The sequence below is a fragment of the Cotesia glomerata genome, unplaced genomic scaffold, assembly GCF_020080835.1.
Source record: "Cotesia glomerata isolate CgM1 unplaced genomic scaffold, MPM_Cglom_v2.3 scaffold_21, whole genome shotgun sequence".
In the NCBI taxonomy this organism is placed as follows: domain Eukaryota; kingdom Metazoa; phylum Arthropoda; class Insecta; order Hymenoptera; family Braconidae; genus Cotesia; species Cotesia glomerata.
Genome location: NW_025402552.1, coordinates 166,616 through 238,704, shown reverse-complemented (window position 1 = coordinate 238,704; position 72,089 = coordinate 166,616). Strand labels below are relative to the sequence as shown.

The 72,089-nt window shown below is 35.5% G+C and overlaps 2 protein-coding genes and 1 long non-coding RNA gene across 3 annotated transcripts; 2 read left to right on the top strand and 1 right to left on the bottom strand.

Moving 5' to 3' along the window:
• Positions 1 to 17,783: 17,783 nt before the first annotated feature.
• LOC123274065 lies at positions 17,784 to 23,081 on the top strand. Its single transcript, XR_006511438.1, has 3 exons — positions 17,784 to 17,873; positions 20,797 to 20,880; positions 23,018 to 23,081. It is a non-coding gene; the product is annotated as an uncharacterized LOC123274065 (long non-coding RNA).
• Positions 23,082 to 43,734: 20,653 nt separating this feature from the next.
• Positions 43,735 to 44,955, bottom strand: LOC123274078. The gene has a single exon (XM_044741575.1). The coding sequence runs from the start codon at positions 44,953 to 44,955 to the stop codon at positions 43,735 to 43,737; it is 1,221 nt and encodes a 406-aa protein (XP_044597510.1).
• A 7,957-nt stretch (positions 44,956 to 52,912) lies between these two features.
• On the top strand, positions 52,913 to 53,842 carry LOC123274077. The gene is made up of 2 exons (XM_044741574.1): positions 52,913 to 53,056; positions 53,099 to 53,842. Exons 1-2 carry the CDS (start codon positions 52,913 to 52,915, stop codon positions 53,840 to 53,842), a joined length of 888 nt encoding a protein of 295 aa, XP_044597509.1.
• The last annotated feature ends 18,247 nt before the right edge of the window (positions 53,843 to 72,089 follow it).

The window sequence follows — 72,089 nt, the reverse complement described above, 5'->3', positions numbered from 1 at the left end:
GTTCTCTTGCTGTTTGCATAAGCAGATCATGTGCAGCTTCGCAATGGTTTAGGTTTAGCTGCAATATCTTCATGTCTGTTTGTTTGTTATCTTCTGGAGTGCCTCTTTAAATACTGGGCACCTGGATGCGCCGGCATAATGAGCCGAGTTCTCCGCACTTTGATCCGCGCATAATACACATTTCGCTGGGTTTTTGCATTCAGCAATCTTGTGTCCCTCTTGTCCGCACCTAATACATAGCTTAGACCGATCCACATTGCTCTTGCACTGGGATCTAAGATGTCCAAAGTGCCAGCACTTGAAACATTGGATTGGTCTCCTCGTAGCTCGGATTCGGCAGTTGGCCCAGCCGATCCGGACTTTACCGCTTCCTGTCAATATCTTCCGCGCTGCAGCTGCTGGTAGTGTCACAACAGCTGTCTGAGTACCTCTGTAGGCCTTATGAATCTTAATTGTCCCTAGTGGTATCTCGCAGGTTTCTCCGATTTTCGTGTGCAAGGCAGCCTGAATATCCCCCTTGGTTGTGGTACCGTCAAGATCTCGGATTTCGACGTCTTCCTGTGGTCCTTTGCAGATTACCTTTGCGTCTTCTTGGAGGATGTCCGCGATGGTCTTCTGTAAGGCTTGGCCTCGGTCAGCGCTCTTCCTCGAAAGCGTAATCAGCAAGCTCCCGGTCCTAGTTCTTTGGATCTTATCCACTGTAGTACGGACCTGTTCGTCAGGGACGTCCTGCTTTATTCGCTTCAGAATTTCAGCATACTTTGCCGTCTCTGCGGGGCGGATGATCAGTGCGTCCGGCCTGATCCGTTTGCGCGGTTCTTTCCGATTAGGCTCTGGCCTGGACTTCTTCGGCGGTTGCTTCTGGAGCTTTTCTACTGCTTGCTCTCTCTTGGACTTCCTTGACTGGACTTTTTGCCATTCATTCACCTCCTTTCTTCCGCCGTTCTGTGTAACTGCGTTTTTCGGGGGACTTGGTTTAAGGTCCTTCTTCTTCTTTGTACGGCTGGTCATTGAGTCTGGGGAATTTCGTTCTTTCTTTTTCCCGGGCCTGATATCAGTTCCAGTTTCCTCTCCGTCTTCAACAACTGACTCGACGTCACCCTCGCCACCTGTGTCCATCTCCTCGACAAACGTGTCGGCTTTTGCTGGTGAAACCGCTGTCACACTCGTCTTCATCACGATATTACCGTGTTGTTGTTGGATCTCCTGCCATTCTTGGTCCAGTTTTTTGAACCTTCTCAGGGCACTGCAGATGTTCGTCGACTTCGAGTTGATCTCCTTGTGGACATTTTGCTTGGTTTGGAGAAAGTCCTGCAGTCCACTGACTAGCTTCTCCAGATGTGCCAGTGCATCTGTCCTCTTCATCATTGCACTAAGTAGCAGTGCGTCTTGCTGGGCATGAGGCCCGTTCTTACTCTTGTTTGTTTCCTGTGCATTACTCATACTTTTTAATTTACCAGCGCATCGTACGGAGTGGAGCGGGTTGCCATAACTAGGAACGGGTGTACCCTCGGAGATAGTACTCCTACCCCAGTTCCCTGAGGCCTAGCCGACACTTAGCCAGTCCCGGAATACACGGACGGACTAGACTCGCTCGGAGCGGTGAAGATTCCGATCTCTAACACTCACTGCGTACTTCCTGATCAAGGCCCAAAGTGGCTGGCTCCTGATCCACTGCTGCAACTTACACCTCGGTAGAGCAAGCTCACATCAGCCGTGGCCTGCATCGTCGGAAACTACGATACAGGTTCCGGTCACTCCCAGTGGGTTACAGCAGAGAACGATCGTCTTGTTAGGTCAGTTAGTGAGACCAACCCATTAAAGGGGAGTTTTGTCCACGGGAGCGTATTTTGTTTGGTTATTTTGCTTGGCTCCTACCCGCTGTACCTCATCAACTAAGAGATTAAGTGTCATCCAAGGACAGCGAGCGTTCTCCCATCCGCTCGGGGAGACGCGCCCGGTAGCAGTATCTCTTCTGCCCCGAGTGTGTGTGTGTGTGTGTGTGTGTGTGTATGTGTGTGTGTGTGTGTGTGTGTGTGTGTGTGTGTGTGTGTGTGTGTGTGTGTGAAAGTATGTGAACCGCTTATAACTTTTGAACGGCTTGACCGATTTCATCGCGATTGGTGCTATTCAAAAGAGCTTGACCAAACTTAGATTTTGAAAACTATTTGGACTGATTCAGATCAATAGATTTTGAGAAATCTTCAAAAAACTAAAAAAAAAATTTTTTTCAAATGTGGTTTTTTTGGAAGAACTTTTAAACGGATTGATGGTTCAATTCCAAAAACTAATCAGCTCTTAACCTCAAAAAACCACGTCGATCGCCACCAGTCTGGTCAAAATCGGTTAATTTGTTCGAGAGATATCGTGAATGAAAGAAAAACAAAAAAAGTGTTTTTTCAGAATAACTCCGAAATTTCTAGCGCGATCAATTCAAAATTTGAGATTCTTTGTGAAGCTTGAAAAACTGCGTCGAATGCTGCCAACCGCGTGAAAATCGGTTTATTCATTCAAAAGTTATTGCGGTTTAAAAATTCAAAAAATAGTGTCATCAAATCTCTATCAGACTTTTGAGCTCGAAGAGCTCAAAAGCATAGGAAAGCAATCTCTTTGAACTTAGAGAGCTCAAAATAACCCATAAATTGTAATTTTACGCTCGAAGAGCTCAAAAACGTCAATGGTGCAATTTTAAGCGCCTAAGTATGGAATCAGCGGGAAGTTGCAGGGATGGCCTTCAGGGTCAACCGTTTTTTTAATTTTTATTACTTAAAATAATATACTGTTTTTTTTACTGATTGTTCGGTTTACGGATTAGTACCGTCTTCATGAAAAAAATAGCATCTATCGAATATTATAAACATGTAAACTTTTAAGTTAACAAAAATATAATTGTTTTGATTTATAATTGAAAAAATTTACAGAAATCAATTACTGTATCATTGAATAATTATAACATGCGCATATTACTCATAATAAATTTCCGAGTTTTGTATTACAACAATTCGAAAAGTATGTTCAAGTACTGGTCCTATTTTTATAAGTGTTCAAATATTGGGCACTTTATTTTACTTTGAGCTGATAAAAAAAAGTTCCAAAAATGAAATGATCATATTAAATTACCAATAAAATTTTCATATTAAAAATGATGTAATTAGTACTTCAGGTAGAAGTAAAGCATTTTGATGTTTTCAATCCAATTTCACCCCATGTCTCGTTCAGATGGAATCTACTGAGCAGTTACAGCTGTAATTAATTAATCTCCGGATGTCTCGGACATTATTATCAAGTTCTAAAATGTACCAACTATTTCATTCTCTTCTCTTCTTTTCTCCAGCTCTTACGCTTTGGTTCTTTATTTTGGCTCTTTTTCGTCCCTCTATTCTCTTATTTAACACTTTTCAATCCGAGTGGAAAAAAATTTTCTTCATTAATTAACAGCAGAGCAAACGATGGAGTGAAATTTATTATCCTCATATTTTTTGCTTTATTTATTTTTACTTTCATGCTACAGTAAATTGTCTACTAATTCAACATCTTCATTGACTTAACTTTTTATTATTATTGTCATAATTATTATTATCATATTTTTTTTTTCATTCGAGTTTTTTTAGTACATAATTAAATATTGAAAGTAAAAACTTGCTTTCAAGAAAATAAAAATCAAATTTGATCATGGTCATTAATGACCAGATCTAAACATAGTCATTTATGACTAGATCTGATCATGGTAATGTATGACCATTCTGATCATGATCATTTATGACCAAATTTGATCATGATCAGAAAAATATAACCAGATCTAATTTTGATCAAATATTATCTGACCTGATCATAGTTATATATTACCCGATCTCATCATGATCATGTTTTATTATGACCCACTATGATCATATCTCAATATTATCTACTGAGATCATAATATGATCATGGTCAGATATGACCAGATAATAATATGATTATGGTCAGATATGACTAGATCATAATCATGATCATATCTGATTAAGGTCAGATCATAATTATAATCACATCTGATTGTAGTTAGATTTAATCAGATCATTGTATGATCATATCTAATCATTGTCAGATATAATCAGATCATGACCAAATCATAATATGAACATGACCAGATTATATTATCATAATGACTAGATCATAATATGATCATGGTCATATATGACCAGATCATCATATGATCACATCTGATCATGGTCAGATATGATCAGATAATGACCAGATCATAATATGAATATGACCAGATCATAATATGGTGATGGTCAGATATGGCCAGATCATAGTTATGATCATATCTGATCATGGTCAGATATGATCAGACCATGGCCAGATCACAATATGAACAACACCAGATCATATTATGATAATGAGTCATTATTAATGACCATATCATAGTGTGATCATGGTCATATATGGCCGGATCATAATTATGACGATATCTGATCATGGTCAGATTATAATTATGATTATATCTGATCATGGTCAGATATCATCATAATTATGATCTGGCCATATCTGACTATGATCTAATATCAGTATGATCAAATATAGTCATATATCATCATGGCAAGATCATAATTATGATCATATCTGATCATGATCAGATCATAGTATGATCATATCTGATCATAGGGTCACAGGGTCATAGGGTCAGATATGAACATATATTATTATATTTGAATATAATGAAGTTGAGTCATGTTCAGATCTAACCAGATCTGATTTTGATAAGGGCAATTTTAATTAAAATTTCTTATTAAGTTTTAAATTAATAATCTGACCTGAATTTTTTCATTATAAAAAATAAATACCGAAAAGTTTTAGTAAAATGATAAATATTCAGTGTCCTTTTAGACTTCTGATTGGAATAAAAAGTTTGATGAATCAAAGCCCGGCGAATAGTGATATAAGAAGATAAGACCGATGACGTTGAGACAATAGGGTACGAGAATGGTTTATAAAAGTGGAATAAAAAAGTATATATTTTAAATATTAGCCGAGAAAAAAGCCGGTGTACTCAAGACCGAGACACTTGTATGCTCATACACAAAAAGAAGTGGAAGGATAATCATAATAATCCGAAAGGAGTTCGAGTAGAAGTCGGAGGTAAAAAGAAAAATGATAGTCGAGTGTTGGAAAAATGAATACTGGAAAGGTACAAAAGAAAAGTTTGTTAAAAAAAAAGTTTAACAAGGCCAATAAGAATCCTTTTTTTGTTTCAAGTACTTTTGCTGAATATTTGTTTACATTATTACATAAATAATAAAAAATCATAAATAAACTTGAAAGCAATACAATACTGTCGATGTGCGAAAGAATCGTTAAAAACCGGAAGGCATTTTTCGTGAAGACAAATGGGTTAATTCAGTATCGAAAAAGGGTGCGTTCGTTTTAAATTGAATCATAAATCCCGCTGATTTAAACTTTTTTCGAAAAAAAAAAAAAAACCCCTTGCGCATGTATTGGTGATTATAAATTGAATATAAAGATAAAAGATATAGAGGATCGTTGAGATTAATATTAATGCCCATCGCGAAAGTTTTAACAACGTGCCAAGAGGGTTATCTCTCTATATCTTTTTGCCTGGTATATATTCCGTAAAATATTTGTACAGCGTAGCTACAAATTCCAATTTGAGAAACCGCTTCCCAGCCGTGCTCTATACCAAAGAGTATATGTAATAACACTATAACTATGGGAGTGTTATGTTTCGACTCATGTGACCCACCATGAGATTTAAATTAATTAATTAATAACCCTCGTCTCGCCTCGGTTACAAATATTCTATTTTATATACATCCCTCTTTATTTATTTATAACCATACTCCTAATGTATTTATGTCCTGGTCTTACTCGGGACGGTGGAAGTTTGGAATAGAAGACGATATTGAGCAAACGTTTTGTCTTGTACGTGACCTGGGAATTGTTGAAAAAGCTTCTTTTTTTTTTTTTTTTTTTTTTTTTCCAGCATTTGTTGATTTATGGAAGAAATGTAAGATGAATTGGTAACTTAAATATTTTCGGTGATTTATAGCTTCGTTGTGACGGAGATCGACGGTCTAAGTCTAAGTACAGGGGTCAGAACATTTGTAAATATGGTAATGACCAATCATAACTCGAACTAAAATAAAAAATGACCATAAAAAAAAATGTCACTGGGACATTCCATAGTAAATAGTGGGACATTCGACTCTGGAATTCCATCAATTATAAGCTGTAATTATGCACTGTTAAAAATTTTTGTAAAATTACAATCATATTACAAAACAAATAATAAGTAAAATTACAAATCAGTGTATAGCAATGCGAACTAAAATACAATTCATGTAATTTCCCAACATCTGCCAGCAAATCTACTAAGATGTATTGTAATTTTACAATCTTCATGTATAAACCTAACACGCATTGTAATATTACAGAACCGTTGGTCAATTTTTAAGAAAAAGCTTTTTAATTTTGCAAACATTATTTGTCATCTGATTCGGCATAATTGTATGTAAAATCACAAAAAAATATTGTAATTTATATTACAATAATCTCATAAAAAATTTAAAAAGCTTTTTTTTTATTTTTACAATTTTCATTGTTAAATTACACAGTGCATTGCAATGTTACCAGACAATTTTAATTATATTAAACGAATTGTAATTCTACTTCACTGTTTTCCAATTTTAAAAACAATATTTTTCAGTTTTACAAAAATGAGACTGATGTATCAAAAAACAACAATGTCCTTCATATTTATTTTTACTAATTTTTAGTCTATGGTTGTTTATTTGTAATAAAAAATTCGAGGCATCATTTATCTTTTATAAATTTTAATATCATGCTCAAACGATCATTTCGAAATCAATATATTTGAATGAGTATATGTTAGACTTTAATTTTTATAATATTCATTGAATTATAAATAATGTAAAAGTTAATTATTTTCCATCAATAAACAGCATAAAATAACACAAATAATGTAAATTATAAATAATAAGCCGTAAAGCTCAATCACCGCGTAGGATTAGCTTATAAGAATAATAAGATGTTACATCACCTATCGGTCGTACGGCGTAGGGCGTTAGGTATCGGTCTGGTAAGCGCGCGGCTCGTGTTCGATTCTTAGTTAGGGTAAATATTATTTTCACATTATATATCATCAGAGTTGTAAAAATTAGGTCTACGTGAGATGTAAAATCTAGTCAGCGCTTCATAAAAATAAAATGACAACCAATATTAAATCATATCTTTCTTTTTTATTATTTCAATTCAAGTAAAATTCAAGGAAAGTATTGTAATTTTACGAACTTAGCTAATCTAGAAATATTTTTAAAATTATAGAACTGTTTTGTAAAATCAGTAACCTCACAGAGCTATATATGTTTTGTAATATTACTATACCCGATTGTAATTTTAAATAAATGTTTTGCCTATAAGCTTTCAAGACATTTCTTGTAAAATTACAGAAGAAATTTTAAACAGTGTATAATGTAGAAGAATAACTAATTAACAACATCCCTTTGTCAAAAACCTCCATTACTTTTTAAGTTTCTCAAAATTATCATTCGACTGAGTGTGACTGATGGGACTAAAAAAATCCTCCTCTCTTACCAAAGGTATACTTAAAGTCGAATTTCAGTTCGGCCACTAAACTTTTAAAAAATACTTCCCTCTCAATACAAAATTTATCCTACAAACATTCAATATTTTGAAGAATTAGACTGATTACCTACGTAGAAACAATTAAAAAAATTAGGAAAACGGTTGACTCTGAAGGCCATCCCTGCAACTTCCCGCTAATTCCATACTTAGGCGCTTAAAATTGCACCAATGACGTTTTTGAGCTCTTCGAGCTCAAAAATACAAATTACGGGTTATTTTGAGCTCTCCATGCTCAAAGAGATTGTTATCCTATGCTTTTGAGCTCTTCGAGCTCGAAAGTCTGATAGGGATTTGATGACACTATTTTTTGAATTTTTAAACCGCAATAACTTTTGAATGAATAAACCGATTTTCACGCAGTTGGCAGCATTCGATGCAGTTTTTCAAGCCTCACAAAAAATCTTAAATTTTGAATTGATCGCGCTAGAAATTTCGGAGTTATTCCGAAAAAACACTTTTTTAGTTTTTCTCTCGTTCACGATATCTCTTGAACGAATCAACCGATTTTGACCGAAATGGTGGCGATCGACGTGGTTTTCTGAGGTTAAGAGCTGATTAGTTTTTGGAATTGAACTATCAAGCCGTTTAAAAGTTATTCCAAAAAAACCACATTTGAAAAAAGTTTTTTTTTCAGTTTTTGAAGATTTCTCAAAATCTATTGATCTGAATCGGTCCAAATAGTTTTCAAAATCTAAGTTTGGTCAAGCCTTTTCGAATGGCACCAACCGCGATGGAATCGGTCAAGCCGTTCAAAAGTTATAAGCGGTTCACATACTTTCACACACACACACACACACACACACACACACACACACACACACACACACACACACACACACACTCGGGGCAGAAGAGATACTGCTACCGGGCGCGTCTCCCCGAGCGGATGGGAGAACGCTCGCTGTCCTTGGATGACACTTAATCTCTTAGTTGATGAGGTACAGCGGGTAGGAGCCAAGCAAAATAACCAAACAAAATAAGCTCCCGTGGACAAAACTCCCCTTTAATGGGTTGGTCACACTAACTGACCTAGCAAGACGATTGGTTCCTGCTGTAACTCACTGGGAGTGTCCGGAACCTGTATCGTAGTTTCCGACGATGCAGGCCACGGCTGATGTGAGCTTGCTCTGCCGAGGTGAAAGTTGCAGCAGTGGATCAGGAGCCTGCCACTTCGGGCCTTGATCAGGAAGTACGCAGTGAGTGTTAGAGATCGGAATCTTCACCGCTCCGAGCGAGTCTAGTCCGTCCGTGTATTCCGGGACTGGCTAAGTGTCGGCTAGGCCTCAGGGAACTGGGGTAGGAGTACTATCTCCGAGGGTACACCCGTTCCTAGTTATGACAACCCGCTCCGCTCCGTACGATGCGCTGGTAAATCACAAAAGAATGAGTAATTTAATGGAAACTAACATTAGTGAAAACGGGCCGCATGCCCAACAAGCAGCGATTGAAGCAAGCGCTGAAATGAAGAGAACGCAAGCGCTGGAACGCCTGGAAGAGTTGACAAATGAGTTAAATAATCTCGTCCAGTCAAAGTCAATATCCACAAGGAGATCAAGACCAAGGCGACTAGTGTAACTAACGCCCTTCGAAGGTACAAAAAACTGGATGAAGAATGGCGATTAGCATCGCGACGCAGTCCTCGTGCTACACTGGGGCAAACCAAACAAGTTGTTGTTGTAACTGACGAGACAATGGATACCGGAGCCGAAGGTGACGGTGAGTCGGTCATTGAAGACGAACGAGAAACTGCCACGAAGACTGGAAAGAGGAAAGATCGGACCTCTCCAGACCCAACGTGCAGCCAAGCCACCAAGAGGAAGGACTTGAGAAAAAGCCCTCCGCAAAGAGCAATAATGCAAAGTGACGAACGGACAAAAGCGTCTGCTTGGCAGAAAGTCCAGTCCAAGAGAGAGCAACGAAGGCAAAGGTCAGAGCAGCTCCCAAATCAACTGCCCAAGGAGCCCCGTCCTGAACCTAAACGGAAGAAACCGCGCAAGTGGATCAGGCCAGACGCACTGATCATCCGCCCAGTTGAGCCGGCGAAGTACGCTGAGATTTTGCGTAAAATAAAGAAGGATGTCCCTGAAGAGCAGGTCCGTACTACAGTGGATAAGATCCACAAAACTAGGGCCGGAAACATGCTGATTACGCTCTCTAGGAAGAGCTCCGATAAAGGCCAAGCCCTACAGAAAACCATCGAGGGCATCCTACAAGAAGAGGCCAAAGTGATCTGCAAAGGTCCACAGGAAGACGTCGAAATCCGGGACCTTGATGATACTACAACCAGGGAGGACATTCAAGCCGCCTTGCATATGGCAACCGGAGAATCTTGCGAGGTATCGCTAGAGGCAATTAAGATCCGTAAGGCCTACAGAGGTACTCAGACTGCCGTAGTGACTCTACCAGCAGCTGCAGCGCGGAAGATATTGGAAGGAAGCGGTAAAATCCGGATCAGCTGGGTCAACTGCCGAATTAGAGCCACGAGAAGACCAACCCAATGTTTCAAGTGCTGGCACTTCGGGCATCATGGATCTCAGTGCAAAAGTAGCGTAGACCGATCCAAGCTTTGCATCAGGTGCGGACAAGAAGGGCACAAAATCGCGGACTGTAAAATCCCAGCCAAATGTGCACTATGCGCTGAAAATCCAAGTGCAAAGGACTCCGCCCACTGTGCCGGCAATCACAAATGCCCGGTATTCCAAGAGGCGCTTCAGAGGATGACAAACCAAAGAACATGAAGATACTACAGCTCAACCTCAACCATTGTGAGGCTGCGCAAGACCTGCTCATGCAGACTGTGCGCGATCATGAGCTAGACTTAGTACTAATAGCAGAGCCATACAGGCACCTGAGTACCCAACCATGGGAAACCGACTGCACCACAAAAGCTGTCATATGGTCCTGCGGCAAGCTCCCCTTCCAGAGTATCGTTAACAATGGCAGCGCCGGCTTTGTAGCAGCATCGGTAGATGGCATCCGCTTTGACAGCTGCTACGCACCACCTAGCCTCACTATTGTTGAATTCATGGATTTTCTGGATCGACTGACGGAGGACGCGAAGCAGTACTACCCAGTGGCAATAGCTGGGGACTTCAACGCCTGGGCAGTGGATTGGGGCAGCAAACACACCAACGCTCGGGGTAAAGAACTACTAGAAGCTTTTTCTACGTTAGACGTAGTGTTGTTGAACAGTGGCGATGCACCGACGTACACTAAAGGCGACGCAAGTTCTATTGTGGATCTTACTTTTGTCAGCAGCAGCCTCATCAGAGGAAACTACGACTGGAAAGTGATGGAGACCTACACGGCCAGCGATCACAACGCGATTCTCTGGGAAGTATCAAAGGACCCGAATCCTAGAAGACCGGCTAAGAAACTTGACATCGTTGGGTGGAAGCTGAAATCCTTTGACCCAAGTGCACTAGCAGCTGCCCTAAATAGTGAACCGCTTACTACTGGATCTGCAGAAGAAATGACCAAGGAGTTGATAAAGAGAGTGTCCCAGGCTTGCGACACCTGCATGCCCCGTAAACGGGGCATGAACCAAAGACCTTCGGTGCACTGGTGGAACGACCACATCAGCTTCCTACGGAAAGAGTGTTTCAAGAAAAGAAGAATATCTCAGCGTGGTTATCGGCGGCATGACTCAGCGGAACTAGTCGCAGAATACAAGAAAGCTCGTCGAGACTTAAACAAAGCCATCAAGGATAGCAAGAAGAACTGCTGGAAAGAGCTAATCAACGAGGTGGACAAAGACTTGTGGGGCAGACCTTACAAGGTAGTCATGGCAAACTTGAAATACCAGCCAATGCCGTCTCCTACGTGTCCTCAACTCCTACAGAAGATCGTGACTGCACTGTTTCCACGACAGCGCGTTTTCAACTACCTGTTGACACAAGACGAACTGAATGATATCCCACCTGTGACGAAAGAAGAACTGATGGAAGCTTGTAACCGCGTCGGGAATAATAAAGCGCCGGGATTGGACGGAATCCCTAATATTGCCTTGAAAACATCTATTAAAGCAGCGCCAGCGTTATTCCTCGATGTCTACAACATCTGCTTGAAGGAAGGGATTTTTCCTCGGAAGTGGAAACAACAACGGCTGGTACTACTTCCTAAAGGAAAAAAGCCACCGGAAGAACCGTCATCTTATCGTCCACTCTGCATGTTGGATACAGCCGGTAAGATACTCGAACGTATAATCCACCAAAGGATAGAAGCAGATGTCGATCCACTATTAGCAGACAATCAGTACGGATTTCGAAAAGGACGATCAACCCTGGATGCAATCAACCTGGTTGCCGGTACCAGATGGAAGGGTGGAACGAAGAAATATTGTCTGGTGGCAACCCTAGACATCAAAAATGCCTTCAACTTCGCCAACTGGGATCGCATCATGCAAGCTCTTCAAGAGATGAACGTACCAGAATATCTACGAAGGATAGTCGCTAGCTACTTCACGAATAGAGTCCTTAGATATGACACGAAAAATGGTCCAAAGGAGTATGATGTTACTGGAGGCGTCCCGCAGGGTTCTGTTCTCGGTCCACTTCTCTGGAATATCATGTACAACGGATTGCTGAGACTGAAACTACCAAGAAATGTCAAACTGGTAGCGTACGCGGACGACGTAGCCGTAGTAATCGTCGCCAAGCATATTGATGAGATAAATCATATGTTCACGATCACCTTTGAGCGAATTAACCAGTGGATGGACACAGTAAACCTACAACTGGCTAAACAGAAGACCGAGGCTGTACTTATCACTAGCAGAAAAGTGGTGGAAACGATCAATTTAAACGTCGGAGACCAAGAAATCACATCCCAACCATTCATTCGATATCTGGGAGTGATGCTCGATTCCCGACTTAACTTCAAACAACAAGTTGAATACGTGACCGCCAAAGCATCAGCAGTAGTGGCTAACCTAGTACGATTGATGCCCAACATCGGTGGCCCGAAGCAGACAAGGAGGTTATTGCTATCATCAGTAGTTACATCGGTCCTCACGTATGGTATATCCATTTGGTCCGACGCACTTGAGACCCAAGAATCATGGAGGAAAGCATGTCCGGTTTACCGACTGAGCGCGCTAAGAGTAGCCAGCGCCTTCCGAACAATATCAGAGGAAGCAGTGTGCGTCATTTCTGGAACTCTGCCGCTTAGAGTCTTAGCTAAAGAAAGACGGGCCCTTTACCATCGAAAGAGGTCAACTACACTGAGCGCAGAAGAACTAAGAACAGAAGAACGGCAGCACAGCATCTCGCGATGGCAACTTGAGTGGGACGCCGCAGCAAAAGGAAGATGGACACACCGCCTCATACCAAAGATCGACGTTTGGCTGAGCCGAAACCATGGTGAAGTCAACTATTACCTAACGCAGATGTTGTCAGGACATGGGTGCTTTCGAGAGTATCTGCACCGCTTTAAGCACGACGATTCTCCGGAGTGCCCGTCTTGTCCAGGGGTTATTGAGGACGCAAGGCACGTTTTCTTTGTGTGTCCACGTTTCGATCCTCAGCGTGAGGAGTTAGAGAGGATCCTGAACTGGAGAATCCAACCAGAGACAATAGTAGATGCAATGTTGTCGAATCAAACTGCTTGGAACGCTACAAGCACTTTTGCCACAGAAGTGCTTACAGAGCTGCGTTCCATTGAAAGAAAAAGAGCAAATGACAGAAACTAGAAGGAAGGAAAAATAACACCTTAGCCACCAGAAGGAATAGCGGTAGCTGGATCCTCCCCTCACGAAGTAATGCCTGACGGCGGTTTCCATGAGGGATTAGAGGAAAGAAGAAAAGGGGTTTAGGGTTTAGTGGGTAGGGGCGTTAGGGTCGAGTTTTAGTATGACACTGCGTCGAGTCGCCACATATCCAGGCCAAATAACTATGCCTGGAATCCGTAAAGGGATTCCCCCCCCTGAGAGAGAAAAAAATAAAAAAAACACACACACACACACACACACACTTGTCAGGACATGGATGTTTTCGGACGTATCTTCACCGCTTCAAGCATGATGATTCACCGGAGTGCCCGTCCTGCCCAGGAATCAATGAAGACGCGGAGCACGTCTTCTTTGTATGTCCTCGTTTCGATCCAAAGCGTGAAAAACTGGAGAGGATCCTGAACCAGAGAATGCAACCAGATTCACTAGTAGAAGCAATGTTGTCATCAGAAGCTGCCTGGAACGCTACCAACACGTTTGCAACAGAAGTCCTTAAAGACTTGCGTTCCACCGAAAGAAAAAGAGCAAATAGCAGAAGATAGAAAGAAGGTAGTTAACACCTTAGCCACCAGAAGGAACAGCAGTAACTCGATCCTCCCTTCACGAAGTAATGCCTGACGGCGGTTTCCATGAGGGATTAGAGGAAAGAAGGAAAAAGGGTTTAGGGTTTAGTGGGTAGGGGCGTTAGTGTCGAGTTTTAGTATGACGCTGCGTCGAGTCGCCACATATCCAGGCCAAATAGCTACGCCTAGAATCCGTAAAAAGGATTCCCCCCCCTAAGGGAAAAAAAAAAAAAACACACACACACACACACACACACACATACAGACACCGTGACAACCTCGCGAGGATAGTCAGGGAAGCTTCCTGTGACCTTCAAACGTCGAGATCTGAAAACTCGGTTTTTGCAAAACGAGGTGAAAACAATAACTTCCCGATTTTTGAAAATCTTCGATTTTCGTAGCGGGAAATTAAAAGTTTTTTTTATTGTGACTGGTGGGACAGGCATTTGTGACTGGTGTGACAAAATTTCTACATCAAGTTGGTTATTAAAAAGACTATTATATTATTTCAACCTTAGAAACATTATTGTTTATATATTTAACTATAAATTATTTAGGATAATTAAAAAAAAACTAATTAAAAAACACAAATAAATGATTTAGCTTGCTGACAACACGATCTTGATAAACTTAAGTGTAAATTAATAACGAATATAAAAAAATTTGTTCTTAAAACTATAATAATAAATATGTTAGTTAATAAGAAACATAAAATTAATTTGTTGTTAAAACTATTAAAACAACATTTGACCCGAATACAAGTTAGTTCGGCTAAAAAGTTACTAAGAGAGAAAAATCGATTTTCTTATTGATTTAAAAAAAATTTTCTTTACAACGTAAAATATTAACTTTTAATAATAAATTAGGACTAAATTAGAATTAGAGAAATTTTTAAATTTACGTCATTTTTCCATTTGACATGAAATGTCCCCACTAAAAAACTGCCGTCGATTAATTTTAGCATCGGAGGGTGAATCCATACCATTTGTCTCCAACAATAAAATTCAACAGACCCAGCAAAACCTTTATTTGTTCACTTTCTTTGGTCTCAATACTGAAAAAAAGACTACGCCTTTTATATATTTCACTTTAACAAAAAATAAAGAAGAAATGTTTCTTCATATATTATTTAGCCTTGTAACCACCGTTACACCTCCCCATCCCGGCAACTCTATCCCGGCTTCTACGATTCCGGTCTGTATCCACAACTTGAGTTCTCTTGAGACAACGAATATTAATCCGCAGATACTGAAGAGTCCTTATCCTTAGACCGGGATGGGAAAATGGTTCTAGGGAGTAAACAAAGAAATTCTTTGTACGAACGCGAGTGCTTTGATTTCTTTCGAGGGGACAAAGCACGTTTGGAATTGAAGGTTTTTGTTTTTTTTTTTTTTTTTTTTTTTTAAGTAATCGCTATCATAATTGCAATGTATGTGGGGGAGATTAAATAATGGTGAAATTGTAGGAAATTTTGGGGGTTTATATTTGTAATTCTTGTGTAAACATGATTGTCGAATTTACATTTTTTTTTTAATTCAAGTTTTGAATAATTAGAAATTTCAATTTTAATTTTGGAAAATAATATGTTAAATTTACATGAAAAAAATTTTAAAATTTGTAAAATGTTTAATTTACATCCAAAAATGTAAATTTTACATTTAAAAAATGTAAATTTTACATTAAAAAATGTAAATTTTACACTATAAAAATGTAAATTTTGCGAGTGGAATAACTAATGAATTTACATTACAAATAATCTAAATTTTAGCAAGTAGAATAGATGTTAAATTTACATGGAAATATTTTAAATTAAAAAATTTATTACATGTTTAATTTACATCGAAAAATGTAAATTTTAAACTTAAAAAATGTAAATTTTACATTAAAAAATGTAAATTTAGCGAGTGGAATAACTAATGAATTTGCATAAAAAAAATGTTAAATTTACATTACAAATAATCTAAATTTTAGCAAGTAGAATAGATCGTAAATTTACATGGAAATATTGTATTTATGACATATTTAATTTACATCGAAATATGTAAACTTTGTAATGAAAAACATGTAAATTCAACGGGTGGAATAACTGGTGAATTTACATAGAAAAAATTTTTAATTTACACGGTAAAAAATTTTGCGTCATTGCGTCAAAAAATTTTGTGTTAAAAATTTTTATGTTGAATATTTTACACTTTTTTGTGGTAATTTAACATTTTTCTGTGTTAATTTAACACAATTAATGTTAAATTTACACATAAAAGTGTTAAATATTTAACACAAAATTTTTTGACGCAATGACGCAAAATTTTTTACTGTGTGCATTGTAAAAATGTTAAATTTATATTTCAAAAAATTTTAATTTTGGTAAGTGGAATAGATGTTAAATTTACATGGAAAAATTGTGATTTAAAAAATTTATGACATGTTTTACATGGAAAAATGTAAATTTTACATTAAAAAAATGTAAATTTAGCGAGTGGAATAAAAAATGAATTTACATGGTAACAATGTTAAATTTACATTACAAATAATCTAAATTTCAGCAAGGAGAATAGATGTTAAATTTACATGGAAACATTGTAAATTAAAAAGTTTATGACATATTTAATTTACATCGAAATATGTAAATTTTGTATTGAAAAACATGTCAATTTAACGGGGGGAATAACTGGTGAATTTACATAGAAAAAATGTTAAATTTACATTGGACAGAATATTAAATTTACATCTCAAAAATTTTTTTAATTTACATCGGAAAAAAGTGTTGAATTTACATTGCAAAAAATCTAAATTGTGGCAAGTGGAATAAATTTTAAATATACATGGAAAATTGTAAATTTTACAATGAATAATGTAAATTTTACAATGAAAAATGTAAATTTTACATTGAAAAAAAATCTGGAAAGTGGTTGACCCTAAAGGCCATCCCTGCACAGGAAGAAAAATGTCTTGATTGGAGAACAAAATTCTTGGCTCAAAAAAATTTTCCGGTGTCTGAAGGAAGACCAAAGTTCGGTTGGCCGAAGTGGAAATTTTTCTTGAAATTCTATTCTTGGTAAAAGTAACTTTTTCTTAATTAAAATTATCATAAATACTTGATACAATAAATTTTCATATTCGATCAAGATTTTTAGATACTTTAGGGAAGCAGCGCCACTTACTTCAGCTGAGAAAAAAATTTTCTCACCTTGAGAAAATTTTTCTCTTCAATATTTAATACCCATTTTATATTATTTTAGCGTGCAATTATACATATTGAATGAAAAAAAATGATGAAATATTATTTGATCTTCCCATTTGACATGTTAATCAATAAAAATATTAATTCAAATTTACTTCTATCTTTATATTTAATTTTTTGGAGCAAGAGGCTAAATTTTCTCGAAACAAGATTTTCTTGACTTAAATAAATTTTCTTGGATCAAGATACGTATTTTTTAAAGAGAATTAATTTTGTTGGAATAAGTGAAATTTCTTGTCAAAAAAAAATTTTTTTTCCGCTCAAGAAAGTAATTAAGAAGAAAAAAATTTTCTTGGCTCAAGTGAACCTTTTTTTTCTGTGCAAATTTCAAACAATTATTCAAATTTTGTTATTTTATTCGCAATATTTTTCCGAAGAATTTGTGCAAAAACATACTTGCGCTCCAGACAATTTTCGCAATTGTAAAAACGTTAACTGTAGACTTTACTCTGATATCAATTAAAAATAAAAATAATACTATCTTAATTAAACATTCAACAATGTGAAATTAAATAACAAGAACATTGACTGAATACAAAAAAAATTGACCAACCTTACTGCAATAAATTTTATGTTTTTCCAATTATATGGACGAGTATAAAAGAGCTGACCAGAATATCAAGACATTACTCTTCTACTCTACGTACCGACGTCAAGTATTACATTATTTTTTACAAAGGTAACTTAGTATTTTCATTAGTTTTAAATAAAATTATATAAGTATAAATTTATAATCCACAGATTCGGTAGAATCTGGCGCCTAGTTCCGTTCAAATCTGCTGTAAACGGAGCGCCAGACTACCGACTGTGTTTACTGTAAGCAGAACGGTTATTTTGAGGTTGCAAAATTTTATTTAATTCAACGGTACTTTTTTTTCCTAAATTGTATATTATAACAGTAATTCATACTTTATTTGACTGTTATTAATTAATTATATTCACTTATAACAATTAATCTACTTGAAATTATTAAATTTAATCAGCACAAACTATAGCAACGCAAAAATTTCGATCCTGACTTTTTTTTCGATGGCCAAAGTGATCTGCCACAAACTAAATAATTCGAGAATGCATAGTAATCCTTCATTAGATGGGAAACTACAGTTAAAAAAAGATATTTCACAGCTTGCATCTACACCCGCCAGGGTGCGCTGGAATTATTTTTACATAAACTGTAGTTTCAAGGGGATAATTTGCTATAAAAAATGCAACCAACGCCAGATTTAAGTTGGTACCAATTGTAAATTTTTATTATAATTACAAAAAATACTAAAATCCGAACAAAAACAGTTTCACTGTAAAAAAATCGCGCCAAGTCCACGTTCATAAGACTATTAAGAAAAAAAAATTTGTTTTTTTCTTTACAAAAATATATAAAATAAAAAAATAAAAAAATTAGGAAAACGGTTGACCCTGAAGGCCATCCCTGCAACTTCCCGCTTATTCCATACTTAGGCGCTTAAAATTGCACCAATGACGTTTTTGAGCTCTTCGAGCTCAAAAATACAATTTATGGGTTGTTTTGAGCTCTCCAAGCTCAAAGAGATTGCTTTCCTATGCTTTTGAGCTCTTCAAGGTCAAAAGTCTGATAAGGATTTGATGACACTATTTTTTGAATTTTTAAACCGCAATAACTTTTGAATTAATAAACTGATTTTCACGCGGTTGGCAGCATTCGACGCAGTTTTTCAAGTCTCACAAAGAATCTCAAATTTTGAATTGATCGCGCGAGGAATTTCAGAGTTATTCCGAAAAAACACTTTTTTCGGTTTTCTTTCGTTCCCGATATCTCTCGAACGAATCAACCGATTTTGACCGGACTGGTGGCGATCGACGTGGTTTTTTGAGGTTAAGAGCTGATTAGTTTGGAATTGAATCATCAAGCCGTTTAAAAGTTATTCCAAAAAAAACACATTTGAAAAAATTTTTTTTTCAGTTTTTTGAAGATTTCTCAAAATCTATTGATCTGAATTGGTTCGAATAGTTTTTAAAATCTAAGTTTGGTCAAGCCTTTTCGAATGGCACCAACCGCGATGAAATCGGTCAAGCCGTTCAAAAGTTATAAGCGGTTCACATACTTTCACACACACACACACACACACACACACATACGAGTAGCTAGTGCCTTCCGCACTATATCAGAAGAAGCAGTGTGCGTCATTGCTGGAACCCTACCTCTTAGAGTTCTAGCAGAGGAAAGACGGGCCCTTTACCAACGAAAAAGGTCAACTGCACTGAGCCCTGAAGAACTTAGAATTGAAGAACGGCAGAAGAGCATAGGCCGATGGCAACTACAATGGGATGCTGCAGAGAAGGGTAGGTGGACGCACCGTCTCATACCTCGGATCGACATTTGGCTTAACCGGAATCACGGTGAGGTCAATTACTATCTTACGCAGATGTTGTCGGGACATGGGTGTTTTCGAGAGTATCTACACCGCTTTAAGCACGATGACTCTTCGGAGTGCCCGTCCTGCCCAGGAGCTGCTGAAGACGCGGAGCACGTCTTCTTTGTATGTCCTCGTTTCGATCCACAGCGTGAAGAACTGGAGAGGATCCTGAACCAGAGAATGCAACCAGATTCACTAGTAGAAGCAATGTTGTCATCAGAAGCTGCCTGGAACGCTACCAACACGTTTGCAACAGAAGTCCTTAAAGACTTGCGTTCCACCGAAAGAAAAAGAGCAAATAGCAAAAGATAGAAGGAAGGTAGTTAACACCTTAGCCACCAGAAGGAAGAGCAGTAACTAGATCCTCCCTTCACGAAGTAATGCCTGACGGCGGTTTCCATGAGGGATTAGAGGAAAGAAGGAAAAGGGGTTTAGGGTTTAGTGGGTAGGGGCGTTAGTGTCGAGTTTTAGTATGACGCTGCGTCGAGTCGCCACATATCCAGGCCAAACAGCTATGCCTAGAATCCGTAAAAAGGATTCCCCCCCCCCAAAAAAAAAAAAAAAAAAAAAAACACACACACACACACACACACACACACACACATACAGACACCGTGACAACCTCGCGGGGATAGTCAGGGAAGCTTCCTGTGACCTTCAAACGTCGAGATCTGATGAAAACTCGATTTTTGCAAAACGGGGTGAAAACAATAACTTCCCGATTTTTGAAAATCTTCGATTTTCGTAGCGGGAAGTTAAAAATCCAAGTAACCGATATGATTGTTTATGATTTTCGGAAGTTAAAAAAAATTTTGTTATAAATTTAAAAATTAAGAAAAAAATTTTGGAACGTACTTGGTGTGCGTCATTGTGTATTTCAATTTTTTTAAAGTCCTAGTAAATAGATTTTACGAATTTCATTAAAAGTAAAATATTTTGCAACCGAGCACACTAAATACGTTCCAAATTTTTTTTTTAATTTTTAAATTTGTAACAAAATTTTTTTTAATTTCCGAAAATCATAAACAATCATATCGGTTACTTGGATTTTTTTATTTTTTTATTTTATATATTTTTGTAAAGAAAAAAACAAATTTTTTTTTTCTTAATAGTCTTATGAACGTGGACTTGGCGCGATTTTTTTACAGTGAAACTGTTTTTGTTCGGATTTACTTTCGTGATCATTTAATTTTTTTTTTTAACTTTTTTTAGCCGAATAAAAAATTTTCACCATGAAATTTCTGTGCTTGGTTGTTGTGGCTGTCACCTACTATTTAGCTGCCGCCTTCTTTACTGGTAAGGCAATAAAATTTGACTCACATTTTTAAAGTGATATTCTGACTAGCTTTCGTCCTTAAAAAAAAAGAATTGCACGACTCATGATGCGAAGCGTCAGAGAGTGCTTTACGATCGAAAAATTTTTTTCGCCTCATTTTAGCAACTATTTTTAGTATTATAGCCTTGTTAGTTCACGAAATCAAGATATTTTGCATACTATTGTCGAGATAATTTAATGGAGATTAATTTTATACTTTCTAAAAATTGATTAACTGTAATAGAAACGGAAAAAAACATCAAAATAGATCAAAAAATTTTCCTGTCCGTCATGTATGAAACCCCGGAAGCAATGTAACTTGTGAAAAAATCAATTATTTGAGTTAAATTTTTTTTTTTTAAATTCTAATCGACGATTGTAGGTCACTGAATTCGAATGGTTAATTAATCCAGTGTCGTTTAATTACAATTAATAAAAAACGAAAACTACAAGACTGAATATCTATATATATCCATGTAAAATTAACATGGATGGTGATATCCGAAAAAAAAAACAGTTTCACTGTAAAAAAATCGCGCCAAGTCCACGTTCATAAGACTATTAAGAAAAAAAAATTTTATTTCTTTACAAAAAGATATAAAATAAAAAATTAATAAATCCAAGTAACCGATATGGTTGTATATGATTTTCGGAAATTAAAAAAAATTTTTTGTAAATTTAAAAATTAAAAGAAACAATTTTGGAACGTATTTATTTATTTATTTATTTATTTAATAATGCCAAGGCTGATGCCAAATGGCAAGGTATACAAAATATTTTTGCAATAGTGGATACAATTTTATAAAAATTTGAATATAATGAATATAATAATAAAAATGCTTATGATAAACTATCATATGATTTAAATTTAATTTTTTATATGCTTTATATGATTTAACTAGGGTAGATGGGTTTATATAATATCTGTAGTTATACAGTCAAAGATAATAACAATATGAATTATAATAACATCGAGAGTGACAATAGATAACTTAGTTTAAGTCTCTTGCTCCATTAAATAATAAAACAGTTTGGTTTTAAAGACCTCAATACTGGAAGCACCAATAATATCAGGGGGCAATGTTTGCCAGTGGCAAACACTATTTAGTGTGCGTGGTTACGAAAAATTTCAATTTTTATGAAATTCCTAAAATCTATCTACTAGGACTTTTAAAAAAAAATTGAAGTACACAATGACGCACACCAAGTACGTTCCAAAATTGTTTCTTTTAATTTTTAAATTCACAAAAAAATTTTTTTTAATTTCCGAAAATCATATACAACCATATCGGTTACTTGGATTTTTTAATTTTTTATTTTATATCTTTTTGTAAAGAAATAAAATTTTTTTTTCTCAATAGTCTTATGAACGTGGACTTGGCGCGATTTTTTTACAGTGAAACTGTTTTTGTACGGATTTCAGGATTTTTTGTAATTATAATAAAAATTGACAATTTTAATTTAATACATTTCCGGTGGCATACTATCCCCTTTAAGCTATAGTTCATGCAAAAGTTATTCTTGCGCCGCCTGGCGTGTGTAATTGCAAGCTGTCAAATATCTTTTTTTCACTGTAGTTTCCCATCTATTTAGTCTCTGGCCGTCCGCTTTTTACATAAGAAAAAAGTTAAAATCTAAAAATCAGGGTCGCTATAGTTTGTGCTGATTATTTTTAATAATTTTAAATAGAAATTATAAAGATAATTGATAATAATCAAATAATACGCGTAATAAAAAGCATGAACTACTATTATAAAATATCATATAAAAAAAAAATCAAAATAAATTTGAAAAAAAATTTGTAACCTCAAAAAACCGTTCTGCTTACGGTATATACATACTCGGTAGTCTGACTTGAGAACGGAACTTGGCACCAGACTCTATTGAGTCTGTTGATATCTATATCTATAGATATTATATACATTTTATTCCACCAGGGGCGCTTGTGCAGTACCTTCCTACTACAGCTGTTTTTTCGGCAATTAATTTTGAACGACTTAAGTGTTTTTTATTTTTTATATTTCATAATTAAATGAGCATTATGAGTCGTGCACTTTTGGATTTTCCAAACTTTTTTTTAATTATTTTTAACGTTTAATTTTGGTATTTTTGTTTCAGAAATGGATTTCGACTCTCCGATGCAGACTGTAATTTAAGCTACTCTTTCTCATTTTATTTTTTTACACGCCTCATAGCGCGAAGCACGTGAGGTTGTGCTTTATACTCGACTCGTCAAGGTCAAGCAATTTTGTGATCTTTAAATGCCTCTATCACAACCATGTTACACTTATACAATAATATAAGTAGATGGACACCGAGAAAACACTTAAATTAAACCATCTTTTACTTTCTAAAATCATTTCATGTTGCTATTTTGAAAAAAAAAACGTTTTGAAAAAAATTTTACGTGGACGTCCAGATGTCACTCCATTTTGGATGTACCAACGATTACTCCCGAACAAATTGATATTTCAAGGCCGGACCTTTTTTATTAGCTTAAGAATGCGATTAACTGGATCCGTATTTCATATCAGTAGCCTAGTTTACGTATTTTTTTTTTTAAATTGAATTTTTATTAAAATTCACTACGATACAGCCGTACAAAGACAAACGAACTTTTCTTATTTGTCACGTGAAAACTATGGCGCCACTTGATCAAGCTAGATTTTTTAAGACTGCATGCGCATATGACAAGAAAAAAGGGCGCCGATATTTAAAAAAAAAAAAAAAAAATACTCTGTAAGAAATTACTTAATTATAATTTTTAACTTCCCGCTAAGAAAATCTCAGATTTTCAAAAATCGGGAAGTAAATGGTTTTACCCCGTTTTACAAAAATCGAGTTTTCATCAGATCTCGACGTTTGAGAGTCACAGGAAGCTTCCCTGACTATTCCCGTGAGGGTGTCACTATGTCTGTGTGTGTGTGTGTGTGTGTTTTTTTTTTTTGTAAAGAGGTACGAAAAAAGATCTTCAAAAGAAACCGGTATCGTTAACTCTGCCAACCATCTTCCGGCAGATATCGATAGTCGGTAGTGTGGAGATTTTTACCCACTAAAAAAAACATTCCTCTTCCCCTCTCCCCTAGATGGTACGGGGAGGACTGGATTGGAACCGCGTTAGCATTACTTCAATCCAGTCGTGCTGCGTCTCACGACGCCTACTCCTGGCTACTGGTCCCTTTCTGCGATTTTGTCTTTCAGGAGGTGCTGTGCATAAACTGCAACAGCTGACCAGTTTTCCTCTTGTTTGATCATATAGGTCACCAGGCTTGAGGGGGAGAGCCTGGTGCCTATGATCTCTTCGGTGCTTCTTCTGTAGTCCTTCCATCGAGCACACTCGAAGAATGTGTGTTCGGCATCGTCGATTTTATCCGGGCAGTATTTGCACGTTGGTGTGCTGTGCAAACCCATCTTGAAAAGATAGGCATTGAACTGCCCATGTCCCGTCAATAGCTGGGTCAGGAAGAAGTCCGTATCCCCGTGCTTCCGAGAGAGCCAGACGTTGATGTTTGGGATCAGGCGCGCCGTCCATCTGCCCGTCTCTCCCGATGTCCATCGGTCCTGCCACTCTTGCTGCGTTTCCGCCTTTATCCTTGTTCTTGCGTCCTTCATGTTATCATCACTGTCTTTAGAGTCATAGAGTTTTGCTCTTTCGAACGCTAATAGGTCGATGGGCGCGGCTCCTGCAATGACCAATACAGCCGCTTCGGAAACTGTGCGGTAGGCGCAGGCAACCCTGAGAGCGCCTCGCCGCTGTACTGCTGCGATCTTTCACCGGTAGGTCTTCTGCATTAATATGTCTGCCCATATCTCCGCTCCATAAAGCAGTACCGAGTGGACTGCTTCTAGAAGAACTCTTCTCTTTTTTGTTCTTGGTCCCATGGTGTTGGTCATAATTCATGCTAGGCTAGACACAGTCTTGCTGGCTTTCTTGCATGCACTGTCGAGGTGTTCACGGAAAGATAGTTTCTCGTCTATCATTACCCCTAGATACTGCAGGGCCCTTGTTGACGTCAGCGTTGTTCCTCCCATGTCCATAGCGAATGGTTTTGGAAACCATTTTTGACGGGTCAAAACGACCATCTCGGTTTTCTGTTTGGCGAGTTTCAGGTGATGCTTATCGAGCCAAGTCTCGACGGTGTCGATGGTTTCCCGAACTAGCAGTTCGGCCTCTTCGACGCTGTCCGCCACTATAGTAGCTGCAACGTCGTCTGCAAAGCCTGTTAGCTCTACTTGCTCTGGCAACGGGATTTCAAGAAGCTCGTCGTAGTCTGCGTTCCATAGATCAGGCCCCATTATTGAGCCTTGCGGCACGCCAGCCGTTATGGCGTATTCTTGTGGGCCTTCAGTAGTTTCCACTATTAGCTTTCTATCGTCAAGGTAGTTGTCGACTAGTGCCAGATTTTCTGGCTCCGCGTCAAACTTGTGCTCCAGAGCGTCTAAAATGTCTCCCCAATTTGCGCTGTTAAATGCGTTTTTGACATCTAGCGTGAGGAGAAGACATACTTTACGAGCTTTGAGGCTACCAGTCCATGCTTCTCTCGCTGTCTTTATGACTTTCTTGATCGCTCCGACTGTCGAACGTCCTTTCCGGAAGCCGTGTTGGTTTGCGGCAAAACCTCCAGCACGGTCTATGTCGTTGCGAAGTCTCCCTTGTATGAGCTTCTCGAGCAGTTTTCCAGCAATGTCCAGCATACAGAGTGGTCTAAACGACGAAGGTGTTATGGGGGTTCCCTTACCTTTGTCTAAGAGAACCAATCTCTGCCGTTTCCAGACCACGGGAAACGTGCCAGTTGCTAAGCATGCGTTGTAGGTGTTCAGGAGTATGTCTGGGTATTCCAGGGCTACAGTTTTGATCACCGATGCCGGGATGCCATCAGGTCCAGGTGCCTTTCCTGTTTTGAGTGACTTGGCCGCGTCTTGTAATTCCTTAGTTGTGAAGGGTGTTACTTCGCTGTTCTTAGTGTAGTGTTTCTTCTCCCGCGGTGGGTGTTTGGAGAAAAGCTCCGTTACAATGCTCTCCATCAAGGCAGGAGATTTCGGCGCCTCTGGTGAAGCCTTTCCAAGTCGTTTGGCGACAATTTGGTAGGCTTTACCCCAGAGGTCATTGTCGAGATCGTTGCAGATCTCTTTCCACAGTTTCGCTTTACTTGCTTTAATGGCTCGGTTTAGCGTCTTTTTGGCCTGCTTGTACTCTTTTGAATACAAGTCCTGGCTTGGGGAGCGTTTCGTAGCTCTCGTTGCTCGGCGACGTAGCTGATGGCATATTTTGCGAAGTTCTGCTATGTCCGCTGACCACCAGTACGCCGGCCTGTGGAAGCTCTGGTTTTTCAGCCGCAGCATAGAGGCGTCACATGCGGCAGTAATTTCTTTCATCGTGTTTAGCACTGCCTTTTCCGTCTTGCTGCAGGTATCCGGTGTCGGGTTGTTCTGGAGGATAGACCAGCTTCGTGCGAGTGAAGCTTGCAATGCCTCTGGATCAAGCCTTTTGGCATTCCACTTCCGCTTAGAAACGTCGCGTTGTGAAACCGGAGCAAGTGCCAATCCAACGCTGAATGTCACAAACTGGTGATCACTGCCACTGTATTCTTCGGATACTGTCCAGTCTTCAATCATGTTGGCAGTCCTTGGAGTCGCCAATGAGATGTCGAGGATGGATTCTTGGTACCCTGGTCTTCTAAAGGTCGTGGTGCTCCCGGTGTTCAGCACTATGAGGTCGAGTCTAGCCACGACGTCAGCGACCTCGTTTCCTCTGGTGTCGGAGAAAGCAGCGCCCCACTCAGCCGATTTAGCATTGAAGTCACCAGCTACGATAACTTCGCCGTCGAACTTAGTGACCGCATCTTCTATATTTGCGAGTTTCTGTCGGAACACACTAATCCCTTCGTTAGGTGAGAGATAGACGCTCATGAAGTAGGTTGTGGGGGTTTGAATCCAGACAAAACCTGCTCCACCTCCGCTGTTGTTGACGGTAACGTTCTTTGTGTTCACAATCCAAATTGCTGCCGTGCCCGTTTCGTCTGCGAACCATGTTTTACCTTCGATGTTTAGATATTGCTCGCAGATAAAGCAGACGTCAATTTTATCTTCGAAAACACGCTGGCGCAGCAGGTTTTGCGCCAAGGCGCACCTATTCAGGTTGCCTTGTAGTATGCGTGTCATTTCTGACCTTTCATGGCTTCTGCAAGTGCTTTGCGGAATGCCTTACACGCTCCAGTGCCAGAAATATGGCATAGACTATCCTGGGCATCTTTGTCCGAAGCACAAAGGAAGCATTTTAACTTCTCCGTGCAGTTTACGGCCTTGTGGTTCTCTCCGCCACATTTGTAGCAGCACCTGCTTCTGTCTGGTCCCGCACACTGACGTGTTTAGTGTCCATAACCAAGACATTTAAAACAACGTGTTACTTTTACTACTGGGCGTATACGACAGTTCACCAAACCGATCCGTATACGGGCCTTGTCAAGGGCCTTAATCGCACTGGGCTCGTCTAGTTCGCAGAAGGCTGCCCGATTACCTCGTGGTGTGGGTTTTGTCAAATTTACCCGTTTGACCTCCAGGTTGTCAGTGAATTCACGTTTGAGTGCTTCACGGACTTCGCTCTCGGTAGAGATTTCATCTAAGTCGAGGATCTCGATCGTTGTTGTTGGTGTTAGCGTCTTGACTGTGCCGATGTTTGCAGTGGCTGCCCTTACTGCATCGGTGAATGCCTTGCTGTCTTCGGTCTTTCGAGCCATTTCAAGGAGAACGCCTCCGTGTTTCGTCTTTTAATAGACCTTATGTCTACGCCCGTCTCGACAGGGCTTACCTTGGCCTTGATTTCCTTCAGGAGATCGGCGTATGTTCGCCCTTCAGCTGGTTGGACTAGGACAGCTTTAGTTCTTGTCTTCTTCCTCCTTGGTTTCTTGGAGCCACCGCTATTTGGCTGGTCTTGGGCTGTAGCAGTTTGAGTCACTGGCTCCTGTTCTTTCTTTTTCTTGTTTTGCCGAGTCACTTTGGTCCAGGTATCATCCCGGGCTGTCTTTTTCTGTGCTGGCTTGTCAATATCTGAGGAAGGGCTGGGCGTGGACAGCGACCTCTTCTTGTTGCCATCTCCTTGCTGTGGTAATTTCTTAGGAGTGGTCAGAGGTGGCTGTGATTTTTTGTTCAGACTCGGAGATGTTTGAGTCGTTGACGCCGACTTCGTTGGTGATTTGTTGGCCAGCCTATATGCCGTACTAATAGACGAAACCAATTTTCTGATCTCATGGTGGAGATTCTTTTTGTCTTTTATGAAGTCGGCTAACTCATCAATCTTGTTGCCGAGCCTCTCCATTGGTGACTGTTGGCCGCTGACGGTCGGTAGAGAGTTCATTCTTCCTCGGTGGGTTTGATTAGTGGCAGGAGCAAAAGGTCCTCCACTTTTTGAAGGAATGTTGCTCAGCTGTCCGTTCTCTGCCATCTGGGCTGATTTCGTACTCCCTGTAACCTTGCTAGCATTGCTAGACAGCAGAGCCATGGGGTCTACTCCACTGTTCAAACGATCGCTTGGTAACGACGAGTTTAGGCCCGTTTGCACGCCTTCCCTCGCCGGCACTGAGGTATCCATCCTCTGTACTGTAAACGATGTTTGAAAATCTTCTGACATTTCCATATCATCTTTTGCTAGGTTTTGGTCCACCCCGAGTATTCTGTTTCCTCGGTACCCGACGCATCTGACGTGCAGATATGCCGGGCATTCCCCTATCCGCCACCTGAGGAGGCGCCCGATGCGGGACCCAGCAAGCCCGACACGGGGTGTGTGTGTGTGTGTGTGTGTGTGTGTGTGTGTGTGTGTGTGTGTGTGTGTGTAAGTATGTAAACCTCTCATAACTATTGAATGGCTCTACCGATTCGATCGCGGTTGGCGCCATTCGAAAGAGCTTGTCTAAACTTAGATTTTGAATACAATTTGGATCGATTCGGACCGATAGATTTCGAAAAATCTAAAAAAAACTAAAAAAAAATTTTTTTTCAAAAGTGGTTTTTTTGTAATAACTTTCGAACGGCTTTATAGATCAACTCCAAAAACTAATCAGCTCTTAACCTTAAGAAACCACGTCAATCACCGCTAATCCGGTAAAAATCGGTTAATTCGTTCGAGAGATATCGTGCAGGAAAGAAAACCCAAAAAAGTGTTTTTTCGGAATTACTCCGAAACTTATAGTTTGATCAATATAAACTTAAAAATTTTTCATAAGACTTAAAAAACTACGTCGAATGCTGCCAACCGCGTGAAAATCAGTTCATTAATTCAAAAGTTATTGCGGTTTGAAAACTCAAAAAATAGTGTTTTATCAACCCTCTATCAAACTTTTGAGCTTGAAAAGCTCAAAAGCATAGAAAAGTTATCTTTTTGAGCTCGAAGAGCTTAAAACAACATATAAATTGTATTTTTGAGCTCGAAGAGCTCAAAAACGCCGTAAATGCAATTTTAAGCGCTCAGGTATGGAATTAGCGGGAAGTTGCAGGGATGGCCTTCAGGGTCAACCGTTTTCCTAATTTTTTTTTTTGGCTTTGAACTTCTGGTAAGGGACTGTTCTTAAAATGCCTGGAACAAATTTTGGTTTAATGGATTTAATGAAAAAAATTAATTTTCGGTACTTTTTATTGAAGAAGATTGTTAGTTAACTTATTAAGCTTATAAACATTATGGATCAAATTATATATTATGGACGAATAACTTAAAATTTAATCTTAAAGTTTTAATTTTGGGAATGGGACAGACCAGGTGACTGTTATTTTGGTGATTTACAAGTTTATAGCAAAAAAACCAAAATTTATTTCATTTTAGTTTTCAATGCTCCAAATAGAAATTTTTTTTTACTTTCGTAATAAATGTGTTTTAGTAACAAAATAAAAATTCTAAGTAGATATATATATATATATATATATATATATATATATATATATATATATATATACTTACTTGGCAGAAATGAAAGTGACAGTTTCGAATTATTACTGAGGGAAGAATTTGTTGCAAAGCATTGCGGGTTGCCAGTTCAAAATCCGTGTGGATTATTGGTGTTATTGTTTTCAGGAGGGGAAAACAAAAATCAGCAATTTCCTGAAAGACAGCTACGTAGGCTTCGGTGGTTTTTCTTTCCATCATGACATAAATGAGAGGGATTGTCTAGAATTCATTTGATATAAGACAAAAATGTTATTAAACTTCACACAAAATTAAAAGATCACCTTACTGTTAAACTACCCGTGAAAAAATATTCTGATCAGGCTTGATATGAGCTGATAAGGCCATATAAAATTTTTTGATATGTTCATATCTGGCCTGATATGATCTGATATGTCCATATTTAATTTTTGATATGTCCTGATATGGCCTGATATGAAAATTGGCCATATCAGGCCTGATCAAGCCTTATCAATTTGATATGTCTATATCAGACTTGATATAGCTTGATATGTTCATATCTAATTTTATATTATTTTTTAATAGGTCCTGATATGCCCTGATATAACCTTATAAAGTTATATATACTTTGATAAACTTGAAAAAAAAAATCCCTGGTCAGGGTTGATATAACGATATGGATTAATATGGTCTGATATACTCATACCCTTACCAGCACATAAGCAGTCTTATGTACTCATATAAAGGCATACCCGAATAAAAAAAACTATTTATCATTATATATGATTCATATCTAATTATATAGAAGCATATGTAATTCATTTATAATTATATAGATGTATATATAATTCATATAAAATTATATATGAATCATATAGAATTCTATATAATTTTTTTTACTCCAGTGAGTATTTTGTGATTAACATAAAACATTCTCTTTTTCTATCTAAGAGTCTGTTACTCCAATGATTAACAATCTTTTAATATATAGTATTTTTCGGATGAAATAATAGGAATTAAAAAAAAATTTAATTTCACAAAAATTATTAGTTTTGTCAAGTTCAAAAATTGTTAGCCAGGCCCTCCAGAAATATATAGTTCCATATACTGAACAAATAATTCCATTAAAATGTAAGCTTTCAATTTTCATTTTACCTCGATTATTTTTTTAATTTCAAAGAAATTATAAATTTTAAAGCAACGAAGTACCTGAACTATATATCGTAGAATCATTATTGCGATTTCATGTATACATAGATAATTTTATAAATCTACTTATAGATACCATTATTATATCCCGTGTAAAAAAGTTGCGGGATTCCGCCGGTAATCCGCAGGTGATCCGCAGGTGATCCGCTGAATATCATGTGGAAGTCATATTTTGACACAAATAAGAATTCTAAATGAATTCCGGATGAAATCCTGATGAATACACAAAGATAGTATACTGTAAAAAATTTCGGTGTAAAAGATGGACCCAGAGACTTTTACACCGTCGTGTAAGTGTGAAAAGTCGGTGTAAACACTTGTGTAAATTTAACACGGTGTAATTAACTGTTTTACACTATTCCGTGTTATTATTTATAACTCTGAAATTCCATCAATTATAAGCTATAATTATGTGACTAAAACTTATACTATAGTGAAATTTATCTCATAATATAGAAGAATAACTAATTAACAACATCCCTTTGTCAAAAACCTCGATTACTTTTTGAGTTTCTCGTAATTATCATTTGACTGAGTGTGAGTGGTGGGACATCGAAAAATTCTTCTCTCTTACCTTGGTATACTTTAAGTCCAATTTCAGTTCGATCACTAAGTTTAAAAAAAATACTTCCCTCTCAATAAAAAATTTATCCTACAAACATTCAATATTATGAAGAATTAGACTGTTTACCTACGTAGCAAAAATTTTTTTTATTGTAATTGGTGGGACAGACATTTGTGACTGGTGGGACAAGTACAAAATGTCTACATCAAGTTGTTTATTAAAAAGGCTGTTATATTATTTCAACTCTAGAAACATTATTGTATATATATTTAACTATAAATTATTTAGGATAATTAAAAAAAACTAATTAAAAAACACAAATAAAGGATTTAGCATGCTGGCAACACGATCTTGATAAACTTAGGTGTTAATTAATAACGAACATAAACAAAATTTGTTCTTAAAACTAGAATAATAAATATGTTAGTTAATAACAAACATTTTACAGTGTACAGAAATATAGTTCTAGTGATAGATTGTTCAAAAAATTTTTTTTGCTCGACAGGCAGAAAGCGTCAACTTTCAGCCCGCTGCGCTAAACAAAGTTGCCGCTTCCTGCCTTCGTCCAGCAAAAAAATAGTATACACTCCACGGGAAATAAATAAGAAAGCCTCAGATCATATGTTTGTTGACATCGGCTTTGCCTCGGACAACAATTACATGTGATCTGAGACATGTGATGTGTGTGTGTGTGTGTGTGTGTGTGTGTGTGTGTGTGTGTGTGTGTGTGTGTGTGTGTGTGTGTGTGTGTGTGTGTGTGTGTGTGTGTGTGTGTGTAAACCTCTTATAACTTTTGAACGGCTTAACTGATTGGATCGAGATTAGTAGCGACCCAAAGAGTATCATTGCCATTAAATTTCGTGAAAATTTTAATTAATTCGGTTCGCTAGATTTTGAGAAATCTCAAAAAAAAAAATTTTTTTAAAATGGTTTTTTTGGAATAACTTTATTTTATATCTTTTTGTAAAGAAAAAAAAAATTTTTTTTTCTTATAGTCTTATGAACGTGGACTTGGCGCGATTTTTTTAGAGTGAAACTGTTTTTTTTTTCGGATAGTATATTACACACCGAGGGAAGTAAAGTAAGAAATGTCTCAGATCACATGTAATTGTTGTCCGAGGCGAAGCTTATCAACAATCGGATAACTCTTCATTAAAATTCGGTACAAATTTATTATTTAAAAATTAATTTTTTTTTAATGGCTCAAAATATTACTTTGTTAGTGCTAATTTCTTTTTTTTAATATTTCTTATTCTACGTCTCGATTTATAATAAAATCATTACAATCTATCACTAACTTTCTTTCCATATTATTTTTGGATATTCATCCGGAATTCATCCGGAATGCATTTAGAATTCCTATTTGTGTCAAAATATGACTTCCACATGATATTCAGCGGATCCCCTGCGGATCACCTGCGGATTACCGGCGGAATCCCGCAACTTTTTTACACGGGATATAAATATTGACAGTTAATAATTAATAAATTAGATAAAAAATTTTGTTCACTACGAATCGATCATGTATACGATTCGCATTACTTGTAGTTATAATAAACTCTGTTCTCGAAGTAAGTCTCTTAGGTAAACGGGTAGTGAATTAGTCACCCCGCGTCATACAGAGGGTGCCCTAACTTCATATCGTTTAAAAACAATCTAAAACAACTACAATTATGGCAAAAGGCAGAAAGAGAAAAAAAATTAGCTAGCATTAACAAAATTATCAATCCCTCGGTATCTTTTAGTGACATTACAAAAAAAAACATCCCAAACACCCGCCAACCTTATTATCACATCCAACCTCCCTTTAACCATGAGCTTTTACACATCTCAAACAAAACACCTTCCCAGGTAACAAACCCTGACCTCTCAAAAATTTGCTCTCAAATAAAAACACTATCTAACGCAGTAACGGCAACAATCGGTCGAGTGAACGACCTATACAATCTTCTAACACTCACCCAAAACCAATAATGCATAATCCCGTAATAAAAAATCACAAATATAACGAGCTGTCCTTTATTGCACTTAACATAAACTCTCTCATTTCCCATAATAAACGCTACAACTTATCCCAACTCATAAATCATCACAACCCAGACTTCGTACTTCTCGGAGAAACAAAATTATCACAAATATTTAATCCTATTTTCAACAACTACAAATTACTTAGATCAGACAGACCAAATTCTATACAAGGAGGAGGTACCGCCATACTTATCCGGGATATACTCATACATAGACGAGTTTTTCCCAAACGTCTAGTAAATGCCGTATGCATCGAATGTACAGCAATAAAAATTAACATTACAAGCAATAAGAAATTGTTCATCCTTTCAATTTATTCAGCAGGAAACTGTAAGAAAGAATTCATAGATGAACTGTCCGCTCTGTTTAATGAACTCAACCTTGACGACCCAGACACCTTCTATATAATAGCCGGAGACCTAAATGCTAAACATAAAAACTGGAAGAACTTAGTTGAAAATCCCAGAGGTAAATCTCTGCACATCTGGTTAAAAGACAATGAAATAAAATATAAAATTAATTTTTTAGGCCCTGATGTAGCAACGTACCCCGCCAGTAATTCATATCTTGACATATGCCTAGCTGACAATCGCATCAACTTCATAAAGCTGACAAACAATAACCTTAATACTTTACCTTTTGACAGTGATCATAATGCAATTAAATTTGATATTACAATTGACAGATTGACGAATTTGGAAACTGAAGAACCCCGTTACAGTCTTAACTTTGCTAAAACTAACTGGACCCGATTTGAAAAATCACTCAACTCTTACAAAATCTCTGAACTACCTACAGACAGAAACCTTTCAAAAGACGAAATAGATACAGGATTGACAAACTTAAACACGGCGATCACTAAAGCAATTAACATAGCAACCCCTTAAATTATCCCAAAAAATACGACCGACAAATTCGTAAATAACAACACAAAAAAATTACAAAAGCATAAAAATTACATATCATCACACATTCACAAACTACAAAAACTCGGAATCAAATCTAATAATTCCCTACTGATATATTACAAAAACATCTTAAAAGAATTAAAAACCAAAATATCCAATGAATTTAACAAGGCATCTAACGCATATTGGGAAAAAAAAATAAGAAGCATACCTCCTAATGACCCAGTAAAATCACTTCCTCAAATCAATAAGTTATTCAGCAAAAAGATAACAATAATGCAAGTATCATTACACAACCCTATGACAAATTAAATTTAATTGGGGCTCACTTTGAGGCAACAAACATCCAAAACATTAACATGGGCAAAGAAGCTCATATACGCTTAGTAAACAGAAAAATTGACGAACTTAAAAACAAAATAAATCTCGAAGAACAAACGAACTCTTCTCTGTTACAGTTCAAAAAATGTTCCTTCCACATACCCCCCAAACAACCCTTTTCCCGACTATTTTACTTCCTTCCCGGAACTCCAAAAAATATTTAGAAAATTAAACAACAAAAAATCCTCCAGCTTTGACGGCATACCTAACTTTATTTTAAAAAACCTTCCCTCTAATATTATATATCTTTTTACAATGCTATTTAACAATGCACTTAATATTTCCTACTTTCCATCTCAATGGAAAATAGCCAAGGTAGTTGCTTTAAAAAAAAAAAGATATGGACAGCTCTAATCCCTCTAGCTACAGACCCATAAGTCTCCTGCCAAACATAAGCAAAATATTTGAAGTAGTAATAAATAAAGCTATACTAAAATTCTGTAAGGTAAATGAAATTTTACCCGACCATCAGTTCGGCTTTCGCCATAAACACTCAACAATACATGCTATAAACAAATTCACCTCAGACATATGTAGAGAACTGAATGCTGGTCGATGCGCGCGTTGGGTCTTGTTTTATAGATCTAGAAAAAGCCTTTGACACTGTATGGCTAGACGGTTTATTATTCAAACTTCTCACTTACCACTTCCCACATCACCTCATAAAAATCATATGGAACATGGTACATGGCAGATCTTTCTGGGTTTCGGACGGTCCAAATCTCTCAACTCTTTCCTTCAAAATATCTAACGGCCTCCAGCAAGGTACAGTAAACTCCCCTCTTCTGTTCAACCTTTATACCATTTCATTATTAAAATTGTTCGGACTTAACATAGACGATGATAAAAAAGCTATAGTTTTTGCAGATGACTTGCTAGTATACGTCACCGGTAGCAAATCCTCCGAGATAAACATAAAACTACAAAAGCTTTTCGAAAATATACAATACTACTTTCATACTTGGAAACTCAAAATGAACACTTCTAAATACGAATCAATTCTCTTCAGACCCAAACTAAAAAACGCACATGCAGACGTCAAAATAAATTGGAAAAAATTTCAAATTAAAGAAAACGAAAATTCAAATATCATCGTCCCACACAAAAATGTAGTAAGGTACTTAGGAGTATACCTGGACAATAATTTAAACTTCTACTCACACATTGATACCCAAATTAATAAAGCCAAAAAGCAATTCAAAAGCCTGTAGACTATTCTATTCTAAATTTCTAAACAGAAAGGTCAAAATATTATGTTACCAACTTCTAATCAGACCAATTATTACCTACGGCTGCCCTATTTGGTTTAATATTCCACCTAAAGAAATGGAAAAATTAAGAAAATTTGAAAGGCAATGCTTAAGAGCCTGCCTCAATGCATCCTCTTCTACTGAAAATAGTTTAATATCAGGTCCCTTTTACCCACAACCACAATACTTCAATCAAGCAATGACATCAGGGTACACACCTCCCGGAATATTCACATACCTGGACAGCCTAGGTCTCATTCAAGACCCTCAGTTCATACCGTTAACATACCACGTCAAAAGAGGTCCAAACGCCAAAGCTATTAATTATGACTCAAAAATATTATCAAATACCGACATACAATACTGCACTTCAGTCCCACAAAAAGACAAATTGGTTAATCCCCACAATTGTAAGGAATACTGGTGGTTTACCTAATCTGCTCCTTTTCCTCCTTTATTATTTATTATCTTCTCTTTCTCCCGTTTTCTTTATTTGTTGCTATATATATATATATATATATATATATATATATATATATATATATTGTGACATGAGAAAATTTTCTAAAATTTGAGATTCCGAGTTTAACAATTATTAGGTTGGCTAAGCTGAGGAAAAGCAGAGATTCGACGCGCCTGTGTCGCCCCAAGCAACCTCCCGATCAGAATGACAAGCTCGAGGTAAAATTAGTAAATGAAAACGCGCCGAATTTAAATTAAAAATTCAAATAAAAAGAATACCGGAATGAGTGTGAACTATTGTTGAATGCATGAGTGAGTGAGACTAGACTATAGCGATCAGACGACCCGCGAATTTCTACGAGCCATCGACGATCAACGTGACATCTGGCCGCGAGGATAGAACGACGAGAAAATTTGAACGGACCAATGACGACGGAGAGCGATCAACAACAAGTATGCGAGGCGCCATCTGAACACGAGGCTGATCACTAATCGAAGTATCGACCAATCATCGATCGCAACGGAATACTGGACGCATCCCGGAATACAACGGCCGGCTAGAAGAAGCTGTGAGCTGATTGGATAGGAGTTTTTGGAAGGAACCGAAAAGAAAAAGAGCCTGGGTTGCCGAGGAGGCAGCGATATTAACAAGGAATTCTGATCTGGACGCCGTGACTGTGGCATCGTGCAGTTCTATTTTGATTATTTTTGCTGTTGAGTTTTTTTTTATAAATTTGTCGCTGACGTGAGTACGATTGTGTACATTATTGTGAAATATTTCGCCGAATTGTTTTGGACACTACGACCCCGGACACGCCATCGCCGAGATACCGACGCTCTTCCGTCAGTTTTGCCGCCAACTTCGCCTACTTGGTCAGCATCGCCCGAGACGTCTACGGTAGCTGCAGGGTAAGTCTGGTCGCTGTCTTTATTAGCCCCAGGGTGTCATCACCGCGAATTTCGTCGTGTTAAAATAATTTGTTTATAATTCGAGTTGCACGGAATTAAAGAAATTCCGTGCGGTATTTTTGAAGCTTAGTGACGACACTCTGCGGCACGGTACCGTTGAGTCACGTGTTTGTGTGTGTGGAATTTTTGGTCGGATTATAAGTACTGTTTACCTACCTCGAGCTTCAAATACCCGACAAAGCGGCTTAGTAAATTGCTTTGTAAAATAAGTTGACGAATTCGAATACTTCGCATCATTTGTTTTTTTTTCTTGTCATTGTTGAACCATTTGACGATTTGAATTATTTTGGATAATTTTGAGATCTTTATTAGGTTACTGCGATTGAAATTATTGGTTGAATTTTGCGATTGAAATTATTATATTTTTTTTTAATAAAAAAAAAAAAAGAGAAGACTTCGTAAATAAATTTTGCGGTTGCGATTTTTGATAAAGATTTGCGATTGAGATTTTGTTATTAAATTTGGCAATTGAAATTTTTGATAAAATTTTGCGATTGAAATTTTTGATAAAATTTTGCGATTAAAATAATTATTTCCTTTTTAATTTTTGGAATAAATTTTGCGAGTTGAATTAATTATTTGTTTTAAAAATTTTTTGAATAAATTTGGCGAGTTGAATTAATTATTTGTTGTGAAAATTTTTGAATAAATTTGGCGAGTTGAATTAATTATTTGTTTGAAAATGTTGAATAAATTCGGCGAGTTGAATTAATTAATATTTCTTTTTTTACTTTTTTGAAAGAAAAGACTTTGTAATATTTTTGGTTCCTCGAATATTTTTTTTTGTGTAATTTGTTTTATTTTGAAATGTGGAATCATTGCGTTAGTACTAGTGTTGCGTTAGAATTATTTTTGCGTTAAAATAATTTTTGTTATTAATGCGACATTGCCGACAGAATATATTTGTTGTTGAATAAACCGTTGTTGGATTAGAATTGCACGCCTCAATTATTTTTTTTAATTGTTGTTGCTCTGATTAACCGATCCTATCGTCCAATTTCGATTTCTTTGTCCGTCGATTGCCGTTATTCGATTTTGAATCTCTTCAACACCGACCCGCCGCCCAACGAAGATCAACAGCGAGATCGACCCGTGGAACATTGAGTTCCTGGCGCCCAACCAAATCTACGAACCAGGTAGGCCAATTAATTTTGTTGACCTGATCCGGTCCTGTCGACGCCAGTGCCGGAAAAGGCATCACAATATATAAATACATACATATATATATATATATATATATATATATGTCTATATTTTGTTGTATCTGTTTTTCTTTTTAATACGATAAGCCTTTTTAATATACATCGTTTTTTTTAGGCTAACTCATTACTAACCATATACTATTAATCTCTACAATATTCATATGTATAAAAGACTAAGACTAAAATTAAACAAAAAACAAAATATGTATTGCCCATTGCGGCATCTCAGGTACCAAACCATTATATGTAAGCTTCTATGAGAGCCATGCAGGCCAGGTAGAATAAGATAAGTTTTTCAAATATTGTAATAGGTCATGTACGTTTATACCTATATATCATTTACCTTGTAAATCTATGTATCAATAAATTCAAAATAAACGATTAAAAAAAAAAAAAAAAAAAAAAAGGTAGTGAATTAGTCTTTCAAGCGGTAGGTCCCCGGTTCGATTCCCACTCGCGTCGATTTTTTTTTCCTATGGAAATAATTATATATAATTATACCTAATTATATTGGGCCATTTTTCATTTATAATTATGTAATATAATGATATATAATTTTTTTTACCGGGGCGGGTACATAGTCTGATATACTTATATCAAGGCATATATAGTCTGATATGGCCAATTTCCATATCAGGCCTGATATAGTCTGATCAAAAAAATTTGTCACGGGTATCTGTAGGTCCCATCCCCGTGATCAAAATTAGTATCAACATAACTAGTTTAACATTTTCAATCTAGCAGAAATTACCCAGAGCATTTCAAGGATTAAGAACCACCCTCAAAACCCACCCCTTCATGAGAAAATTGTTTTAAATTACATAATTCAGGCTCTAATCTATTTAAGGTAGTTCGGCCCTTTAAGCAAAAATTCAAGAAATCTCCCAAACTCCGTATAGAAGTAGTTAAATACATAATACACACGCTGTTAAAATTTAGAGACGATTCACCACGTCTAACCGAAGATAATTGCAATTGAAAATGACATTTTTACAGAGGCAGTATGGGAAAAGAGAGAGAATACCGCGAGTTTTATTATTTTTGTATTGAAGAAATTTTAAGAATTTCACGAAAAACTAACATTACTTAGATTAATGCATGTATAATTACCCTAAAAAATTCTGGAATTCCCTACCACATAGTTTTTGAGAAATCATTGATAAACTAATAAAGTCATGCGTGGAAGTAAGTGAGCAATAGCCCGTAAGAGAGGCAACACTAGCGCGTGACGAAGACAGTAGTAGCATAAACTATAGGTTGGGAAAGAACTACCTGAAAGCTATCCAAAAACATTTCTTTATTTTTAACTTCCCGGTAAGAAATTTTTTTTATCTATTATAATTATTGGAATAATTTTTAATGAGAAATCATTTGCATGGCTCAGGCAGAGCCTCTGGGTGGCAGTTACAGTTTTTTTATTTATTTAGAATTATTGGAATAATTTTAAATTATATAACAGTAGTAAGGGTCAGGCAGAGGCACTGGTCAGCCATGATTAAATTTTGATTTTTATTTGGAATTATTTAAGTAATTTTTAATTAAAAATTCAGTAACAAGGCTTAGGCAGAGGCACGGGGGCAGCAGTAAAAGAGTTTTCTTATTTATTTGTAAGAAATTAGAATAATTCTTAATTAGAAACTAGTAGCAAGGGTCAGGCAGAGTGACTGGACACTTCAGTGAAATGAACTCTTTGAGATTTTTAAAACCTGATTCACACAAATTCGCTCAAATTCAGGTACAGAAGGATCGAACGTTGAAAATTGTAAATGATCTCTTTGATAGTTTTAAAATCTGATTCACACAAATTCGCCCAAATTCACTCAAATTTGGAGTCTGTAGGAGCTATAGTTTGAAAAATAAAAATTTTCATTATTAATGTCCACCCCCACAACCCCCTTTAGGGTGATCTATCATAAAATTCGTTCATAAACTATTTCTATATCTTTTACAGAAGATTCCTATTAAATTTGGAGTCAATAGAAGCTATATTTTAGAAACGGGAATTATTCATTGTTACCGCCTCCGCAAACCCCTTGGAGGAGGAATTTCTTAAAATCCATTGTTAGCTGACCTCTACATGGCAAAAGTAATATTCCTACCAAATTTCAAGTTTCTAGGTCTGATGGTTCCCGAGATATCGTGATGAGTGACTATATAGATAGGAATCTCTTATAATAATATAGATTACTGAGTATTAAATGACCACTTACATAATTAGACTTAAACGCCTGAAGAATCATGAGCTGTCGAAGATGAAGATTTGATGGCAAAATGTCAAAAGGGAGTCCTAACAAAATTCTTCACTTTCACTGTGATACTTGAAAATTTTCTTTATATAATCTGGGTCATAAAAAATAAGGGAAGTTGATCCGTCAGTCGAGGAATCAACTACTCGGACGGAAAATTTTCCCCCAGTAAATGACAAAAAATTTATCCACTGCTCGTCTTTTAGTGAATTGCCAAATTCAAGGAGTGTTTTTGGTGTTGGTGGTAAAACTGTACTATGAACCTCTCGTAATGTTCGACATTTTTGTTCATAGGTACAGGTAAGGTCAGGATATCTAGTGGAAAATAATTTAATTGTACATAATTAGATTTTTAGAATAATTAATCGAATATCAAAAAGTAAAAAATTTTGTGTTATTGCGTCAAAAAGTTAGTGTTGATAATTTTTGTGTCAAATATTCAACACTTTTATGTGTAAACTAGCTTTTACCCGCAGCTTCTCTCACATGCTAGATGGCGTTGAAGTAGCTACATTTTAAAATTTTTTGATAAACTATTTTTTTATTTTTCGTAAAAAATAATTATTTTTTTTAATAAAAAGTATCCTATGTTACTTCTAATACCTCCAAGAAAATGTGTACAAAGTTTCATGATGATTTGTTGAGTAGTTTTCACGTAAAAGCGTAACAAACAAACTTGCATTCACATTTATAATATTAATAATTAAGAATTAATAATAGTCGGAGTTCAACATTTATTCTGTTAAATGAACATAAGAAAGTGTTAAATATTTAACATAAAAATTTTTATAACAAAATTTTTTGACGCAATGACACAAAATTTTTTACTGTGCAGTAATAATTCTATACTATGAAATATACGTCGGTATACTGATCAAAAATTGAACTTGACTGAAAGTAGTTGAGCTAGGGGAGTTGACCCCCCCGATAAAACAGATTTGTGGATTCGTGTCCATGCTAAAATCCCTACTTTATCCACAGTCGATATATTACCTAGTGTTGGTTTGGCGGGAAATTTGAATTTTAAATTTTTTGGCTATATTTGGGGTGGCGCTTTTTGAATTTTTTTTCAGCCATTTCATCGGCTCTTTCGCGGTCACTCTTTCGATCATTTTGAGACCCTTTTTTGAGCCCGTTTTTTATTTTTTGAGCTCGTTCTTTATTTTTTGAGCTTGTTTTTTATTTCTATAGTTGCAAAATTTTTTTTTAAATGAAAAAAATTAAGTGTACAACCCCTATTTTTACTGAACTGGTATTGGTTTGCCTACCAGGGTTCATGTTTTTTACCATGTTGGTAGCTAAGGCAGCTTGTACATGCTGTTTTATGGTTTAATTTTTCTATATATTTAAACTACGTGTTCCATTGGTACTTGCGAGAAGCCCTGCCATCTACTGGATGATTTTTTTTTCCCATACACTGTGTCATTTTCAAGGTCCTTCGACAGGTCTAAACCTGTTTTTGACGTCATTTAACTGGTCTACACGTCTTTTGCTTCTTAAGTGTCTTTTGAGCTCTTCAGTGTCGAGCTCGTTGCATTTAGTTTGTGCTGAGTTCTTGCCATGGAAGGTAGTGGGAAATTTAACAATTATTAGTCTTTTGTTTAAAGAAAATGGAATACATAATTGACTTTACGGGTTTCATTGTACCAGATGGTGAATTTGTGATCAAAGAAGTATGTGTAACAAGTATTGGTAATCAAGTTTCTGTCAATAATGTTCAAGAATGTGAACATTATGTATGTCAACCACCGTCAAAGTACATTAATGCTATGATTATGCATGAAAATGTAGATCATTATGGAAAGAAACATGGTATTCTGTGGGACTATGGTAAAGTTAAATATGCGATATTCGAAAAGAAGCTAAAAAAATGGATAAAGGATGCCCGCTATTTCTATGTGTTGGGATCAGAAAAACAAAAATGGTTGACCGATCTTATTAATGATACAGTTCCAGTAATTAATATAGAAGAAATGAGATTTTTTACATTCGATAATCTAGAAGATTTTACCAAAGTCAGATGTCCGGTTTCAGCATTTCACACAAGGAGAGGACAATTTGCTTGTGCGTTTCAAAATGTTCAACAATTGAAACATTGGTTTTTGAAATACTGGAGTGCCGAACCTTTCTATAAAAAATCAGTGCAATTATTTTATCAGCTGACTGACTTGAAGAAAATGGATCCTGTTGACATCGCCTGCTTTGATGACTTATTTCTTTTGAGATTTTCCAAAAGACAAATTCATCATATTTGGCCTAAATTACCAAGTGATCTTCAAAATAATAAAAAAACTATTGACTACAAGTTTTGTACTAAACATTATCCAGATGGATGTTCTGATTGTGAAATGTCTGAAATATGGATATACCCTTATCAAAAGGATTGTTATTATTGTCAAATGAATCAATAAATCTTTATTGTTAAAATTATATACTTAAGTTATTATATGTAACTTAATTTTAAGACAATAAAAAAAACATAATTTAAGAGGACAAAAAGTTTTTATTGAGTTTTTCATTAGAATTTTTCAAATTATAAATTACATTTAATTTTTTAATGAGTACAGGTTCTAATATTTTGTTTAATTTTTGTATTCTCTGATGAAATCGTTCTCTGTCTCTTGCTGGTTGTTCCCATAGACTTTTCCTGGCTTGTCTGGATGCAAAATCCCACACATACATATGATGTATAATGGGTTCAAGGTTGAACTGAACAGGCATTTTAGCTAAGTTTCCTTACACTACTACTGATTGGTTGGTACTCAACTATTCGGTCGTGAATTATTAAGCAGTAAGCAGTAGTTTGATTTGGAAACTGTGCTGACGATTCAAACTCCAGACGTATATCCACAGGCCCAGACTTGATTGACTCATTCTGCTTGGAACAGTCAATTATATACAGAGGTGCTTTATTCAGAAAATCTTTCTTAGCCATTAGCGGTTCAGCTTCTTTTCCATAGTAAGCACTTTGAAAATTTGTGTACATGTCATACATCAAGGCGTACTGATTATTCGTAATGTTGAGATTCAAATTTCCATATGGATAACTCTGAGAGTTCAAGATGAGCTTAATGTCTCTTATGCTGCAATGATCAAACTCGCTTGCATTTTGATTTGACTGATTCTTTCTCGCTGTTTGAAATCCAACGATAACAAAACGAGGTTTCTCGAGTTGATTTGTTGTTTTGATTACCCAAATGTGATTGGTTGTAGCTGGTAGCAGTGGATACTCATACAATTCCCAAGTCCGGAAACTGATTGAGATAGCTGGATCGGAGGTTATATAATTCAACACCTCAATTTTTTGCTTGTTAGACATTGTTATATACGGCACAATCCACTCAATTTTTTGAATCGTAATTGTAACATTTTCATCCGCAGCGGTAACAACATAAGCATTTTGATCAGTATTTGATCTGATTAGTATCAATTCATGCTTAGCATTCACAATAACTCGTTGATAATCTTCAGCAAATCCGAGGATAAAACTCAGCGGTACTGAGACATCAAAGTAACCATTAGAATTGGTCAACTTGTTACTATCTTCATTAACAATCCAACCAGCATTTTCCAGAATATTTTGCTGCCCCGGACTCAGAGAAGCGTATCCTTTCATAACACTGGTAATGCCTACATTTTTACATCTGTCAATTTCTACACCATTGAGCTCATAACGTATTTCTTCAAACATATGACAGACAGCCATGTTGACCATTTTTGTAGTAGCACTTACAGCAGTACCATCAGCTTTCCTCAATCTTCCATAAAAATGTAATGTGCTCTTGCTTGGAAGCAAGCACAGATCTTGATGTTGAACAGCAATCCTGATTTCATCACTGTTGTTGAATGTTGATGATGCGTATGGTATATGTGAATGGACTTCACAGTGTGCAATAGACTCATCAAAAATAATTGATTTTTTTATATCTAAGATTTCCGCCATGGTATCACACAAGCTAGACAGCAAAAATTTATTTTTATCTTGTGAATTTTCCACGTAATTTTAGTCCTAGACTTTTTAGGAACTCTGCGTTCTGACGTGTCAACACTTTCAGAGCTCGATAATGACTGATAATCTTTGGACATGCTGTAATCCTTTTATACCCATTACCAGTCTTTGTCTCATATACGATACCCATTACAGACTCTTAATATGTTGTAACGGGTGGTTTAATTCCCGCTCATTTGGCCCTTAGTAAAATTTAACAACAACAATATATTCAACAATTGACTCTAAGATTTACCAGGGCGCCACCAGGATTATTTTCTCGGTTCCTGGAACCGGATACCAGAGCTGATTCTATTAATCTACAGGGAGAGAGAGTGGAGGAAGGTTGTTCTGAAAATGAATAAATTTTTATTTAACAAATTAACCGGTATTTATTCAACAACAAAATTAACAACTCGTGCGCTTGCACGTACACACACTCACTTACAACTAACTCACTTACAACTAAACTTATTACTACTCTCCTCAACCCCACGCTACCGCTTTGTCACCCCGCAAAGAGACTAATCGTATGCAAAGGCTCGTTAACTCGGCTCACGAAAGTAGTCGACCCAGTGACTAAACGTAGACCGATGTCCTTCCGCGAGCTTACAAAAAAATTGCTTAATCCCACAGTACCCTCCTATGGAGTGACTATACTGTGGTTTCTACCTTACTACCGCTGTACCCCACTTGGCGTCTATACAACGGCTTCTAATTCGGCTCACGAAAGTAGTCGACCCAGTGACTAAACGTAGACCGATGTCCTCCCGCGAGCTTACAAAAAAATTTACTTAATCCCACAGTACCCTCTTATGGAGCGACTATACCGTGGTTTCTACCTTACTACCGCTGTACCCCACTTGGCGTCTATACAACGGCTTCTAATTCGGCTCACGAAAGTAGTCGACCCAGTGACTAAACGTAGACCGATGTCCTCCCGCGAGCTTACAAAAAAATTGCTTAATCCCACAGTACCCTCTTATGGAGCGACTATACTGTGGTTTCTACCTTACTACCGCTGTACCCCACTTGGCGTCTATACAACGGCTTCTAATTCGGCTCACGAAAGTAGTCGACCCAGTGACTAAACGTAGACCGATGTCCTTCCGCGAGCTTACAAAAAAATTTACTTAATCCCACAGTACCCTCTTATGGAGCGACTATACCGTGGTTTCTACCTTACTACCGCTGTACCCCACTTGGCGTCTATACAACGGCTTCTAATTCGGCTCACGAAAGTAGTCGACCCAGTGACTAAACGTAGACCGATGTCCTCCCGCGAGCTTACAAAAAAATTTACTTAATCCCACAGTACCCTCTTATGGAGCGACTATACCGTGGTTTCTACCTTACTACCGCTGTACCCCACTTGGCGTCTATACAACGGCTTCTACGCCAGCGAAACACCTCGCAAAGAGACTAATCGTATGCGAAGGAACGCTGGTAGCACTCACCCACTCACAACCCACTCTTCTCCACACACACCGACTCTACTTTACTTTTGACTAATTAAAATTTTACAAAATTAACTCCAAAATTTACAACGTTAATTTTCACTAAAATTGTTCAGTCATTAGCTTACAATAAAACCATAAATTATTCATCACGAATTAACAAAATTTACTTCTTAAAATTCCGGCTTAAAACCGACGCTTCTTTTATTCCAAATTTAACACTAGCTTAACTCTGCGCATTAACTTAAATTCTTTCGAAGAACATTCTTTATAAAATTAACTAAATTTTTACTCGGACGTAATCCACACAATAAATAGTTTTATAACAATTTCTACCGGAATAATGGTATTAAATTTTACTTATTATAATTTTCACAGGCTTCAATTTCAATATAAGATTCAACCGCCTGAAATTTCCGACTAGACAATTATTATTATTGTTATTGTCGACTGGATAATTAATTAACAACAATTTTATATCGATGTAAAAATAAATTCCGAAAATCATCCGCGGTTATTTCAATATCTAATTTCGTCGCAATTTTCTCAATACTTAATTTTCCAATAATAATTTTAGTCTTCCATAGTTCAATATATAAATAACCACGTGGAATTTTTCGATTTATAAATAATTAATAAAACAATTTGTCTCAATATAAAATAAATTCACGAAAAATTATCCACGGTTAATTCGATCTCAATTGCGTCGAAACTCAGTAGCCGATTCTCAATAAATTATTTTAAATAAATAATATTTTTTTTGTAACGAATAATATTAATAAATGATAATTCAATTGTTATAATTTATAATAATAGTCCAGTTGTTAATATTGTAAATTTACTGCGTCACAAAATTCTCAAGGAATTTGCGCGCTCAAAATGGACTCCGTTGTTCGTTACAGCGTACTAAGCTCGACCTCGGGTACCGAAGCTTGACCAGTCGTGAGTTGCTGATTGGAATAATTCTTGATGTTCAGAAATTAATTAAATTTGATTCATCAAAAGATGAATTTAATTTAGCCAATCTTAAGATGTTAATAATTATTAACCAGCTGAATTAACAATTTAGATACTCACGACCTAAACCCAGGAGGTCTAGAACATTCCTCGGGTGTAAAATCCCCAGGAGGAATTGTTCACAAGCTAACAAATTAAATTGATTAAAATAATTTTACAAAATATTCTTAAACAAATTGAATTACCAAAATTTAATTAAAATGAGAAGTAGATCGGTAAATTGAGCCGGGTATAAACCCCTAGGCTCAATAGAGAGACAAAATTTTAGAATACCTTCGTAGTCTTAATCTGAAGAAAACTCTCGACTTGACTTCCTTCTTTGGACTTCTTGATGTTACTCGTTCCAACACTTTACTACTTCTCTGGACACCACGCATGGCTCGTCTATATAACGACCCCAAAAATACCCCCTCCTGCTCTCTCTCTAGGCCCGAAGATCGATGCGCTCAAATGCTAGTCGAAAAGTTATCGATCTCTGGCGACTTATCGATTAAGGGTAATTTACCCTGTTACAATGTAGTCTTATTGTTATAGTCTCACTACGGAAATTCGCTATTCTTCCGTCCTGGTCAACAATGCGGAGTCTCAAATTGTGTATTGCTCGTACGGCAACTGGCAGGTAAATGATGTTTGTTGGCACCTCTACTATCTTATATCCTGCTGGAACCCTCGGGAAAAATTCGTGGATTGTGTGATTTTTCTCACCATTGATGTATGATCCAGTAGTTATATTAAACTCGACTCTCAGAGAGTTGATTTTTAATATTTTGACTGGTAAATCAGATTTATGTGCCTTGTTAGGTTCAAGCATACGTTTGGTAAATCCAAGTAATGATCCAATGGAATCTTCAGGTTCAAAATTTATAAGCTGATCACATTTTATTTCACTCTTCAACTCATTGTTGTTTGCTTTTAAAGTAAAACTCAGTTCAGGTAATGTCTTGTTTATATAAATTTCAATATCTTTAATTTCATAACTTCCTGTTGGTATAGTTATTTCTTGAAATCTCTTGATTGTACTTCTCTTGGATCTTTTTGATGACACATAGAATTTATTAGCACCGTCATCAATAGTTGGTATTGAATTAAATGTTAGGAGCTTAACAAGTCCAAGTACATAATTTTTTGTTGGTAATAGCTCAATCGGTGGAAAATAATTTGTCTCCAGTATGGAGGAATTTCCAGATAGTATCAAGGTGAATGACTGCCATGACTGACACTTGTAGTCCTGAGTCACTTCAATTTATAGTTGTCCAGCCAGGAATTTTAAACATAAATGTCCACATATGATTGTATCAAAGTCTTGATATCTATTATGATTGTACTTTACGCTACCAACATCGAAATATTTCATTAAGTCTTGTGGAGGTTGCAGATTACCAAAGCTGTCAAAGTAAATTACTTGATCATGATTTTTCTTGTATGCAACGCAGTGAGTCCCAGGTCCAAGTTTATCATCCAAATTTATTATTGCTGTTTCATTTGTCTTAGGTCCAGATTTTGGTAAATCATTTCTCATAAAAACTCCACGAAAATTTGGTATTTTAAGCAGCTTGGTATATTTTAATAAATCGATGTTAGTTAGTGCTCGATGTGGTAGCTCTACTGGTTTTTTGACTTCTTGCAGCCAGCTCCCTCTGGGTATGGTTTCAGATAGAGCCCCATACCACTGCGGTAAGGTTTGAGGTATAATCCTCTACCTACAGCTATTTCCTCCATCTTCAAGTTGTGACGTTTCTTTTCAACAAGTTGATTTTTAGCTGTGCTTGCATCGTTCACAGCTTTTGCAACACCTGCAGCTCCACCTGTCAGAGCACCAACAGCTGATAACCCTGCGAACAGGGGAATCAAGAATGGAAGTACTCCGCCAATCTTTGACGGAACTGGTAGAATACGAGGCAATCGAACGTTTTTCTTCCCACCAGCCTTCTCGACAGCCTTGCGAGCACCTTCAAGAGCTGTTTTAACTGGATCTCCACCAGGTTTCATGGACTTTTTAGCTTCATCAACACCTGTCTCAAAGCAACATCCTTCTTCTTGGAAGTCTTGAGTTTAGTTGTCTTTCTTTTGACTGTCTTGCGTTTGATTATCTTTCGCTTCGTTGTTTTTTTCTTCGTTGTCTTTCTTTTAACTGTCTTACGCTTCGTTGTTTTTCTTTTAATTGTCTTACGCTTGGTAATAGGTTGTAACGGGGTGGTTAGCCCTGTCCAATTGGTCACCCCTTTCCTCTTTGAAAAGGGCGCCACTGGGATTTTATACTCGGTGTCCCAGAAACCGGGGAGCATGAGAAGGAAAGATCGGGTCGTGAGAAGTTGAGAAAGGCTGAAAAATTAATACTGAGAAACAATTATTAACAATTTAATTATTTATTCAATGTAAGCAATTTTATTTTAACAAAATTCCTTAATAATATTACCCTTAAAATTAACCTATCAATTACTTAATTGTGAGGACCTCTCACCTACGCAGGCACTTGCCAAAACTTACAACTAAATATCCTCAAATTCTTTCAACTATAGATCATTACGCATCTATCTTCTTAATTTCTTAACTTTACATAGACCATTACGCATCTAGATTCTTAATTTCTTAAACCCTTGTCCAACTGACGGAATAACAAACAACATATTTTACACAATAAAAACTTCTTAATTATTCAATTATCTGAACTAATTTCACATAAACAACCTCGTCTACCTGACGGAATACCATATAATACCATAATTACCTAACTTCCATATAAAATCGTCCACCGACGCTAACTTCATTCTATAGAGTTCTCTACTTTATTCATACATCTTAATTACCAATAAAACTGAATCTCAAAACTTCGCATTTTCCAAAATTACCAAAATTACGCCTAACAATTTCTTAACACAAAATTCTGACCTTCGATTTTAATTCATTAAATTCATTAATATATCTTCTTAACTAAATTCATTTCCCAAATTTTCTTAAATAAAATTTTAACCAATTTTCCTTAAATAAATTTAATCTCCAGATTAACTAAATTTACCAAATTCACCAAATTTTCTTATCGAATTTATCTAATAAATTATCCTTAAATTCAATCAATTATTTAATAATTGATTTAGCACTTTTCTAACTTAAACAATTCAATTACATTTATCCACCGGCCTAAATTTAATTTTTCCAAAACTTTACAATACTATCATAATCTACTAAATTTTACGCCAACACTTGTTTACTGCAAATAAATTTTACTACATTACATAATCACTAAATTTCTGTACTAGTTCACTTACTAAATTTTCTACTAATATTTTCAATTAATAAATTCTACTGAACTCATTACAGGATTTACTAATTTTAATCTTCCTAAACAAAATTCTAAACATCAACTATTCGAATCCTAAGCGTCTCAATACAACTCTTAACTACATACATTCTAGAATGACCTTCACTGACTTAATTACGCATTTTCATTTCTTATTCAAATTTACTTTTCTTTATATCTCGAAAATTCTTAACTAAAATTAATTTATCATAGCCAACAGGCCTATAATAAATTAATTATAAATTCTCTACAGTAAATTCACAAATAAACTATTAATCTCATTCTTTTAAAATAAATATCCAATAACAAAAACTAGCTAAATGACCTTGGCGCATGAATTTCTAAAGTACAAAACTTGCTAATATAAAAATGACCGCTCGAGAAATTAATTTTAATTATTTCAGCCTCTTAATTAAATTAATAATCAATTTTGGCCTAAAAAAATCGAAAATACCTGGAGACTCAATTATTGTTTTATCCAACGACGACTGATACTCCGGTCCAACTTGGCTGGCTCCGCCGTTTGGCGTCTTGTCGTCTCAAACCACTATGTTAGCTTCCGGTCAGGGCTTGTCCAATTCCAAATACCGTAATAAACTCCTCAGTAGTTGCTTTCTATCGTCGGCGTTCAAAACTGCACTCTCTTGACTTATCTAATCTCAACAAGGTCACTGATTCACAAAAGGCAAAAGGCCACTGGCTTCCAGAAGGGAAAAAGCCTCGATGTTTTTCGTGCTCGCTCTTTTATAACCCTCAGCTCAGACTCTCGAACTTTCCTATTGTTACGCCCCGCTTCATTTTCCGGGAACAGTAGTGGGGACTCTTGATTAGCACGCCCGGTGACAAGTTGAAACTCTTGTCAAAAATCGAAAAGTAAGGGAAAACCCTTACCTACCGTGCGTCAATTATCGCGGTCGATAATGACCCCGGGAAGTTCGATTTTCCCTGTTACAAGGTTTTTCTTTTTTAAGACCCATACCGAAACGTCTTTTCAACTTCATGATTTTATTCACACTCCACGCAGTAGCTTTTTCACCAATGGTAGCGTCTCTTGCTTGAAATCGTTGCCACGCTTTCTCAGCAAGGATTTTATCAGCCTCGTGACGGGCTTCCAAATTTTCACGATTTTTCAAGTAAGCTATATCGTGTTCCTTACACGCAGAGTCCAAAGGATTTATACCTGGATCACCTCGAGCTAACCTCTTAGCTAACTTTGTACCTGGACCACAGTATTGATACCCTGGTATGTGAAGTTTGAATGGGAGCTTGTTGATTATATGGTTGACAGCACCTTTACCACGTCTGCTCTCAGACATGACACATCTAAGAATGACTTAGTGACCTATATAAGCCTGTATTTATACCTCTGAGCCTCAGAATTAATTGAGCAGTCATGGAGTTTAAGAAACCAAGAGCTCAGTTACCAGTTATCAATTTTGATCAAATTGTTCAAGGAGCAGGTGTGAAAAAACTTAAACGACATGGTGCTCTACTTCCAAATAGTGTACGTGCTATATTTTGCGGACCATCAAACTGTGGAAAGACGAATGCTCTGCTGTCTCTTATTGTACATCCAAACGGTTTGAAATTTGAAAATATATATCTTTACTCAAAGTCTCTTAACCAACCAAAGTATCAGTTCCTGGAAACACTGCTTAAACAGATTGATGGTATTGGATTCTTTACATTCAGTGAACATGAGGCTGTAATCAAGCCTGAAGATGCTAAGCCTAACTTCCTGATGATATTTGATGATGTTGCTTGTGAAAAACAAGATCACATCAAGGCTTTTTTCTGTATGGGTCGACACAAGGATGTAGACAGCTTCTATCTTTGTCAAACTTATATACGAATACCCAAGCACCTGATTAGAGATAATGCAAACTTTCTCGTTTTGTTTCGTCAAGATGAAATGAATCTGAAGCATATTTATGATAATCATGTCAATACAGACATGCCATACAACTCATTCAGAGATTTATGCTCAGCATGTTGGAATAAATATGGGTTTGTGGTAATAGATAAAGCCAGTGAATTGAACAGTTGCAGGTATCGAAAGGGATTCGATTGCTTCATTAGTATAAATTGAGATACTTTAGAGTATGATAGTCATACATGTTGTAGACTTTAAACTATCACCATGAAGCCTGAAGAAATTTCAAAGCAGAAAGATATTCTGCATCAGATATCTCAAGCCAGCGATGCCATCCGACGAAAGCACAGGATGTTGAAGTTGGGCAAGGATACAGCTGAAAAAGCCATGGAAGAAATGTTCAAGCCTATTGTAACATCACTCTAGAGTATAGTTGAAAGTTCAAAGCTGAAGGAAGAAAATATTAAAAAAGAAGAAAAGCCACAGGTTGAAAAAGAAGAGGTTCAAGAACAAGAGATTGAAAAATCTTCATACGCTGATCCAGAAGAGTACAACAGTTTAATATCAAATGATGAAAGTTCATTAAACAACAACACATCATTTGCTGTAACCCAACCACCACCATCAACAAGTACTCCAGCTCGTAAAAATCCTCCTCTCATCAATTATTTACAACGTTTAAGTAAAAAACATAAAGATAATGATATGAGATATGGTATACGCAGAAAACATGGTGAATTGTATATGGGTGATTCACCTATTTCATTTGCAAATGATACAATAACTGTCAAAGAAAGAAGTTATCCCATAACTTCTGGGTTGTTGGAATTATTGTTTACAAAAACACCGAAAAATACGCATGTCATGCAAGATGATAAGACAAAATATTTGGAAATTATCCAGAGAACAAATACTCATAAGGAAAGTTATGATCCAAGTAAAAGTATTTACAGAGATTCAACAGACAAGTATAAGAAATATATTGCTGATTTTGTTGAAAAGCATAATGGTAGAGGACTACCAAAATTTATGATTACCACCAAGACACTTATGGACTATGTATACTGGGATGATCCAAATGAACTAGTTGATCGTTTGCGACTGCTAATGGCATCTCAAGCTGCTGGAAATCCAAGTCACACGAATGAAATCATGTCAATTATTGAAGAGCTTAGGGAGGTTGGGGTTATATATTAAAAGCTTCTAGAAAATTATATCATTCTCACGTTGACAGTCAAAGTGTTCACAACTATGAGCATCGATATATTTGGACGTCCACTGGGTTATGAAAAGTTAGGTCAACGAGGACCAACAGGTAGAGGCTTCAATGTAACTTCTGATGGAAACTATGACATTGAGAATAAAAGACTGTGCAATCTCGGTAATCCTTCAAATGAACATGATGCTGCAACAGTGCAATTTGTACGGAGACAGATGACTGAACTGAATAAAAGTACAGAGAATGAACAAAAAGAGATTATTTCACATTTACACTCTGAAATAGTAATACTGAAAACTGTAGTGTTGAATTTGCAGACAGATATTGAGGAAGCTAAAGCAGTATTCCACACTCACAAAAATAATATTAAATATCTCACTGAGAAACTCAATGGAAAACAAAAAGGTGGTGATAGCTGAAGAGCTTCACAAACCAGCTCGCAGGAACTATAAACGTCGTCATGTTGACATCCGAGGTCTCGATGAGACTTGGCAAGCTGATTTAGTTGAGATGATTCCATATGCTACAGTCAACAATGGATACAAATATCTATTGACAATCATAGATATATTTTCCAAGTATGCTTGGGCAGTTCCAATTAAATCAAAAAGCGGTACTGATGTAATGAGTGCAATGAAATCTGTTTTTCAACAAGGTCGTATTCCTCGGAATCTCCATGTGGATCAAGGCAATGAGTTTGTAACGGGGTGGTTAGCCCTGTCCAATTGGTCACCCCTTTCCTCTTTGAAAAGGGCGCCACTGGGATTTTATACTCGGTGTCCCAGAAACCGGGGAACATGAGAAGGAAAGATCGGGTCGTGAGAAGTTGAGAAAGGCTGAAAAATTAATACTGAGAAACAATTATTAACAATTAACAATTCAATTATTTATTTAATATAAACAATTTAATTTTAACAAAATTCCGTAATAATATTACCCTTAAAATTAACTTATCAATTACTTAATTGTGAGGACCTCTCACCTACGCAGGCACTTGCCAAAACTTACAACTAAATATCCTTAAATTCTTTCAACTATAGATCATTACGCATCTAGATTCCTAAATTCTAAATTTAATCATAGACCATTACGCATCTAGATTCCTAATTTCTAAATTTAATCATAGACCATTACGCATCTAGATTCTTAATTTCTTAAACCCTCGTCCAACTGACGGAATAACAAACAACATATTTTACCCAATAAAAACTTCTTAATTATTCAATTATCTGAACTAATTTCACATAAACAACCTCGTCTACCTGACGGAATACCATATAATCTTACTCAATTCCATATAAAATCATCCACCGGACGTTAACTTCATTTCTCAAATTTTCTTAAATAAAATTTTAACCAATTTTCCTTAAATAAATTTAATCTCCAGATTAACTAAATTTACCAAATTCACCAAATTTTCTTATCGAATTTATCTAATAAATTATCCTTAAATTCAATCAATTATTTAATAATTGATTTAGCACTTTTCTAACTTAAACAATTCAATTACATTTATCCACCGGCCTAAATTTAATTTTCCAAAACTTTACAATACTATCATAATCTACTAAATTTTACGCCAACACTTGTTTACTGCAAATAAATTTTACTACATTACACAATCACTAAATTTCTGTACTAGTTCACTTACTAAATTTTCTACTAATATTTTCAATTAATAAATTCTACTGAACTCATTACAGGATTTACTAATTTTAATCTTCCTAAACAAAATTCTAAACATCAACTATTCGAATCCTAAGCGTCTCAATACAACTCTTAACTACATACATTCTAGAATGACCTTCACTGACTTAATTACGCATTTTCATTTCTTATTCAAATTTACTTTTCTTTATATCTCGAAAATTATTAACTAAATTAATTTATTATAGCCAGCAGGCCTATAATAAATTACTGATTAAATTATCTACAGTAAATTCACAAATAAACTATTAATCTCATTCTTTTAAAATAAATATCCAATAACAAAACTAGCTAAATGACCTTGGTGCATGAATTTCTAAAGTACAAAACTTGCTAATATAAAAATGACCGCTCGAGAAATTAATTTTAATTATTTCAGCCTCTTAATTAAATTAATAATCAATTTTGGCCTAAATTAATCGAAAATACCTGGAGACTCAATTATTGTTTTATCCAACGACGACTGATACTCCGGTCCAACTTGGCTGGCTCCGCCGCTTGGCGTCTTGTCGTCTCAAACCACTATGTTAGCTTCCGGTCAGGGCTTGTCCAATTCCAAATACCGTAATAAACTCCTCAGTAGTTGCTTTCTATCGTCGGCGTTCAAAACTGCACTCTCTTGACTTATCTAATCTCAACAAGGTCACTGATTCACAAAAGGCAAAAGGCCACTGGCTTCCAGAAGGGAAAAACCCTCGATGTTTTTCGTGCTCGCTCTTTTATAACCCTCAGCTCAGGCTCTCGAACTTTCCTATTGTTATGCCCCGCTTCATTTTCCGGGAACAGTAGTGGGGACTCTTGATTAGCACGCCCGGTGACAAGTCGAAACTCTTGTCAAAAATCGAAAAGTAAGGGAAAACCCTTACCTACCGTGCGTCAATTATCGGGGTCGATAATGACCCCGGGAAGTTCGATTTTCCCTGTTACAAGTTTTATAATAAAGAATTTAAAGATTTAATGAAGAAACACAATGTAAATCTTTATTCAACATTTAGCAACTTAAAAGCATCAATATGTGAACGCTTCAATAGAACTCTTAAAACTAAAATGTGGCGAGAATTCTCAGCTCGTGGCAGCTACAAATGGATTGATGGACTTGATGACTTAATGAATACTTACAACAACACCAAGCATCGAACTATCAAAATGAAACCGATTGATGTATCTACCACTCAAGAAAAACAAATCTTAAAAAATATTTATGAACCACTACAATCAAAGTTAGTACAGAAGAAAACTAAATTTAAAGTTGGAGACAAAGTCCGAATCAGCAAGTACAAGCATGTATTTGAGAAAGGATATACACCAAACTTGACAACAGAAATTTTTACAATAAAAACAGTACAGAACACCAATCCAACGACGTATAAACTCATAGACTATTAGGATCAGCCAATCGAGGGTGGATTTTACAATGAAGAACTTAGTAAAGTCAAGTACCCGGATGATTACCTAGTTGAAAAAATTATTAAAAAACGTGGAAATATATATTATGTCAGATTGTTGGGTTTTGATTCAAAACATGATTCATGGATCGATAAATCTGATATTTAAAAATACACTAATGTAATATTAATATAAAATAAAATAAAAAATACACTAATGTAATATTAATATAAAATAAAATAAAAAAACACAAATATAATTTTCTTTTTTATTTACAAAACCTTAAGTCTATTTTTTACAGTTTTTGAAATTTTTTTTTACAGTTTTTGGAATTATTTTTTTTACAGTTTTTGAAATTATTTTTTATAGTTTTTAAAATTATTTTCACAAATATTCATTCTTATAAATATTAATATTTTTTTATAGTTTTTGAAATTATTTTTCACAAATATTTATTTTTATAATTGTTTATATTTTTATAATTGTTTATATTTTTATAATTGTTTATATTTTTATAATTGTTTATATTTTTTTATTGCAATTTTTGTCGTTTAAATCCTATTTTTTTAACTTTCTCTTCATCATCTACAATTTCCATTTTTTCATCATCACGCAGTTCATATCCCCATGGCAGTGTGTCGGTACTATCTTTTAACAATTGTCGCTTATCATCACCCCAACTTAAAGATAATTTTTTTTGTATTGTAGTTTTTACTTCATGGTTCTTACTTTTGATTATATACTGCTCATGTATTAAATTAATATGATCATCTAGACATTTTTTGAAATCATCAAAGGTAATTGTTTTCAAAGTTGAATGTTTGATACCCTTAGCTCTTTTTTTAAGTTTTTCTTTATCATCACTTGGATTAAATATTTCAAATGCATATAGCTTGGCTCTGAGACCCACAAATTCAGACATAATTTTGCCATTATTTTCATTTTTCATGAGCCCCAAAACTTTCTTGTTTGCAAGTGGAATTTGATAAATATTATCAACAGGGTAATCAGAAATATCAAACTTTGAAATGTCACGTTTGATGTCTTCATAGACGTCTGGTATTGTTAAATGATAAATCAAGCTGTCAGTGTCTGTATACATTAATTTAGATTCATGTGGATAATTTTTTTTAATATAATTATAATGAAAGTCATACATAACTATCTTAGATATATCTAAAATTGAAAATCCAACATAAATAGGTTTGTTAAAAAATACTCTAACTTTTTTTAACTCTACTATAGCCATATCTTCGTCGAAAATAGTAAGACAATGGAAATTAGGGCGACAAATTAAAGATTTAAGACCATACCTTCCTTCCCATTTTGTAATTAGCTGAACATCTTTGTGTTTTCTTACATTTTCCATGGTCTTACCAAATACACTATTGTTCATTATTTTAAATAAATTCTTTTCAAATTCATTCTTAGCATTTTTTCTACACTCGGTATTTTTATCAATATAAGGTTTAAGCCATGGGGACTGTGCAAATTTTAACACTCTGTGAACTTTTGTTATTTCTAAACCTAAGTCTAAGCATTGCTTTAAATTTTTATAATGTATTACATAATTTTTAACTTCCCGCTAAAAATCTCAGATTTTCAAAAATCGGGAAGTTATTGTTTTTACCCCGTTTGGCAAAAATCGAGTTTTCATCAGATCTCGACGTTTGAAGGTCACAGGAAGCTTCCCTGACTACCCCCGCGATGTTGTCACTATGTCTGTATGTATGTATGTGTGTGTGTGTGTGTGTGTGTGTGACTATGTGACTCGCTTATAACTTTTGAACGGTTGAACCGATTTCATCGCGGTTGGTGCCATTCGAAAGGGCTACGCTGAACTTAGATTTCCTGAGAATTTGAACCGATTCGGACCGATAGATTTTAAGAAATCTTGAAAAATCTTAAAAAAAATAAGAAAAAAATCATTTTTGAAAGTAGTTTTTTTGGAATATCTTTTAAACGGCTCTATCGATCAACTTCAAAAACTAATCCGCCCTTAAGCTTGAAAAACCACGCCGATCGGCGTCAACCCGATCAAAATCGGTTGATTCGTTCGAGAGATAGCGTGAACGAAAGAAAACCGAAAAAAACCGAAAAAAGTGTTTTTTTCACATAACTTCGTCATTTCTTCTCGGATCACTTTTGATGACATAGCATAATTTATAGAGCTTAAAAAACCGCGTCGATTGCCGCCAAAAACGTAGAAATCGGTTAATTAGTTCAAAAGATATCGTCAATAAAAGATTTGAAAACAAGTGTTTTTTTAAAATCACTGCGACATTTTTAACTTCCCACTAACAAAATCGAAGATTTTCAAAAATTAGGAAGTTATTGTTTTCACCCTGTTTTGAAAAAATCGAGTTTTCATCAGATCTCGACGTTTTAAGGTCATAGGAAGCTTCCCTGACTACCCTCGCGATGTTGTCACTGTGTCTATATGTATATATATGTATAAGTATATATATATATATATATATATATATATATGTATATATATAGCTGTGTGTGTGTGTGTGTGTGTGTGTGTGTGTGTGTGTGTGTATGTGTGTGTGTGTGTGTGTGTGTGTGTGTGTGTGTGTGTGTGTGTGTGTGTGTGTGTGTGTGTGTGTGTGTGTGTGTGTGTGTGTGTGTGTGTGTGTGTGTGTGTGTGTGTGTGTGTGTGTGTGTGTGTGTGTGTATGCACACCTCTTATAACTTCTGAACGGCTGGACCGATTTGATCGCAGTTGGTGTCATTCGAAAGTTTTTCGCCAAACTTAGATTTCTTGTAAGTTGAAACCGATTCGGACCAGTAGATTTCGAGGAATTGCAAAAAGTGAAAATAAAGTGGTTTTTTTTATTTTCTTTGAATATCTCCGAATTGGCTGAACCGATCAATCTCAAAAACTTATTAGCTCTTAACCTTAAAAACCCGCATCGATCGCCACCGAAAACATCAGAATCGGTTGATGCGTTCGTGAGATATCGTTGTCGAAAAAAATTGAAAAAAGTGTTTTTTTTTGTTGAAAATTATTTATAGATCTCAAAAAACTACATCAATTGCCGCTAACCGCGTGCAAATCGGTTTATTCATTCGAAAGTTCTAGCATTCTGAAAATAAAAAAATCGCATTTTATCGAACTTTAATGAGATTTTTGAGCTCGAGGAGCTCAAAAACTTCATAAATGCAATTTTAAGCGCTTAGGTACGAAATGAGCGGGAAGTTGCAGGGATGGCCTTCAGGGTCAACCGTTTTCCTAATTTTTTTTTGAGTACAACGTTGTAGACAGTTTAGTTTGCTTAGTTCCTGGAGGTATAAAGTGCTCTGGACATAGAGGCAAATCTTTGTGTAGATCATGTAACTCTACTGGATAATTTAAATCAACTTCAAGTATATAGCCAACATTTTCATTGGGGTCATTTAAATACTGATCTACACAATGATTTGCCTCCACCCATTCAAATGAGCCTTTTGGGAGAGCCATACACATCGCAGCCCCATACAAATTATTTACATCGAGATACATAAGATATGATTCAGGTTTGCTCGGATCAAAGTCTTTTCCCATATAATGATTATTTGCTGCTGCATAACGATTGACACACATTGAAACTCCACCACGAATACCCTTTTCAATGAAAAGAAGGATTTCTAAATCAGTCAGCAGCTCAAGTTCCACACCAGTAAAACGTAGCATTGCTTCATTTGCAAAACCAGGAAGAGTATAAAAGTGACATGGGTCTAAATTATAAGTTTCCAAGCAGCTAGATCTAAAATTTTCAAATACATCAGCCAGAAGAAGCACATCAGTCTTGAGATACAAGTCTGAATACTCTCCTAGAGTGTCAATGTTGAATTTATTCCAAACTAATTGTGCAAAAGTATAATCTTCATCAGAAACATGATTATTAGTTAGTCGTGAATAAAAAAACTGTCTGTCGGGTAGTTTGTTGTCATCAAGTTTGTCAATCGAGTCGATATATTCATATGGGAATACACCTTTTCGAGTTACTAATTTAAATTGTTCAGAATCAGGATAGAATAATTTTGTAATTTTTTTATTATCATCATTAAGGTAAGAAGATAATTTATCGAGACTGGATGCCATAAATTTAAACGAATCAATAAAACGTAAATTGATAGAAGTATTTTCAACAGATTTGGAAAATGATATATATTTTTCTTTATTAATTGGTAATAATTTTATTCTACCTTCAAAGACTGTAGCTAAAGATTTAATTAAAAAATGTGAATCATAGCCAGACAAATTATGAAATACTACTGGAATTATTTGGGGTTTTTGATAATTTAAATTACACGATATATGAGCGGCATCACGGAAAATTCCTGTGAAATGATTATGATCATAACATTTATCTTTAGCTGAAGTAAATTGTTTTTCACAAACGTGGCAAACAGTAGCTTGGTCATATCTGTTCTGTTGTTCTTTAGTTAGTGGTTTCATTGGAATAATATTTTGAGAATATTGATCAAATTCCCTAGCTAAAGTTTATAATTTTTTCATAAACCATTCAATACAAGAATGTGAGCGATTAATTTCAAACTTTGAAAGTTTATCATTATAGCTGCAATGACAATAAAACGCTATAATGTGTGGAACATGTTTCTGAGTGTCATCGTCATCTCCATGAGATTCAAGTGTGCATTCTAAGTCAGCATATACTATGAAGGGAACAGTATCTTTGTACTGATACTTGGTAAATTTTAAAATTTTATTTTTTTCTGTTGGAAGTTCCAGGCGAACTTTATTAATTTTAAAACAATCAGATCTATGACTTTCATAAGAATGTTGTTCCTTAAAATGACTGAGACATCTATCACAAAAATATAATTTAGCATGACTCTTTGAAATTTGATTTTTAACTAGTCTTGATAGATCTTTGATTAGAGCAAAGTGAAATTTAGGTGAATAAGTTTTTAAATCATCATCAGTAATATTTAAATTTACATTTTGTTGTTGCTGAATAATTAATAAATGAATAACTTCTCTTTCAGAATTATAATTACTACTTAAATAGATAGGAATTATTATACTTTTTTCTGACTTTTTTTCTGTAAATTCTGATTCAATACCATAAACGTTTATAGATAAATTATTTAATTTTTCAAATTTTGGTATTTCTTTTAAAGTTATAGGAAACTTAATACCTTCATAATTAAGAATAGTACTGAAGTGTGGATACGCCGATGTCCTTTCTGGATGTCCAGTTTGTGGTTGATTCAAAGCAGCTACGATACACCAGAGAAAACAGTACTCATCGAAATTTTTAATATTGAGTACTGCTTTTTTGAGTTGGATGTTCCGGGGAAGTTGAACGTATGTTGATTCACCAGCTTCTAAAGGTGAAAACGTCGACATAGTTACAACCAAGCTGTTAATTTCTGATAAGCTCCATCCTGAATCATTCTGGTTGAATTTCTCAACTTTTTTAAGCATTTTTTCTTGCACATTGTCTGAGTACCACAGATTTAAAAGAGTAGCTGGTAGTACTTTATGACTTTTTGTGATAAATGACTTTTTTTCTTCCACAGTATCACCATTTTTTGAATTTTTGAAAATACAAAATAATTCTGTATTTACTTTAATACTGCCTGAAACTCTCATCATGTTTTCAATTTTATTGATCACCAAATTTTTAGAATCCTCCAAGAAGGATCTTAAGTCTGTATGAGCACGATTTACAATACATCCATTCTTGACATTATTAGCGAAAGCATTTTCAAGATCTTGCCACTTGATGAGTCCATTTGTTGCGCTGAGATCGCCACCAATAGGTTGACCACTTAGTTGAATGAAAAGATTTGCATACCAACATAAAAATGCAATATGAGATTGAACACTTCTCTTTTGTTGGACACTTGTTTGCTGATCAGCTAAAATTGTATTTAAATAATCAATTGTCTCGGTACAAATATTGTAACACCGTTGACAATGTTCTGGATTAATATTTTCATCCCTCAAGTCGTTAAATGATTGAATAATTGTATCAACCATATTCTTGAGAGCCTCAATAAGATTGTGAGGTTGAGCCATCTTGATAGATTCTTTTAATTCTCAGTTTAAAGTTTTTGAAGGCACAAAATAACTATTGATAGTCTCAATAGTTCTTTAACACAGAGAAAAAAAAATCACTGGCACTTTTTATTTAATGTTTTATATAGTTTAATTTTTTGTGTCAAAGATTTCTGTTTAAAGTTTTTGAATGTACAAAATAACTGTTTGAAAGCCTCAACAGTTCTTTAACACACAGAAAACAGTCACTGACACTTGATTTTTTTTTTTAATAATAGTTTTTATGTTAAAAATTATTCTCAGATTAACACAAAACTTTTTATTTAATGTTTTAAATAGTTTAATGTTTTTATATCAAAGTTTTCTGTTTAAAGTTTTTGAATGCACAAAATAACTGTTCAAAAGCCTCAACAGTTCTTTAACACACAGAAAACAGTCACTGACACTTGATTTTTTTTTTTTAATAATAGTTTTTATGTTAAAAATTATTCTCAGATTAACACAAAACTTTTTATTTAATGTTATAAATAGTTTAATGTTTTTGTATCAAAGTTTTCTGTTTAAAGTTTTTGAATGCACAAAATAATTGTTCAAAAGTCTCAACAGTTCTTTAACACACAGAAAACGCTCACTGACACTTAATTTTTTAAATAATAGTTTCTATGTTAAAAAATTATTCACAAATTAACACAAAACTTTTTTGAATGATAAATTCTTCAAAGAAAAATTACAACTGTAAAATTTCAATCAAAACTTTTAAATAAATCACTTAGCAGTTCAGAATACGTACTTCACTCAGTCTCGTACTTCTTTTTTGTGAAGTTCATCCAGAGTGTACTGCTTATATAGTCGTAGGATGACTCATCATGGGTGTGAGTCATAGTTTAACGGTTAATGCAAATAGCGGGAAAAAGCGCCATCACAAGCCATATCGGGCGAGGAAAAAGCACCCTCACAAGCTAAATCGGGGCGGGAAATTCCAACATAACCTAACAAAAGTGGAGGGAACTGACAACCTAACCTATTAAAAGTGGCGGGAAGTGGTAACATAACCTAGCAAAAGTGGAGGGAAGTGGCAACATAACCTAGCAAAAGTGGAGGGAACTGACAACCGAACCTATTAAATTTAAAAATAATGCGATTGTGATGGCGCTGTGAAAATAGAACAAAGGATGTTCTTCTGGGAAAAACATGAGTCATAGACAAACATTTTAACCGTTAAACAAGTTCAAACCTGTTCCAACAAGTTCAAGCCTGTTTCAATATACATTGCGCAGATAAACAGCTGATGATTTTCAATATACATTACGCAAATAAACAGCTGATGATTCTCATGTAATAATTTATTAAAAGTGGAGGGGAGAGAGGATTATAATAAATAAAAGTTGAATGAAAAATAATTCAGTTTCTGTTTGGCTGTCACTGGAGAAAGAACAAAAATGTGTGTAATACTAGACGTGCAAGGATTTAGAAGTTTTAGTAATGAGTTTATTGCTAAAGAATTAGCAACAATTACTATGCAACATGAGAGTATTGAAGAAACAACATATACATTATTTGAACCACCATACAATTGGAAGGAATTATCAAACAAGTATCAACGCTTAAATACTTGGGTCATAAACAGTTATCATGGAATTGCTTGGGATGCTGGATCAACACCATATTTTGAATTGAAGAAAGTACTTGATTATGTTACAAGAGACAAAAAATTTATTTATGTTAAAGGTTCTGAGAAGAAATCATGGATTCAAAATTTGATAGATTATAACAAGATTGTGATTGATCTAGATGATTTAAAATGTCCAAAGCTTAAAGATATGAAATTATTAAATAACAATTTTTGTAACTATCATGATAAATTTGATAAAAATTATTCATGTGCATTGGAAAATGTAAAATCTTTAAAAAAATTGGTTGAATAATAATAATTATAAAATTTAGCTACTTTGTATTTTTTTTATATAACCCATAAATTATTTATAACTAACAATATTTTAATTTAATGAATTTCATATATCTCAAGTTAATTTTTTTTAAATCAAGTTATTTTTTAATATCTCAAGTTAATTAGAAAAATAATAGTAAACTTTAAGTTCAGTACACATAAGTTTATTTTTAAAACCTTTATTTGAAATTTATGTATTAATTTGTTTTTAGAAAATAATTTTTTAAAAAAGATTAAATACTATTGTTCATAAAAAAATTGAATTATAAAATGTATAATAAAGTGATATGTATAAAAAAACCAAGTAAGTATTGATTTAAATTTACCGCTTATATTGATTCAATGTATCGATTTTAGCTGTAAAGATGGTGTAGTGAATATCCCGTTTAAAAATTTTATAGCAGATATTTTTTTTGTTTTATAAAATACAATTATTATTGTTGAAAATATAATATTTTCTATATTCAATGAATTTATACAATTAATTGTATTAAAAGAATTATTTAATTATAATATTGGTGCAACAGCACTGATATTTTGAGAAAAAGAACCAATCAGCTATCAGTGTACAGTGTACAGTGTACACCATTTCCAACGACAAACACCACAAAGCAACTGAGACGCCGATGGTTCAGTGTAATTTTTTATTACCAAACTTCTGTAAGTATTTCTATGTTCATAATTAAAGTGACAATTATTTTTGATGACATAAATTTGTTTATAAATGAATGAATATTTAAATAAATAAATAAGTGTAGAAATTAATTAATATTTTCATATAAAAAATTAAAGGTAAAAATAGCGGATAGATATTAGTAGCGTTAGTGCTGGTGTTTGTGAAAATTTGTTATAACACATAAAAAATTGTTTTAATTAATTTTTTTCTATTTATTTTTAAATAGTTCAAACTACTATGGATTAATCATTATAAATTATTGATAATAATTGTCTATAATTATCAACGAAAAATTACTTGTAATATTTGGCGGTATAATCTAGACTGACGCCATTTTATGTTTCGTGGCGTCGTTAGGATAAATTTTTTATTGCCAAACTTTGCAAGTAATTTTTCATTGATAATTAAAGTGACAACTATTTTTGATGATATAAATTTGTTTATAAATGGAAGAATATTTAAATAAATAAATAAGTGTAGAAATTAATTAATATTTTCATATAAAAAATTAAAGGTAAAAATAGTAGATAGATATTAGTAGCATCAGTGATAGTAGTTGTGAAAATTTGTTATTACACCTAAAAAATTGTTTAAATAATTTTTTTCTATTTATTTTTAAATAGTTTATACTATGATAGATAGTAAAAAATTATAATAAATTAGATTTATTCATAAAAATGACTTGTCAAAGCACAATCTGTACGAACACAATTTTTTATGTAAAGTTTTTAACATGCTTTATTTGAAAAATAAATAATTACTAATATTATTAAGAACTTCTAAATAATTCAGAGAATAATGTTAAAAAAATTAGTCTTGAATTAAATTCACAAATAAATTTATAATTAATAAGTGCACAAAGGATAGGCTATAAGAACATTTTTTTTTTTAACTTAGTTTAAGAAATGTTTGTAATGAAAAAGATATTAAATAAATATAGTTTAAAAAAACTAAAGAACACGCTTTTATAAATAATATCGAACTAAAAAGTGGAAAATAATTTTAAAAATAAACTCAAAAAAGTAGTATATAAAAAATACTAGCAGAACTGAGAAGAAAGCGTGGGGCGCCTTGTGCCATAATTTTCATATATCGAGCGCCCCACGCTTTTCTCTCAGTTCTGCTAGTATTTTTTATATACTACTTTTTTGAGTTTTTTAAAATTATTTTCCACTTTTTAGTTCGATATTATTTATAAAAGCGTGTTCTTTAGTTTTTTTAAACTATATTTATTTTTAACTTTTTAGTTCAAAATATTCTTTAAAAGCGTGTTTTTTTAGTTTTTTTAAACTATATTTATTAATAAATAGTAGCTTTAGCTATCTACAGTATGTACGTTTCGGACGAAACATCACCGTATGTAATCTATGGCCAATATATGGCATGACTCATCGTTATGAACTCGATTGTATTCCATATTTTCTCTCAAGTGCGACATCTACCACACTCGTCTTCATATGAATGTCCCAAACCTCACGCTCATATCGCAACAGCACGACTGTCAGAATATTGACTATTTATCTCATACGTAGCATAAATAAACTATATCTTTTTCTTATTTTCTAAGTTCTAGCCGCAATACGTATTGTCTTAATTCAAACGTATTGCTTTGTGGACTTGAGAGGGGAAAAAAAATTTTTTTTTTCTAAGTTCTAGCCGCAATACGTATTGTCATAATTCAAATGTATTGCTTTGTGGACTTGGAAAAAAATTTTTTTTTTCCAAGTCCTAGTCGCAATACGTATTGTCTTAATTCAAACGTATTGCTTTGTGGACTTAAAAAAAAATTTTTTTTTTTCTATAAATTCACTATACACGACTCTGTCAACTTACAAACCATTGGGTAGGTTTGGAAAAATTACTACGGGTAAATTCTCGATTCCATAGTATATTATATTCATCTTTTGTTACGGCATCTGCAATTATTTAGGTTCTGGATTTCTGAATCAATTTTTATGAATTATTTCTTAGTCGTTCCATTTCATCTAATGCTTCGCTGTTACATAGGGTTTTACCCGTCAACTTGGAGCAATCAAGGTCCTCAATTCGAATCCCGTCCAAAGATCTGCATCGGCTGAGTGCTACGTATGCTTGTCCCGCAGCAAACAGCCGAGAGCCCAGGTAAATGACTGTATGATCAACTGTACAGCCTTGCATCTTATGAACGGTCGATGCCCAACTCAGGATTAGCGGTAACATTCGTCTCTCAGCAGTTCCATAGCTGTACTTTGCTGGAAATTGTATTGATATTGGCTTAATTACGTGGACACCATCTGAACCGAAATCAATACGGACTGACGGGATGTCTTCCGCGTATACTTGGTCCCTGCGAAAATTAGGCCATATAATTTCGGTAATGAAGCCCATGTTGCCATTCACTAAACCCTTTGACACATCAATGTTTGACCTTAACATCACTTTAGCTCCTACAAATATTTTCAATACTTTAGGAAGACCTCCTGTTTTATTGATATCATTAGGTATAACAGAGTCTAAACTTGTATTACCTAAATTTCGTGTAGCATCGATGAGTTGGTCTTGTGCATTAATTGTATAAATCGTAGTCCCTTTATCCTCAAAACTCTGGAGAACTTTTTCGTTGTGTCTAGCAACTTGGTCATTTGTTGGATATATTCTCAAAGCTCTCTCGATCGAAAATTCATCAGTAGCATCTGTTGACACTTTACTTAAAAGAACTTCCATATGCTTAGACGTTAATTCTCCAACTCTTAGGGCGTTAAGCACATCTATAAACGTTGTGTCTCCTTGTTGGCGCATATTTTGTTTGAGTTCAACCAGGCGGAATAGCCGCCATAAATGTGTAGCAGGTTTCATGTGCTCTGGTTGTTGGAATACTTGATGTCCTCGGACAGGTGGTAACTGCATTAGATCACCAAAGAGTAAAACATTTATGCCTCCAAAACAAGCGTCCCGGCTTTTTAGTTGACGCAAACGAGAGTCGATCATGCACAGCATCTCATAAGGTACCATAGAAATTTCATCTATGAACAAGAACTCAACATTTTGCCATAATAGGCGCATCCCTCTCAAGTAATTACCAGTTAGAAGCGGCATGCTTACAATAACTCCATCTTTTTGTACTGGTAGTTTTAGCAGACGATGTAGTGTAGTTCCACCGACCAACCGTGCTGCAACTCCAGTGAGAGCACCAATTTTTACAACCGATTTTCCATAACATCGGTTAACTTGGTTTTTCAAAAGATTAAAAAGAAAAGTTTTTCCGGTGCCTGCTCCACCAGTTACAAAAATTTTCTCTCGCCTAGTGTCACCGTTAAGCTGATTTTTGATACTCTCTGTAATGGCGACGAACAATTGTTTTTGATCAATATTCATAGCCTGCTGTGCTCTCTGGAATTGTTCATTGCTCATTTCTATCTCTGGTAATTCTTCTTCCTCAGCTTCAGGGTCGATAATCTCTGGGTGCTCTAAAATTTCAAACGCACGTATTTGATTGAATGCGTTTTCAAGCTGTTGATCTCGTTCTCGAAATTGGCGCATATGACTACTCATTTCCTTCAAACGATCCTCTCGGTTTAAGAAGGCCTCTTTGGAATTATTAAAACCTTCCAGTAGTTCAGTTTCCGAACGGTAAGGCATGTATTGAATAAGTAAACTGTAGAAAAAGTTTTCTGGATCTGATGCCGCTATAAAGTATGGTACCCTCACAACTGCGGGAACATTCCTCACAACCATTTTGCTCTTATCCAACAACGTGATAAATTGGCGACGTGTGTTTGGATGTTCCTCATACGCATCATGATCAATACTTTCTTCAGTCTCGCTTACTTTTTTCGGATAGAATGGTTCAAACAACATTGCAAATTCTGTAAGGCTCATGTTCGGAAAATCATAGTCAGGATGTTGTAGCGGACGTTTTTCATATCTTTCAAAGATATTGCTATAATAGCCAGTTGCATGTCCGCTTTTGTCGAATTGCAACACCCTGTAACGCTGTTCTGGCTTTCTCGTGTTGAGAAAAATGCAGCTTCGCGAGCTGTCTCGTAATGGAATATGACAAAGCCGATACGCACATTCTGCAGCCGATACTTGTCGTTCATGAAGAATCTTCATACACATCTTGAACAGTTTACGGGAAATATCTGTCTCTTCACGTCGAATTTGCTGTATTGCTTGCGCAATTCCAGAATCTACACCTTCAGGTTCTGCTTTCGATAGGTACTTTGCTATATAGTACGCTATCGCTTCATTTGACCCACACGGCTGAATATCCATATTGCCGGTCCACAATCTTAATAAATCTGGATGGTAGTTATTTACCCACGCATCTTCCTTTCGACGCTTAAGTAAACAAATTCTTCCTCCGTTACGAAGAAAATCCTCAGATGAATGAGACACAATCCGTGTTTCGTTACATACTTGACGTGGAAAGTTAAATCGGCATCTTACGGAAGTATTATTTTTTGTACAAGTATGTGTATGCCGATGAATTTGATATTTCAGAACTAGATCATGGAGCTCTAGATCTTCTTCTTCTGTAGGCATTCTACAGCAACAGTTACGATCGAGAAGAAGTTTCCCTTCTTCTGAATCAAACTCTGGATGATTTTCAATCCAGATCACCATATGAAGGTGAGGACTGCCCCGATTCTGGAATTCGATACGCCACCAATGGTCTTTTTACTTTGCAACCAAATACATCATCATTGTTTTGATAAATTTCATTAGAGCATTTACTCTAATCATGAAATGTCGACTCAAAATTACTGGGTACTTTTCGATAAGTCTTTGAGTCTCATAAATATCAAGCGTATTAGGATCAACATCAGGTCTACCATCAGCTATCAACAAAGCTTTTCGTTGATCTAACCAATTAAGATCATTTGAGCTAAATGTTACAAAATATGTTGGAGCTCCTAGACATCTAATTTGAGCTAAGAGTTCGTTTAAAGCTGACCTCCAATAAGCTGCAGAACCTCTTACATTTTTCACATACAGATGGACATCTTCGACTGCTCCTTCTTTGTTAACAATTTTCTTAGCACATGCTGATATAGTGCTTGTGATACGATAAAATTAAAAGAAGGATAAAGCATAAAATAGATAATCGTTGCGTTGAAATCTTGTATCACTTCCCAAAATTCTAAATTGAAAGTAGTCTAACGCAGTAATATTTACGGGCCTTTGCTCTTTGAAACCATTCTTTCCATAAGGAAACAATGAAAACCAAGCAAATTCTTCTGCTTTTAGTTCATGTCCCACATTGACGATATTGTCTTTTGTTTTACGGGTGATCTCGTTGAGATTTTGTGAAACGTGTAGTTCATCTTCTACATTGGGTTGCATTACATCGATCGATGCCATTACTGATGTCTGCAGAGGAATTGTTAGATCAGTTATATCCGGTTGGCAAGTGATCGTTTCAGATGCTGACGGTAACTTCGCAATACTCTGTTGTGTTTCTGATTCCTCAGGACCATCATCTATATCAAAGACCTCAACGTCAATATAATCAAGAGTGTATTGGACATTTCTGCTACCTGTTGCACGTTTACAGATCCTTACCAACTCTTTTAAATTGTCGCATTCGATGATGCAAGCTTTTCCCATATTGTCATTCGCTCTAGATCCCTTTGGGCCACAAGCGTGTGAGTTGGTGAAGTAATATTTACCATCGGAGTGCATCACTCCGAACGATTGCCCACCTGTTATCAGTATGCCAGCACTATGTCCCTCAAACAGGTATTCCAGACCTTGATGAAGGGTGCGGCCAAAGTCTGCGCTATTATACTTATCACACAAGCTTCCATATATGTTTGGTTCATCCAAAAAGTAATCTGAAACTTTTTGGCAAATACTATCAAATCGTCTTTGATCACACTGAAATTTCGCACAAGTAAGTAGCCATCAGCTTCAATAGGATATGCAGATAAACGTAACTCCGTTCGAGATCTTACTTCACTGTAGATTCGATCACCTGTTAACATGTTCAGATTAAGGGTGTTTGTCGACCAGCATTGTGGTATAAGAACACTAGCCCTTAAGATGTTTGACAATGCCATTGCACAGCATTGTACACCTGCATATCCTGATGTGAATATGGTATCGTTTCCTTGATGCCATGAAGCGCGTACAATTCTCGCAGACTCGTTGATGCTTATGTAAGCACTAGCCCCCTCAGGAGGTTCTTCTCTAGTCTCCACAGCAACTTCTGGCGGTGTTTCTTCTGCTCTTACGATATCATCGTCATTCATCACAACGTTATGATCAATAGTGACGTCTTTATAAAGTGGATTATTTGCGATTAACCAATTGAGGGCATCATATACTTTATTTCTCGATACTGAAAACTGTCGTGTTATGTTAATATTTTCAAGATGCTCAGTAATGACAACTATTCCAGCATCACTTGTAGATCTTGGTAACATCTTTGGAAGAGTTTCAGTAACTTCGAAAACATCCTGAGCGAACAGTACTGCTTGACCTCGAAAACTATATTGACCAAATACACCA

What these genes read in the sequence shown, in the direction of transcription:
- LOC123274077 (XM_044741574.1), top strand. Translation starts at nt 52,913, where the DNA reads ATGAAGCCTGAAGAAATTTCAAAGCAGAAAGATATTCTGCATCAGATA. An exon ending in AAGAAATGTTCAAGCCTATT is followed by an intron (nt 53,057 to 53,098) that starts GTAACATCACTC and finishes TCAAAGCTGAAG; the next exon opens with GAAGAAAATATTAAAAAAGA.
- LOC123274078 (XM_044741575.1), bottom strand. Translation starts at nt 44,955, where the DNA reads ATGGCGGAAATCTTAGATATAAAAAAATCAATTATTTTTGATGAGTCT.